Here is a 69,504-nt window from a genome sequence, read left to right as displayed (position 1 = left end):
AGGAAACAGACATGCTCTGAGCTCCCGGTACTGTCACTGACTGTGATTCAATGGTTTCTCCCCCCTCTTCCTCCCCATAAACTGAATAAAGCAAACTATCCCAAGAATCATATCAGAGTTTTAAATATAATGAAATCAGATTCTGGGACAGACAGTGAATCTTTAATTGTGGAAAGTGGGGGCTGTAGGACTTCAGGGCTAGGAATCTAAGTCAGGAGGTAGAGGAATTTTGACAGCTATTAGTTGGAACGAAAGGACATGTTCCCAGCTCTTCATGTCAATTGCAGAACCCTGGGCAAGGTGTCTGGGAGAACAGAGAAGACAGTCTGGGAATAAGCCAGTCCGATGGAAGAGATATGATCCCCTCCCTTGAGGATCTTGAAGTTGGGTGCTAAGGACAGGATGTAAATGTACATGTAAAACCAATATTAAATATTTGCTGATGATAGCTAACATTTGATAGCTAACATTTATTATTAATGTTATTTATGTTATCTTATTATATGCCAGGTACTGTGCTCAGTGCTTTATTCCTATTAATCCATTTATTCATGTGGATTCATGTGGATTCAAATAGATTACATTTAATCATCAGCCCTATTTTATAGATGAGAAAAATTGTCTCTTGAACAATTTGCCCCAAATTTCAAAATTCTTAGTTTGGGAAAGATGGGATTTTTCACTCTGGGAAGTCTAATTCTAGCACTATCAGCCATTACACCACCATGCCCCTCAGAGAAACGGTTGGTGTAAATTCAAATAAAACAACTTTAAGAAGGAGACAAATTTTAGCAATTTTAGTGTTCCGGAAATATTTGCGATGTTATGAACAGAATCCTGTCTTCATACTAAATTCATGTATAAAAATAAGGGCAGGATTAGAGTATACACTAAATTTTGACACAAAAGAAAAGGGGTCAACTTTTTATCTCTCTCTTACAGACACCCTAAGGTTACCCCCAAACTTCAAAAAGACATGGCTTTCAGCTGTTTTATTTGCCAGAGAAATTAATTGGGTAAGAGTTTGCAGGCAGGCTGTTAATGGAAAGATTGTGCGGATGGAGCGGGGAGGGCGCCACCTACTGGAAAAGTAGATGGATGTATTAGCATGCTGCCCTTCCGTGACAAGGACTGAGCAAATATAGGCAGGGAGAGCACAGTAAAAGGTCATAGCTTCCATCACCTAGAGATCAGGAAGATCACACAGAAAGCAAAAATATTCTACTTGGGACTTAGATGGCACCTTTAACTTCCACTATAAGTCACAATGGAAAGTCTTTGTCTGTAACGGAACCACATACGGAAAGTATGATAGAGCAGCAAAACCTCCGGGTTCTGAGCACGTAGAATGCTTACTTGCTCACTAAGTGTGTCCTGCATTTTTGCAATAAATGAATGAATATCTGTGGGTTTTCCATATTTAAATTCTTGACCCAGAGATAGGTGGTCCCTTTGCTCTCATCAAATAATGTTTAATCCAGCTCTGCCTGTCAGTGGGGTGACCACCCCACAAAGAGAGGAAGGGAGTGCTGGAGGCAGGAGCTTTACCCAGGACAGGTGTAATTAAAAAAAAAAAAAAAAAGACTCATTTTCTAAAGGAATATCCATTGTCTGGAAGTACCATGGTTTATTTGTCCATTCACGGGATGAAGGACATCTTGGTTGTTTGTTCTAATTATGAATTGGAATTAATTGGCAATTATGAATAAGGCTGCTATTAATTTGTATGCAGGTTTTGGAGGGATATACGTCTCCATATAGTCTGCATTTGTTCCAGAGGAACCCTCAGTCAGTATGAACAGTATTCTCTGTTCATGGTTAGTGTGATCATCAGCCTTTTTTGTTGGAGAAATTTGATTTTTATTGTTTTAAAATTAGGCCTGCTGTCTTCACTGGATGCTTAGCTAAATGTGGGTTTTGTCCATTTTGACAGCTTCTTTATTAAGGTTCACACATGCGATTCCCATCAATGCTTGGAAAAAGCATTTTAACATGTTAACTCTGCATAGTCACTGTAAGGCATGAAAAATATTTTTTAAGTTTATTATTTAGTTTTAGGAACCATGAAGTAAGATCATGGGCTTGATTGGCACAATCTGATATTTCTGTTAACCGATTTCTAATTCCGTTGTATTCAGAGGACATAACTCTAGAAGATTTTAATCCTTTTCTACTTATTAAAATTTGTTTATGGCACAGAATATGGTCTATCTTGGACAAATTTCATGTGTATCTGTTGTTGGGTGGAATGATCTATGAATTCCATTGGGAGGTAAAGGTGATAGGTAGTGTCGTTCAAGTCTTCTATCTTCCACTCATTTTTGGTTTTCACATTCTATTAACTTTTGAGACATGGGTATTGAAATCATTGATTTTAATGGTGGCTTTGCCTATTCTTGAAGTTCTCACGGGATCCTCTTGATGACTTGGCACCTTTATCATTATTTTTTTTCAATTTTATAAAATCTTTTTCAAAAATTATGTTTATTAACATATAATGTATTATTTGCCCCAGGGGTACAGGTCTGTGAATCATCAAGCTTACATATTTCACAGCACTCATCATAGCGCATACCTTCCCCAATACCCATAATTCAACCACCCTATCCCTACTCCCCCAACCACCCAGCAACCTACAGTTTGTTTTGTGAGGTTAGGAGTCTTCCTCTTGATCCCATGTTGTTTCATTTTTCCTTCCCTACCCCTCACAAACCCCTGCCCTGCCTCTCTAATTCTTTATATCAGAGAGACCATTGTCTTTCTCTGATTGACTTATTTCACTCAGCATAATACCCTCTAGCTCCATCTATGTCATTGCAAATGGCAAGATTTCATTTCTTCTGATGGCTGCACAGTATTCCATCGTGTATATATACCACATCTTTATTCATTCTTCTGTTGATGGACATCTAGGTCCTTTCCATAGTTTGGCTATTGTGGACATTGCTGCTATAAACATATATACATTCCCTTGCATGTGCCCCTTCGGATTACTACATTTGTATCTTTAGGGTAAATACCCAGTAGTGCAATTGCTGGGTCATAGGGTAGCTCTATTTTCAACTTTTTGAGGAACCTCCATGCTGTTTTCCAGAGTGGTTGCACCAGCTTGGTTTCCCATCAACAGTGCAGGAGGGTTCCCCTTTCTCCACATACTCACCAACATCTGTCATTCCCTGACTTGTTAATTTTAGCCATTCTGACTGGTGTGAGGTGGTCTTTCATTGTGGTTTTGATTTGTATTTCCCTGATCCCAAGTGATGGTAAGCACTTTTTCATGGGTCTGTTGGCCATCTGGATGTCTTCTTTCAGAAATGTCTGCTCATGTCTTCTGTCCACTTCTTGATTGGATTATTTGTTCTTTGGACGTCGAGTTTGATAAGTTCTTTATATATTTTGGATACTAGCCCTTCATCTGATAGGTCATTTGCAAATATCTTCTCCCATTCTGTCAGTTGTCTTTTGGTTTTGTTGACTGCTTCCTTTGCTGTGCAAAAGCTTTTGATTTTGATGGAGTCGCAATAGTTCATTTTTGTCCTTGCTTCCTTTGCCTTTGGCAATGTTTCTAGGAAGAAGTTGCTACGGCTGAGGTCCAAGAAGTTGCTGCCTGTGTTCGCTCAAGAATTTTGATGGATTCCTATCTCACATTGAGGTCTTTCATTCATTTTCAGTCTATCTTTGTGTGTGGTGTAAGGAAACGGTCCAGTTTCACTTTTCTGTATGTGGCTGTCCAATTTTCCCAACACTGTCTTTTTCCCTTTGGACATTCTTTCTTGCTTTGTCCAAGATTAGTTGACCATAGAGTTGAGGGTCTATTTCTGGGCTCTCTATTCTGTTTCATTGATCTATGTGTCTGTTTTGTGGAAGTACCATACTGTCTTGATGATTAAATCTTTGTAATAGAGCTTGAAGTCTGGAATTGTGATACTACCAACTTTGGCTTTCATTTTCAACATTCCCCTGGCTATTTGGGGTCTTTTCTGGTTCCATATAAATTTTAGGATTTATTTATTTATTTATCTATTATTTATTTAGGATTTATTTATTACATTTCTTTGGAAAAAATGGATGGTATTTTTGATAGGGATTGCATTAAATGTGTAGATTGCTTTGGGTAGCATAGACATTTTCACAAGATTTGTTCTTCCAATCCATGAGCGTGGAACATTTTTCCATTTCTTTGTGTCTTCCTCAATTTCTTTCATGAGTACTTTATAGTTTTCTGAGTACAGATTCTCTGCCTCTTTGGTTAGGTTTATTCCTAGGTATCTTATGGTTTTGGGTGCAACTGTAAATTGGATCAACTCCTTAATTTCTCTTTCTTCTGTCTTGCTGTTGGTGTATAGAAATGCAATGGATTTCTGAACATTGATTTTATATACTGACACTTTCCTGAATTCCTGTATGAGTTCTAGCAGTTTTGGAGTGGAGTTTTCTCGGTTTTCCATATAAAGTATCATATCTGCAAAGAGTGAGAGTTTGACTTCTTTGCCAACTCAGAGGCCTTTTATTTCTTTTTGTTGTCTGATTGTCAAGGTCAGGACTTCTAGTACTGTGTTAAATAGCTGTGGTGATAGTGGGCATCCCTGCCATGTTCCTGACCTTAGGCTAAAAGCTCTCAGTTTTTCCCCATTGAGAATGATATTCACTGTGGGCTTTTCATAGATGACTTTGATGGTATTGAGGTATGTACCCTCTATCCCTACACTTTGAAGAGTTTTGATCAAGAAAGGATGCTGTACTTTGTCAAATTTTTTTTCAGCATCTATTGAGAGTATCATATGGTGCCCATTCATTCTTTTATTAATTTATTGTATCACATTGATTGATATGTGGATGTTGAACCATCCTTATAGCCCAGGAATAAATCCCACTTGGTCGCGGTGAATAATCCTTTTAATGTACTTTTGTATCCTATTGGCTAGTATTTTGGTGAGAACTTTTATATCCGTGTTCATCAATGATATTGATCGGTAATTCTCCTTTTTGATGGGGTCTTTGTCTAGCTTTGGGATCAAGATAATGCTGGACTCATAAAGTGAGTTTTATGAGCCAAAGTCCTTCATTTCCATTTCTATTTTTTGGAACAGTTTCAGGTGAATAGGTATGAATTCTTCTTTAAATGTTTGGCAGAATTCCCCTGGGAAGCCATCTGGCCTTGGGCTCTTGTTTGTTGGGAGATTTTTGATGACTGCTTCAGTCTTCTTACTGTTCGGTAAGGTCTGTTCAGATTTTCTCTTTCTTTCTGGTTCAGATTTAGTTTTTTGTATGTCTCTAGGAATGCAACGATTTCTTCCAGATTGTTGGATTTGCTGGCGTACAGTTGTTCTTTTAATATGTTCTTATAATTGTTTGTATTTCTTTGGTGTTGGTTGTGATCTCTCCTCTTTCATTCATGATTTTATTAATATGGGTCCTTTCTCTTTTCTCTTTAATAAGTCTGGCCAGGGGGTTATCAATCTTATTAACTCTTTCAAAGAACCAGCTCCTCGTTTTGTTAATTTGTTCTGCTCTTCTTTTGGTTTCTATTTCATTGATTTCTGCTCTGATCTTTATTTTGTCTCTTCTCCTTCTGGGTGGAGGCTTTCTTTGATGTTCTTTCTCCAGCTCCTTTAGGTGTAGGGTTAGGTTGTACATTTGAGACCTTTCTTGTTTCTTGAGAAAGTCTTGTATCACTATACACTTTCCTCTCGGGACCACCTTTGCTGTGTCCCAAAGATTTTGAACAGTTGTGTTTTCATTTTCATTTATTTCCATGAATTTTTTCAATTCTTTAATTTCCTGGTTGACCCATTCATTCTTTAGTGGGATGCTCTTTAGCCTCCATGTATTTGAGTTCTTTCCAACATTCCTCTTGTGATTGAGTTCTGGCTTCAGAGCATTGTGGTCTAAAAATATGCAGGGAATGATCCCAATCTATTGGTACTGGTTGAGACCTGATTTGTGACCCAGAATGTGATCTATTCTGGAGAATGTTCAATGTGCACTAGAGAAGAATGTGTATTCTGTTGCTTTGGGATGGAATATTCTGAATATATCTGTGATGACCATCTGGTCCATTTAAAGCCTTTATTTCCTTGTTAATCTTTTGCTTAGATGATCTGTCATTTGCAGTGAGGGGGTGTTAAAGTCCCCTACTATTATTGTATTACTAGTATTGTATCTCTAATGAAATAAATCTGGGAATGAGATGTCTAACTTGGTTTTCCTTTACCCTACAAATGAAAGCAGCCCCCCATCCTAAATCCTCTGACCTCGCCTACACACAAATATTCCCTGTTTTGTAGCTTCCAATTCCTCATCCTGCCATGGTCAAAAGAGTTCAGAAGCCATGCTCAGAGGGGCCTTGTGGCCCAATATGTCCCACAATCTCATAGACTTGTCCAAACTCCCAGTGGAAGGCAGCGGGTATTGCTCTGAGACATTGGATCTGGATGGCCCCCAGGGAGAACCTACATTGAGCATACATCCATCCAAGGGATGGAAAGAAACTACTTGGGAAGCTAAAGTCCTTCATTAAAGATGAGAATGGGAATATGTTGAAAATGAAGTGACTGACACAATGTCCTAGCAAGCTGGCTGGCTCAAGACGAAGAGATAGTGGCAGGCTTGTGCAAAGGGAAACCTCCATGGACCACCCCTGGCAGCCCTGTTAGAAAAAGCTTGCATTCTTCCTTCAGAAAGAGAAGGAAAGCTTCTGACCTTTGCTGTTTTTCCTGCTCTTCCAACCAGGCGATCCAGACAGTGTGAGTTCAGTTCTGTCAGGTGGTTGCTCAGGCTAAGGCTCAAGGGTTTGGAACCAGACTGTGGGGCAGTATCTGGAAGGGCTCTCTCTGCACTGAGGAGGCCCTGCGGCATGCTGTGCATGGGCAAACCATCTGGTCTTCTGAAGGGAAATATCTTGGGCAGCCTGCAGTGAGAGACAAACTGGCTACCCATACCTGGGGTTCCTCCAGTTGACCAAGAAGCCAGTGCTCTGGGACAGGAAGGCCAACATTTCTGGAGTTATCAGAAGCTGACTGATCTTGCTTAGCCTAGGAACACATCCATTTCTGCATGCTGTGTGCATGAGTTACAACCCTGTGAGCCCAGAATGGAAATGAAGATCAAGTTCAAAAGACAGCAAGAAAATGGGAATGGCCACCGTAAGGGCCATGTCCTACTTTTCCAATGGGAATGGACTAAATCTGGGAAGAAAATTTTAAAAAAAGAAAGAAAGAAAAGAAAAGAAAAATAGGGTCCTGAGTGGAAAGTAGGGGGTCAGAATTGAGGTGGGGCTTCTGGGAGACCCCACATCCCAGATATGAGATGGGGACCTGCTGGGGAGGCCAACCATTACACAAGAGACTGGGTCTCTCACTGAAATATTAAGATTTGAGCCACTCCAGCTCGGGTCTTTCCCTCTTGGAACACAGGATCTATACTTGAACTCCAGATTCAGCAAATGACACCTACAGGGAAGGAGTCCAGTGTAAAGTTTCTCAACAGATTCTCTGCCTGGGAATCAAACGGTGTTGGCCAAAAAAAGCAGATTCTTGGGACTTATGGGACTGGATTCCCCCCAAGGGTGGGGCCTGTGGGTCTGCTCTTTTTACCGGTGGTTCTGAAAGCCTGCATGGTCCCAGTACCACCAGAAGGCCACACCATCGGTGAGGGATCCGAGCAGGGGTCTTCAGGCCTTGCGTGGACTGGGGAAGTTGGTCTGTTTACTTATCCTGGGGGCCAGCTTCCCCTGAGAGGGTCAGGGCCAAGGTCCCCGCGAGGGGATGGGTGTTCCCTGACTCAGTGAGATCTCTGGGCCTGACCACCCAAGGCTGATATAAAGGGTGGAAATATAGACCCTAGAGGTCTGTCTCAACCCACAGGAGCAAGGGGCCTCCCTGGGTTGCCAAGGAGGGATCTGGACAAAGGAGCCGGCTGCCCTCTAGTGGTGTGAACAGTGGACATCACAGCAATCCATTCTAAAATCACTTGACATCAAGCTCGGTGACATAAACCAGACCCAGCAGGGCAAATACTGTATGATTCCATCGCATGAGGTACCTAGAGTAGTTGCATCTGCAGAGAAAGAACGAGAACGGTGGTCACCACAGGCTGGCGGAAAGGGGCGTGGAAGGTTATTGTTTAATGGGTAAGGGGTTTCTGTTTGCGAGACGAGAACGTTCTACAGAGCTTTGCGTGGTAATGATATGTCAGCATCGGTTTGTTGTAACCAACATGCCACTGGGGTGTGGGATGTCATAGTGGCAGGGGGACCTGTGGGGGTGGGGATCGGGAATGTATGGGAACGCTCTGTACGTCCTGCTCGGTTTCGCTGTGAACCTAAAACTGTTCTCAAAACTAAGCTGAGGAATTACAAGAAGCAAAGTTCTGGAAATGATGGAAAACTCGCACAGCAGTTGGAAAGTACTTCCCACCACTGAACTGGTACATTCTATGTTATGTGTATTCTACCACAACCTAAAAATAAATTAACAATTTTTAAAAGACAAAAGGAGAGGTGGGCTAGAAAGAGATTGTCATTTGGGAATCTTAGAATATCGTAAGTTTAAAAATATCATATGAAGTAGGGGAGCCTGGGTGGCCCAGTTAGGTCAAGTATCCGACCGAGAGTCTCAGCTCAGGTCTTGATCTCAGGGTCGTGAGCTCAAACCCCATGATGGTCTCCATGCTGGACATGAAGCCTAATTAAAAGTAAATAAACAAAATTAAAATGTTCTCAATAGGGCGCCTGGGTGGCTCAGTGGGTTGGGCCACTGCCTTCGGCTCGGGTCATGATCTCAGGGTCCTGGGATCGAGTCCCGCATCGGGCTCTCTGCTCTCTGCCTGCCTCTCTGCCTACTTGTGATCTCTCTCTGTCAAATAAAAAAAAAAAAAAATGTTCTCAATAGAAGTTACAGGGGTTTTTTGGATATATTTTGAAGTCTATTTTATATTAACAAGTAGTTATTCAAAATTTCAATAAATAAAAGTGTACGGAACAGAACGCTTAGCAGAAAGACTGAACATGTGGCCAGTGGGCAGGAAGAAAGTAGAGGTAGCTAAACATGTCAGGATCTTAGGGCCTTTGCTCTGAAGGAACGTTGTTGGGGGCCTGGAGGGACGGCAGGGATGGAGAGGTGCGTGGCCCAAAGAAGCAACTCTGCCCTCATCAGGGCTGCAGGGAAAACGTGGCTCTAAAGTCATCTGGGAAGGAACGTAGTCACTTTTCAGGTTGGAAAATTGTGTTTCCATCAACCCACCATCCTCAAAACCATCCAGTGGGCGCCAGAGAGGAAGATGGAATTCTGCAAGAGTGCAGAAATGTCAAAAGCAGGCTTGACATTGGCTTTCCACTTCCAGCAGAGGGGAAATCTGGGAGTGATGTCCAGGGCCAGCCCCTGGTGCTTCGCGTGGTGCCGGAGACAAAACCCTGAAGGATGTTCCGTGTTGGCGCGCAGGGGAAGTGGGACGACCAGCCCAGTAGGCTTGATGTGTCCAAATGAGAGAAGCCTCTTGAGAATGATCTCCGTGGGGAGAGCTGCCAACCACCTGATGTCCATCTGAAACTCCACCGGCAAATATTCAGGGGTGGGCAGCACGCTCCCCTTTAGAAAGGGAGGCAACCAACATACAGCCTTGCAGTTTTAGCGGTACAACACACCAACCTGATACCTGTATCTACTGCAGAATGATCCTACAAGAAGCTCTCTTAATGCCCATCACCTCTTGCGTTTGTGATTTGCTTCCTGTGATGAGACCTTTCCAAATCTACTCTCTTAGGAACTTCCAAATACGCGATAAAGTCTTATTAACAATAGTCCTGTGCTAGGCGTTACACCCCCAGCTCTTACTCATCTTCTAACCAGAAGTCTTTACCGTGTGACCCCCTTCAGCTACTTGCTCCCATTCCACATCTGGCAAACACCAGTCTGTTCTCTGTATCTCTGAATTTAGTTTCTTTTTTTTTTTTTTTAAGATTCCAGATGAAACTAGGATGGCGTGTTTGTCTTTGACTTATTTCACTTAACATAATGTCCTCAAGGTCCATCTGTTTATTGCAAATGGCAGGAATTCCTTTTTATGGCTGAATAATATTCCCAACACCCCCCCCACCATGTGCACGTGCGCACGCACGTGTGTGTACACATTGGTATATATACATTGGATACACCACATTTTCTTTTTCTTTTCATATGTGGATGGACACTTAGGTTGTTGCTGTGGCTAGATAAATAATCCTTCGATGAACATGGAGATGCACATAGCTTTTCGAGACAGTGATCCCAGCACATTCTTGTCATTTCTTCCTTGCTGGCAGACCTTTGTTCTTTTGGGGATGGATGGACTTTTTGGAAACACTCAAAAGTCATTCACAGCCAACGAATGTGAATGAAGAAAACTGAGCTGCTGTCCACCTTGTGGATCATATGCCGATTCAATTAGCATCTTTAACAGAAGAAATCTAGAAAGTACTTTAAGCCAGACATCCATGCAGTGCCCTTCCTAGTGACTGAATAAAGCTGGTAACAGCCATTTAGCTATGAGTTGCAGATGATTTTTCAAACATTCCCCAATTCCAAATAATCCTGGCTCACAGCTTGAAACACCCTGCAGAAGAGTGCTGGGAAGATGCATGGGAGATCAGGGACCCATGGGTGGCTCAGTTGCTGACACATCTACCTTTGCTCAGGTCATGATCTCAGGGTCCTGGGATTGAACCCCACATCGGGTTCCCTGCTCAGTGGGGAGTGTGCTTCTCCCTCTGTCTCCCCCTGCTTGTTCTCTCTTTCTATATCTCTCTGTGTGTCAGATAAATAAAGTCTTTAAAAAAAAAAAAAGAAAGAAAAGAAAAGGAAAGATCCATGGGAGGTCAACAATGACTGCCTGGCTGCTTCTTGCACTTGAACCAGTTGCTGCTGCTGGCAGTGGTGACCATGCAGACCTGGCTTCAGAAAAGGCTCTGAGACATGAGTGTTCTTTTCAACTAATGCCAAGACCAGCTGCTCTGTAGCTGGACGATAAAGTGTAGGTGTCCCTAAGCCCAGCACCGAAATAACTCCTAAGTCAGACTGGGGCCCCTCTCACTGCGTCTGCTTCCATGCACCGCAGCTCCCGCGTTCGATGCCACAGACCGGAGCCCATCGTCCAGCACTCACGGCTGGATGGTTTGCATGTATCACATCTGTAACACTGCGTGGATATTACCAGATGCTTCTATTCCATTTAGAGGATTTTCCTGGTGTGTTTTTTTTTTTCAGGTGATGATTTCTGTTTTGTCCTTTTTTCAACATTTTCAGAACTGTACCTTTGTTTTCGTTTCAAGGAACCAGGCTAATTTCAAACTGTATTAATCAGAAAATGAGGCCATTTAGAGAAAGATGGTCACATGCAGGAAAGGAACAAGCACCCCTTTGTGGAGAGGCTGATACTCTCAAGCTCTCTGACAACAGCTGCCACCTCTTCTCTTTGGCCAGAAGGAGACACCTAGAAACAAGGGGCTGGGGGAAGGAATGTCACTGTGAAAAGAAAGCCCTTTTCTCTCTCCCATTACAGTCAGCCATTCTCCCCTCCAAATGGGTTCTGGACAGATTAAGAAGAAATAGGAAGAAAAAAAATTAATTTTTTTTTCAAATTTCTGTCTGGGCAAAATTTTTAAGCTTAGATTGCAGAGATGAAAAGGTCAAAGGAAAGTCAACATAAAACATTCGAAAATCCTCATCATGTATTTTAATTTAAGGTATCATATGTTTACAGTGGCCAAGAAAAGAGGAAAAAACTCACAGTGAGATGTATTTTATTTTGCTTTTTTTTTTTTAAGATTTTATTTATTTAGTCAGAGAGAGAGAGAGAGTGAGCACAGGCAGACAGAGTGGCAGGCAGAGTCAGAGGGAGAAGCAGGCTCCCCACGGAGCAAGGAGCCCGATGTGGGACTCGATCCCAGGACGCCGGGATCATGACCTGAGCCGAAGGCAGCTGCTTAACCAACTGAGCCACCCAGGCGTCCCTTTATTTTGCTTTTGATCCGTATCTTAACTAGTACTTCTTCAGGTGTTGGAGTGCCCATTACAAATAAAAATATATGTTATATACATTTTATATGTTACATATATTTATCTATAATTCATAGGTTAAATTTTATATACAGTGAAACACGGATATTAAATACACAGTTCAGTGGATCTGGGTGAGTGTATATACACCCATACCACCACGACTTTGACAGAAGGTACTGTTCTAATGGGCTGAAGGTTCCAGAAGACCCCTTTCCATTCTGTTGCACCCACCCAGGAAATCACTGCTCTGGTTTCTAGTCCGTAGATAGTTCTCACCCATTCCTACACTTGACATACATGGAGCTGTACAGTAAGTACTCTTGTATCTGGCTCCTTCCACTCGGATATCTTTGAGATTTACTCATGTTGTTGCACAGGTATCACTGCATTATTGATTTTTAAGGTTTTTTTTTTTTTTTAAAGTCATTTCTACATCCAGTGCGGGTCTCGAATCATGACCCCAAGATCACGAGCACAGGCTCCACCCACTGAGCCAGTCAGGTGGCTGTCATGACATGATTTTTATTGCTAAGTATCCCACCGCGATCTGTTTATCTGTTCTGATGATAGATTTTGAAGCTGTTTTCAGGTTTTGGCAATTATGAATAAACCCGCTATGAATGTTCTTGTTCAAGAGTTGTTTCTGGATGGAATGTTTTATTTCTCTTAGATAAATATTTAGGAACGGAAGTATGGGTCTTAGGGCAGATGGATGTGTATGTTTTCCAAGTTTTCATTTTACCCTCCTCCCAGTCTGCGAATTCGAGTTGCTTGGAACCCTTACCACATCTGCCATTGTCACTCTCTTTAATTTTAGTCATTCTGGAGGGTAGCAATGGTATCTCTTTGTGGTTTTGACTTGCAGTTCCCTGGCGACTAACGATGTTGAACATCTTTTCATGCCCTTTTTAGCTATTTTTATATTTTCTTTTGTTAGGTACCTGGTCAAATCTTTTGCCCATTTTTAACTCGCTGTTTTTGTTATTTGTTTGTAGGAGTCCTTTATATATTCTGGATATAGAATGTACTGCAAATATTTTCCAACAATCTGACTTGTCTTTTTGTTTTATTAATGGTGTCTTTCAACAAGCAGAAATTTTTCATTTCAAAAATGTCTAATTTAATGAATTTTTAATTTTATGTTTAATGTTTTTGTGCATGTGTCTGCTCTGAGAAAATGTTACCTTTTCCAAGGTCATGAAAATAATCATTTAAATTTTTTCTAGTGTTAGCATTTACATTTAAGTCTGTGAGGTAGAGGACCAGGTTCGTTTTTTCCCATATATTTATCCAATAGTTTCAGCACCGGGTGTTGAATAGACCTTCCTTTCCCTATTGAGTTACCTTGGCATCAATCGTCTACTGGACTCTATTCTGGCCCATTGATCCATTTGCCTATACGTCAATACCATCTTGTCTTGGTTACTAGAGCTTTACAGGAGTCTTGAAATCAGTAGTTCTATTTCAAGGTTGTTTTGGTTATTCTAGGTTCTTTACATTTCCAATACGATTTTTTTTTTTTTTGAGAGACAGAGTATGCGTGTGTATGCTTGCCAGCTGGTGGAACAGCAGAGGGAGAAGGAGAGAGAATCCCAAGCAAGCTCCACACCCAGCATGGGGCCCAATGCCAGGCTGGATCTCATGACCTTGGGATCATGACCTGAGCTGAAACACAAGAGCTGGGGGCTCAACTGACTAAGCCACCCAGGTTCCTCTCCATTAGGATTCCTTTAACCAGCCTGTCGGTTTCTACCAAAACGATTTTTTATTTGAGACCGTAATTGGTATGACATTGAGTTTATAGATAATTTTGAAGAAAAGCAACATCTTCCAATCCAACAACACGATACATTTCTCCATTTATGTGGGTTTTCTTGAATTTTCTCATGATTGTCACATGGTTCCCATGGTAGAGTTCTTGTGTGTATCTTGATCATTTTTTTTCTGAAGTACTTTTTTCTTGTTCTGGATGTTATTAAAAAGGGATTTAAAATTTTTCATTTCTAATTGCTCTCTGTAAGTATATAGAAATACACTTAGTTTTTGTATGTTGACTTTGTATTGTGTGATTTTATTAGTCACTGATTTGTTCTAGTGATTATTTCGTAGATGCCTTACAGATGGATATGTCAGGGACAGATATGGTTTTTTCTTTTTCCTTTCTAATCTTCATACCTTGTGTTTATTTCTCTTTGCCTGATTGCAAACATCAGGGGCTCCAGGACAAGGCTGAACAGAATTAAGAAGAGATACTCTTGCCTTCTTCCCAGTCTTAAGGGAAAACATTCAATATTTTACCTTTATTGCTTATAGGTTTCTCACAGATAGTGTTTATCAGAATGAGAAAATTGTCTCATATTTCTAGTTTTCTGAGATTTTTATTACGAATGAGTACTGAACTTTTCAAATTGTTCTTCTACATCTACTGAATGGTCTCATGGTTTTTTCCTCTTTATTCCGTTCATACAATGAATGACAATTGTTTTCCCATATGATACCAACTTTGCACCCGTAGGATAAATCCCATTCAGAATGATGCGTTGCTTTTTTATATATTGTTTGGTTCCATTTGTTAATATTTTGTTAAAGATACATGTATCCAGGACGCCTATGTGGCTCAGTCGGTTAACTCTCTGCCTTTGGCTCAGGTCATGATCCCAGAGTCCTGGGATCGAGTCCCACATCAGGTTCCTTGCTCAGCAGGGAGCCTGCTTCTCCTCTGTCTGCTCTGCCTGCTGCTCCCCCTGCTTGTGCTCACTTGCACGCCCTCTCTCGCTCTCTCTCTCTCTGACAAATAAACAAAGATCCAAAGAAAATGTTTGTATCCATGTCCACGAGGGGTATTTGTCTGTGATTTTCTTTTCTCGTGGCATCTCTGTCACACTTTGGTTTCAAGATTATTACTGGCATCATCAAACTGATTGGAAACTACTCCTTCCTTCTTTCTGTTCTGAAAGGGTTTGGGTGAGATTCGCATTATTTTTTCCTTAAATGCTGGATGGAATTTACCAGGGAAACCATCTGGCCCTGGAGTTGTGTTTGTGGGAAGATGTTTAAATTGGGAATTCAATATCCATAATAGACAATATTTGTTTAAAAAAAAAAAAGTTCTGCTTACAGCAAAATGTGAAAGGTAACAGATACACTGAGGGGGAGAACTGTTAAGATAAAAAGACCAGGGGCACCTGGGTGGCTCAGTGGGTTAAAGCCTCAGCCTTCGCGGCTCAGGTCACGATCCCAGAGTCCTGGGATCGAGCCCCACATCGGGCTCTCTGCTCAGCGGGGAGCCTGCTTCCTCCTCTCTCTCTCTCTGCCTGCCTCTCTGCTTACCTGTGATCTCCATCTTTCAAATAAATAAATTAAAAATTAAAAAAAAATAAGATAAAAAGACCAACATGTGGAGTGCCTGGCTGGTTCAGTTGGTAGAACATGTGGCGTTTGACCTTGGGGCCATGAGTTTAAGACCCATTCGAGTCCTGTGCTAGGGATAGAAATTTGCTCAACTAAATAAACTGGGGGAAAAAAAGAGCCAAGACTTAATGACTTGGGAAACTCTCAGGCTACCCAGTTTGTAAAAGAATCTAAAATTAAGAGATTTGCTTGCTGCCCAGAAAGCAGAGTCTGGAGAGGAGGGCACAGCTGTGGCTGGAAAACCACTTGCTGGTGTTGGAGAGACCAACTGTGTGATGTGTGGGTCCCCTTAGCCACTGAAAGGGACAGAGGATTCCATGAGTGAAGGCTGCCAGACCCTGCATTCTACAGGCAGGAAGCAGGCTGGTAAATCCACTCAGCTGCCAGCATGTGCTATCCTTCAAGTAAAAGGAACATGAGGGCTGCCTGGGTGACTCAGTTGGTTAAGTGTCTGACTTTGGCTCAGATCATGATCCCAGGGTTCTGGGATTGAGACCCACATTGGATTCCCTGCTCAACGGGAAGCCTGCTTCTCCCTCTGCCTCTCCCCCTGCTCATGCTCTCTCTCTCTTTCTCTCTCTCTCTCAAATAAATAAATAAAATCTTTAAAGAAAAAAAAAAGAACGTGATTTTGGGAGGCCTCGAGTCATAAAGGACCCCCCCTGGGTCTTGCAACCCAATGGAGTATGCCCAGTTGGATTTGCCCCCAATTGCTTGGGGCCGGTGACTCCTTACTTCCTTCCATTTTCTCCCGATTAGAATGGGAATGTCTACACCTATTCTGCTGTGTCTGTCCCTCAATTGCATTTTGGGAACAGATGACTCGTTTTCTAGTTTTAACCGGTCCACAGGTGGAGAGGAACTTTGTTCCAGAATGGACTATGCCGAGTCTCACCCTTACCTGATTAAGACGACACACACAGTAACATTGGAACTTCTGAACTGAAGGTCCTTAGACATGGGGCTTGAGTCGATGCTGTCATAGGTTGAGACTTGGGGGGTGTCAAGATGGGGTGACTGTGTTGCATGTGGGATAGAACTGAGTATTTGATAGCTGAGGTTGATCCGCAGCAAGCCGAATAAAGCCTCCCGACTATAACGTGTCCTAATCCCTGCAACCCGAGTGTTACATTAAATGGCTAAAGAAAAGCTCCGTCTTCCCCTTTCCTTCCCCACTACCACACCCACAATGCTTCTGACACCAGACTCCCTTCTTTGGAAAATGTGGAGAGGGTCTGAAAATGGAGTTCATAATCCATCACCCCTCCATAGTGGAGCCTCCGTAAAAATCCCAATAGTTTGGGGTTCAGAGAGTTTCCAGGTCAGTGAGCACATCCACGTGGAAGCTGACTCACCCCAACTTCCTGAGGACAGAAGCTCCTGTGTTTGGGACCCTCCCAGACCTCGCCCTATGTATCTCTTCACCTGCCTGTTCATCTGTACCCCTTATCACGTCCTGTCATGAACTGCGAAATGTAGATAAGTGTTTCCCTGAGCCCTGTGAGCTCTTCTGGGGAATGACTACGTCCAAGGGGAAGGAGATCCCAAGAACCTTCTATTTACAGCCAAGGTGGGCAGAAGTTGTGGGTCACCTGAGGATCTACTAGTTGTGATCGGCATCTGCAGTGGGGGTGGTCTCCCAGGTCTGACCCCTTCACCTGTGGGGTCTGACGTGATCTCCGGGTGGACAGTGTCAGAACTGAGTTGCAATGGAGGGCACGCAGCTGGGGTTGCACAGAACTTTTGGGTGTGGGGGAAACTCCCACACAGGTGGTGTCAGAAGGGCACACACAGGAGTAGTGTTGTCAAAGGGGTGCTTTGTGCGAGAGGCAGTGAAAAGTCTTGAGAAGATGAACACGGGCTACCCAGGCGGGCCCTGAATGTGATCACACGTGTCCCCGTGAGAAAGAAGCAGGGGGACCTGGGACTGTAGAGAAGAAGGAAGGAATGGGAAGAATATTCTTCTGGCTCTGAAGGTGGAGGGAGGGGCTACAGGCCAAGGAGGCCACTCTGGGCACCGGAAAAGGCCACGGAGCAGACCCAGTGAAACTAATTTTGGATTTCCGGCCTGCAGAACTGTAAGCCATTGTGTGTGTGGTGATTTGTTATAGTGGCTGGGGAAAATCAACACAGGACTCTTTGAGTCTTTCTCTTTATTGCTGTCTGTGTGTGTGTGTGTGTGCACGTGTCTCCTTCTATCAACTCCTGAGAGAGATCTCTTAAGCTTTCCAAGCATTGCTGTGATTTTTTCCTTTTTTTTTTTTTTAAGATTTTATTTATTTATTTGACAGAGATCACAGGCAGGCAGAGAGGCAGGCAGAGAGAGAGAAAGGGAAGTAGGCTCCCCGCTGAGCAGAGAGCCCAACATGGGGCTCAATCCCAGGACCCTGGGATCATGACCTGAGCCGAAGGCAGAGGCTTTAACCTACTGAGCCACCCAAGCGCCCCTGCTATGATTTTTTTCAATTTCTCCCTTCACTTCTCTGTGTTTCTTTCAAGTGCTTAGAAGCTCTCTGGGAACATACACAGAAGGGTGATATTTTCCTGATGAACTGTCTCTTTCATCATGATAAAAGGTTCTTCGGTTCTGGTAATTTAGTAATACAGCTTGGGGGCGCAGCCATGGATTCAAAGGGAGTTTATATGCAGATCTGGGGGCTTAACCCTTGTGGCTCCTCCCTTGGGTTTTGGGTACCTCTCCTGAGATTCATAAGCCTTCCTGCTTGACTTTTAGTCACCCTATGCTGTCACAGACTGGTGATGCCTCCCGGGGAAAACCACAGAAAACTTCTCATAGTGCAGTTCCTTTTCTCGAGAGTCAAATACACACCAAGTTTCTGTCTGCTTCTAGCTACTCCTCAGCACCTTAACATGATATATTTCTAAAATATTTTGTCTTGAGATATCATTGCTGTCTGTTAGAAGATTAGACTCGTATAGGCTGTTCTGTCATTATTGTAACCAGAAATGCCCTGAATTATAGCAAACATTTTTTTAAACTTCAGGAATTCCTCCCATAATATTAAATACAAAGAGCTGCCTTGGAAAATGGGGAAGAGGGAAGTAAAGCAGCTGGCTTGTGACCCACTCCTCCTCCAGTTATGGAAGGACATGCCCAGGGAAAGAAAGAAAGCTGGTGACCTGGTCTAATCCCCACATAAGTACACTGATAACTCAGTATTTGCTCGGAGCAGAGTGCTTAGTGATGAAATTCTTTCAGCATTAAAAAACCTAGACTCTATAGATTTATGACCAGAAAAGATCCCATTAGTTATACAACTGTCTGGGGTGTAAGATGGAGAATGCTACCCCCTACTATGTGAGGTGCCCTGAAAACCTCATAAGAGACCACATATATCACTCGGAACAAAGAGCACATGTCCAGGTAAAAATGGAAAAAAATTGCAGAAGAAATAATAGAAAAAGACCCAAGATGGAAAAAGTGTCTTCTACAAATAATATTAATATTAAATATTAAAAAATATTTCTTATTTTTATAATAAGAAAACTGCTTGTTCTAGAACAAGATATCACTGCTTATTTTTGAAGTACCCACCATCAAAGCCATAAATGAACTAAATGAACCTTCCACAAAAGCTTACAAAGAAAAATATTGTATGGAACTGTAGGATGCTAAATGTCAAAAGTATCAATCAGATCAGCCTAGGCTAGTCTACAGTGACGAATGTCGGTGGGTCGGTGATAATGCAAACGTGTTTACTAGAAGGATGTGGGTTTGTTTGTATGCTAACTGTGGGTCCAGCCTAGTGGAGCTGCATCTTTCTGGAACACAGCTGATCTCCTGACAGAAGGGTAAGTGTGGGGAAAACATGCCCAGGATGTTAGAGCTTCTGTCCAGAGCTGTCACACAGCCCTTCTGCTGACATTGGTCAAGGCCACACGGCCAGTCCTATCCAACAGAACAGAAGGGCGTGGTGCCCCAGAACTGAGTGGTGCAGAGTGTTTTTTGAACAGTAATACAGTCTGTCCAATCCCCACCTCCAACAGAGGCAGGCGATAGAGGCAGGAGAATGGCTCATATTTGCTGGAGGCTGATGTTATATTTCCTTTTTAATCCTCCCCACTGTCTTCTGCAGATATCCTTATCCCCTTCCCAGACGAGAAATGGAGACCCAGAGTACTTGTCCTGGATCAGGCAATACTAAGCAGAAGAAATGGATTTCAAACCCAGGTGCACCTGGTTCTCAAGTTCACCATCTCCCAGGTGAAAAGAAAACACAGTCCCCCACCCCAACGCCAAAACCTGAGGCACCGGCCAAGCCATCGCAGACCGAGAGCAGGCTCAGGAAGGAGCTTCCCTATCCCTCACAGATCAGCATGTGAAAAGCAGCTGACAGCGATGACCTCAAAGGAGAACCACGAAGGGAATTAATTCATCAGGGATCCCTCAAGCCGGACTGCCCTGACATGGAAATTTCTAGCTAGGGAGAAAGGGCTGCTGTGTCAGGCCAGGCAGACCTGAGTTCTACACTTAGTGCTGCCACTCGTCACCCACGCACATCTAAGGCACAGCTTCATCTCTGCAAACCTCCATTTCCCCTTATGTAAAAGAACAAGAATGATGCATCACCACCCCTCACAGAGTTGCTCCAACTATCAGGACAAATACTTTGTAAAGCACATGTCATTGGGATCCAGCCAATGCCCATTCTCAGTCCCTCCCTTTCTTGCCTTAAAGAAGATGATCGCATAGTAAGAAACTGAGAAAGGGACAGTCCCTGCTCTGGAGATGTTCTCAGGTAGTGAAGGAGGCAAGTGAATAGGCCCTTGTAATAGCTGCAGCAAACGCTGTGCTGGTGGAGCCAGTGGCATAAGGTGGCGGGAAAGGCCCGGAATATGAAGTAAGCTTTGTTTAGTTCCTTGTGAGAGAATCACTAAATCACAATTACCTAAACAGGATAAAGGTTATTTTTCAGTCCCTCAATCTAAGGAGGGAAGCAATTCTAAGCTAATGCCTCCACAATCATCAGAACGTTTTTCTACTTCATGTTCCACCATCCTCATGGTCGTCACACTCCAAGATGGCAGCCTGAGCTCTGGCTACCACCTCTGTACTCTAGATAGCAAGAAGAATGAGAGTAAGGACATGCCCCTTCTTGTTTCATCCTATTAGGCAGAACTTCCACGGATTTACTAGAATGGCCTGTGGGATTTCTAAGCAGAGCAGTCTGTGGGCAGTTATCCATATGTCCGAGACTCTAAGGACTAAATTGGAGACTCAGTGGTGGCCTTCATCAACACAGAGGTGGCAGGTCTAGGAGTGGTTGGATTTCCCCGGAAGAGTTTACACAGTAAGGTCAGGACCCCCACCCCCCACAACCCTCAAGGCCTGGAAACGAGGATGTGCAGAGGAGGTGAAGCCACAGACAGAAGGGAAATAAGGAGAGCACAGTATCCAGGAGAAAACTGAAATCTATAGTGACCAGCGCTAAAAGTCAGGCTACTCAGAAAGATATCATGGAAAACGGCAGATAAGAAGTTCCAAGCATCGGTTCCTCCATGTAAGCAACCATTAAGCTGGCAAACAGTGATAGAATCAGCCTTTCTCCTCCTCCTCCTCCTTCTTTCTCTTTTTGGAACTCTGGAACCTTATTAAAAAACAAAAAAACCTAGAGCAAGCAGGGGAATGATTAATGAAGGAAAAAAAAATAGCTAAATTCAGTAAGAAAATGTTGCAACATTTTTGCTTACCTGCCTACCGTCTCCTGTTGCCCAGCCCAGCAACAGCCCTGGGGACAACAGCCAGAGTCCCTGGAGTCCTGATATGGAACTTGCTCTCAAAAATGTGGTTGTGCAGGGGCGCCTGGGTGGCTTAGTGGTTAAAGCCTTTGCCTTCGGCTCCGGTCGTGATCCCAGGGTCCTGGGATCGAGCACCACGTCGGGATCTCTGCTCAACAGGGAGCCTGCCTCCTCCTCTCTCTCTCTCTCTACCTGCTTCTCTGCCTACTTGTGATCTGTCTGTCAAATAAACAAATAAAAATCTTTAAGAACCTTGAAAAAAAATGTGGTTGTGCATTTTGACCTGGCTGGCAGTTCTCTGAGGGATTGCTGACCTTTGCTTCATCCCTTGGCTGGAGCAGCTCTCCGGGTAGTGTATTTTGAAAGCATTTAGAGATATATACTGCCCATAGCTGTCTTGTTCAAGGGAGGGCAGATGGGATAAGCAACTGGAAAACCAGAAAGACTGGGGAAAAGGAGACTGAGGAGGAAGATACTGGGGAAGGAAGTGTTTTGAAGGGCTACTTCATATACTAAGGAGTCTAGACTATAAAACATGTGTCCAAAGCCAGAAACATTCTCAGAGAAGACTCAAGAGGACCCTATGATTGCACCTTTGGCTATTATCTGTAACCCATGAAAGTAGGAAATAAACGCTAAGGCAAATTGGCAGGTGTCTTAGCTAGGTGCAGCAGAAATGTCCAGCTCAGAGACAATCTTAAAAAACCAAGAGTGTTTTCTTTTAGTTTGTTTTTTGTTTAAACACTCCAGGTGTTTAAGAAAATCTGTGTTTGGTCAGTTGCTGGCTGATGAGATAGTGGAACAGAGACTTCAGTGACTACACATGATAAGGAAATACAGGGTGCAAATAATAATAGTAATTTGAAAATGTCACAAAACAAATAGATGACTGTAACCCCTAATGAGAAATAACAGCAAAACTTTCAAAGGGGGAACAGAATCTAAGTTCCAGAATTATAATATTCAAAATGTGCAAGTCTCAACAAAAAGTTACAAAGCAAACAAAGAAAAAGAAAAGTGTAACTCATTCAGAGGAAAAAGAAATTGACAGAAATCATCCTGGAAGTAGCCCAGATTTTAGACTTCCTAAGACCAAGACTTTAAAGGAAGTATCTTGGGTAACTCTCTCAGGTGCCCTCCCCTCTTCAGGAGTTTTGTAATCTATCATTCAATAAACTTTGCTGCCCATCAATAATAAATAAATAAATAAATAAATAAAGGAACTCTCTTATATATGTTCAAATAGCAGGACATCTACATGGCTGCATCAGTTAAGTGCCTGTCTTCAGCTCATGTTATGATCCCAGGGTCCTGGGATTGAGCCCCAAGTCAGGCTCCCTGCTAAGCAGGGAGTTTACTTTTCTCTTTCCCTCTGCCTTCCCCAACTTGTGTGCATGCTCACTCTCTCTCTCAAACAAATAAATAATTTTTTAAAAATATGCTCAAATAGCTGAAAGAAGCTTTGGGCAGAAAACTAAAAGAAACTAGAGAACAATCTAAATATAAACAAACAGGATATGAAGAGAGATAGAAATTATTACAAGGAACCAAATAGAATAATTCTGGAGCTGAAATGTACAACAAATTAAATGAAAAATTTGAAAATCTCAACATTGATGAGTCTTTAGCTAAAACTGACTAAGAAGAAAAGAAAGAAGATGCAAATAATTAAAATCAAGAAGTAAAGTCAGGGCATCATTATAATCCCATTATAATGGGGGAAAGGATTAAAAGGGAATACTATGAGGCTACTTGGCTGAGCAGGGAGCCAGACACCAGGCTCGATTCCATGACCCTGGGATCATGACCTGAGCTGAAACCAGGCACTTAATGACCAAGCCACCCAGGTGCCCCGATTTTCTTATTTTTTAAAGATTTATCTATTTATCTTAGAGAGAGAGAGCATGGAGGGGAGGGGCAGAGGGACAGATTCTTGAGCAGACTCCCTTCTGAGCAAGGAGCCCAATGCAGGGCTCAATCTCACAACCCTGAGATCATGACCTGAGCCAAAATAAAGAGTGGGACCAACGGAGCCACCCAGGTGCCCCGCTTTGAAACTGCTTTTAGAAAAACATTTTTTTCCCTTTTGTCTATGGCTAATTGATTTCTGACAAGGGGGCCAAGGTCATTCACTAGGGAAAGAACAATCTCTTTACAAATGGTACTGGATATCCACATGTAAAAGAATGAAGCTGGACCCAGACTTCACACCACATACAAGAATTAACTCAAAATGGATCAATCACCTTAATATAGGAGCTCTTATAAAAACTCTAAGAAGAAGACACAGAAGCAAGTGTTCATGATTTTGGATTTGACTATTAACAGATTCTTAGATAGGACATTGAATGTACAAGCAATGAAAGAAAAAAAATATCATCTGGAATTAATAAAACTAAAGGCATGTGTACATTAAATGGGGTCTGGTATCCAGATGGGTAAAGAACTCATACCACTCAGCAACAAAAAGATAACCAAATTTAAAGGTGAGGAAAGGAAAAAAAAAATAGGTAAAGAACTTGAATAGCGGTCTCTCCAAAAACATACTTAAATGGCCCATGAGCCCATGAAAGATGCAAACCCAAACCAGAATGTGTTACCCCTACATACCCACTGGGAAGGCAATAATAATAATAACAATAATAATTTTTAAATGGAAAATAACAAATGTTGGACAGTGTGGAGAAACTGCAACTCTTTATTGAGTTGCAACTCTTTATTGATGTAAAATTTTTCATCCATGTAAAAAGGTTCGTCCTCTGTGGGAAACAGTGTGGTGGTTCCTCAAAAAGTTAAACATAGGATTTCCATATGATCCAAAAGTCAGCTCCTCGGTCTGTATACCCCAAATAATTGAAAAGTGTGCTGAAACAAACATAGGCACACACATGGTTACCGTAACCGGACTGACAATAACCAAAGGGTGGAAACAGCCCAGATGTCATCAGTGAGTAATCAACAAATAGTGGGATGTGCATTCAACAGACTATTATTTATGATATAATGAAGGCTATACAGGCCACAGGAAGGATGACCCTCAAAGACATTATACTAATCAAAGGAGCTAGACCCCAAAGGTCACATATTGTATGATGCTATCTATATGAAACATCAGAATAGATAGATCCATGGGAGAGAAGCTGATTGGTGATTGCCAGGGGCTGGGGGAGAAGGCGATGAAAAACCTGTGTAAGAGTAGGAGGTTTTCCAGTAACGGGAAGGGTTCCAGACTAGGAACAGGTGGCTGGGATTGCACAATACTGTGAATGTACTAAAGGCCACTGTACACTTTAAAAAGGTTAATTTTAGGGCGCCTGGGTGGCTCAGTGGGTTGGGGCCTCTGCCTTCGGCTCATGTCATGTTCCCAGGGTCCTGGGATTGAGTCCCCAGTCGGGCTCTCTGCTCAGCAGGGAGCCTGCTTCCCTTCCTCACTCTGCCTGCCTCTCTGTCTACTTGCGATCTCTCTCTCCGTCAAATAAATAAATTAAATCTTTTTAAAAATAAATAAATAAAATCTTTAAAAAGAAAAGGTTAATTTTATGTTATGCGAATTTTACCTTAGTTTTTAAAAAAGCAAGCCATTCAGAAATGTCAAATTGCTCACAATCTCAGCTTGCCCCATGGACCCCCAAATCCAGGAATCATAACTGCTTTGGCCAACTCACAGGTCATCGGTAGTAATTTCATCCCTGTACAATCTAGAACTCCCGGTGGCTCTGAGGTTCTAGAAAATAGAGCAGGAATATTCTCGTGATGTTAGCTCACAACAGGCCACTAGTGCTAACTTAATGGGAGCAAAGCCTTGGGGGGTTGGGAGGGCGGAAGGGGGAGACCCGGGACACAACACTACAAGGAAAGAAGTGTCCTCCAAGCAAATGCGTTCGGCTCCACGGAGCTGCCAGGCCCCTGTGCGATCACAGGCCCGGCCTCCGCTCCTTCTAAGGCCAGTGCACCGACGGATGTCAGGTGTGCACCGACGGATGTCAGGTGTGCCCCCGCACCCCCACCGCGCGGTAAGAGCAGGTCAGGCCCCAGCGCGCGTCACTTACAGGCCCTACTGGCTCTGCTCCAGGTGGGGCGGGGCTGGCGCCGTGGGCGGGACCCGGCTGGGACAGGGGGCGGGACCGGGGCGGGACCGGGGCGGGGTCTGCGCCGGCGCTGGGGTCCGGGAGGGACGGGCGCTCGGCCAGCGGCGTAAACACCGCCGCAGCGCCGCTGCGGAGCAGGTGAGCTGGCTGGTCTGGGGCGTGCGGGCGGGGCTTGGTCTCCCGCAGCGACCCGCGGGCGGGGTGCTGGCCCCCCGCAAGCCCCTCACCGCGGCGGGTCGCGGCCCCTTCCCCGGCGCGGGGCTGCGGTCCCTGCGCGCGCCTGTCCGGCCTCTGCGGCCGGCGCAGGGGCGGAAAGGGGAGCGCGCGGGGAAGCGGCGGCGGCGGCGGGGGCTGACGGGGACCTCGGGGATGGGAGGAGTGCGGGGAGCGGCCCCCAGGCCTGGGCCTGCGCGGGGCTGTGTCCGCCTCCCCGCGGCCCGAGCCCGCTGCTGGTAGGCGCGGTGCGGCCCGCTGGAGGGCCGGGCATTTCAAGAAGCAGCGCACGTGGGTCTGGGAGGCGCGGGCACGGCGCCCTCCCCGCGCTGGGGCCGCCTTGGCTCCCAGGCGGATGGGCCTTCGAAGCAGGGGGGGTAGGCGAGGGTCTGACTGCCAGGGTGGGGAACCGATCGCAGATCCGGGCCTGGAGCCGGCGATTTCGCTATCACCGGTGCTTGGCCGTTTTACAGCGGTGGGGAGACTCCCAGAATCGAGCTTTTGAAGCTGAAGAAAACTGAAATAGAGGCCAGTCCCCACCCCACATTTTATCCATGAAGAAAGCCCACAGAGGTAACGCAGCTCTCCAGGCCACCCAGGTGGGATAGAGCAGAGCCAGGCTCAGAACTCGCAAAGCGGGGAGTCTGCTTTCCAGCCCTGGCACCAGACCTCAGCCCTTGGAGAGTTGGATGAAATGCTGCTGTCTGCTGAATTAATGAGTATTTCCTTTTTGAGGAATGAGCTGTGGGTTCGTGGACTAGCGGCGTCCCCATTTACAGATGGAGAACCTGAGAGGATCCCCTCCAGAGCAGTTTTAGAGCCACCCTAATGGTCAGCCTGGGCTTTGGGGCGGGAGGGACAGTAACTTGATCAGGACGACCCTGGCTTCTGGTGTGGTGCCCTTGATGTCCATTCTGTAGACACCTGAGCCTCCAGTGCTTTCAGCAGTAATTAAAGGCTCTGGATAAGCTGCTTCAGGTGTGGGAGCCTCAGGCGGCCCTCTGCCTGAAGGTGGCCGTGTGGGAGCAGGCAGGTGTGTCAGCAGCTGTGTTTTCTGGAGCCAGCTGGTGAAGGGGCAGGGGTCCTGGGGTCAGCTCGGAGATGCAGCCTCAGCCACCCAGCCAGCAGACAGGCAGGGTGGAAGGAAGGAGCCTTTAGGTCTAGGGCTGGAAGCGGGGGGGCTTGGAGGAACATTTGCTGCAGAGTGGGCTAGAAGTCATTTCAGGGTTTCAGGGAAAATTCTGCATGGTTTGGTGTCCAGGTGGCTGTGCGCCAAGTCTAGGGTCTTGGTGCATGCAGCAGGCAGGGGTATGGATGAAACGAATCCCCTGTTCCTGTCTATGGGAGAAGGAGCAGCATAAGAAAGTACCTGGCTGGAAGCTGCCACTCGCCTACCTGGAGGTCTGGGGTGTGTTGCCAGGCCTGCCACCTGCCCCTCAGCACCTCGATGGCTGCTCCCAGTCCCACCACACACACGGGTTTGCCAAACGGGAGGCCTCCCCTCCCTTGGCCTCTGAGTTATTTTTCATTTTTATTTTTTAAGGTTTTATTTATTTGAGTAATCACTATATCCGACGTGGGGCTCGCACTCACACCCTGGGATGAAGAGTCCCATGTTCATCCTACTGAGCCGGCTGGGCGCCACAGGCATTACTGATGGTGAACTTGAAGAGTGTCTGTACACAGTGTCTCTCTACAGCTGCAGCCACACGAAAGTAGCTGTTATTTTTACCCACTACAGTAATGGGAAACTGAGGCTCAGGGAGTCAAGCCACTTGTCCTATTAGATGCCTTTGGTGACTAGAGCACCAGGATTTGAACCCAGCTGGCTGGGTCTTAATCTTTTGAGTTTTTGCAGAGGGAGGCCTCCCACGTTCACTCCCTACCTGTGTCCCTGCCCTATGCCCTGGACATTTCTGTGTGCTCTCCGTTAGTAGCTACCTGACAAAGCAATAAAAATAATAATTTTTAAAAGATTTTATTTATTAGCATGAGAGCACGAGTGGGGGGAGGGGCGCAGGAAGAGGGAAAAGCAGGCTTTCCGCTGAGGGGGGAGCCTGACATGGGACTCAAAGATCCCAGGACCCTGAGATCATGACCTAAGTTGAAGTCAGACACTCAACCTGCTGAGCCACCCAGGTGGTCCCAAATAATTTCTTCTAAAGAGACCAAAGCATTGTGTGGGTAGATCACATGCGTGTTTGTACTGAAGATATCTTTGGCTGGTTTACAGCTCTTGCTTTGAGTTTGGCACACTGTTTAGCTGGGGGATGGCAAGACAACCAGTGTTTCTGCAAGTATTCCCACCTGTTCTCCGACTCCAGTGGCTGCGGGGAGGGCCAGTGGAGGGGATGTCAGGGCTCTGAGGCTAGCAGAGGCTTCCCCCCGGCCAGGGCCTGCGAGGGGAGCTTGATCAGACATGGGCCTCAAGCCTCGTGTAACCGGTGTTGACCTCCAGGCAGAGAGGTTTCGAGGCTGCCGTGGTCAAGTCTGGGGAAAGACCAGATGTTAGGGAGGAGATCAGCCTTGCCCAGCTTCTTCAGTGCCTGGGAGAATGGGTTGCTCGTTCACCTTTGCCACAGTATGGTCTTCTGGCGCACAGGAAGAAAAATGGAAGGGGTGCTCACCTTTCTTCTGTACCTTAACCAGAAAATCTGTGGCTTTATAGAGATAAAGATAATACACGTTTAGGAACTGGTTTTTAAAAGGTCCTCCCTTTGCTCTCAGCTCAAAGATAACCCCCGTCAGCATACGCTTCCTTGCAGCAGTTCCCGCACGTACATAGAATTCTTTAAGAAAGTGTTGGAGGCAGGAAGCTGGGCGTGAAGTTTTGTATCCTATTTTTTTGGGTGAATGTTCCATCTTCAGAATGTCCCTTCATGAGTATTCTTGTGGACAGAGAACGTGAGCGTGTCCTTATTGATCGGACTAGTGTGTAGCAGGACACTTGACCACCCTGAATCCACCCAGAGAAGCAGCATGCAGACTCCAGCCCTCTCCCCACCATGTGGAGCCCTAGTAGCAGACAGTCGGAAGGCAGAGCAGCCCCCAAGCAGGAGTGAGGGGCTGGGGGCAGGAGAGAGAGGAGTGAAGTCCTGATCAGGAGGTGTTTGTAATTCCGTGACCTCTTGTCTGTGTTTTGGAGAAGCTATTCAAAGACATGCCTCCTAAGGATGAGAGTGCCCCAGAGAGCCCCCCTGGGGTGCTGTGCCGGGCCTGTGTGACCATGGCCCTGGGCCGCTCAGAGTGTGTGAGTCTCAGGCGTTACTCTGGGTGAGCGGGGGATAGCTGCTCACGGCAGTTGGCCGACCTGAACTGCAGCCAAGGTTTTGGCCTCTCTGGGCTCCAGTTTCCTTAACTACAAAGTAGGGCACTGACCAGATGGCCTTTAAGGTCCGTGCCAGCTCTGGCGTCTGTCCTGTGGATGTGCCCTCGCCTTTGACAAAGCGCTTACGTTGCCAGAGGGCTGGGGCTAGGTGGAAGCCGTGTCTCCCGGGGGCCTGGGTGAGGGGTGACCTTGGCCGCTGAACTCTTCTGTTTAGTGGTTTAGCACACGTGCTACTTTCCAAGGGGGCATCAACAGCTTCGCTCCCGTCCCGCTGTATCGCTACCTATGTTCCATCTGCACGGTAACTGCTATTTCCCAACACCTGCTCTGTGCTGGACATTTTACACATTATCCCTCTTTTTCACAGGACTCTTGCAAGGTGTGTCCATTCTGCTCCTTTCCAGATGAGTCCATTGTCTCAGGCCATGCAGCCAGGGAGCGTGTTCAAGTTCCACAGCTAGGTGATTGGATCGCTGCTTCTCGCTTAAAAAGAGCCCTTTTATCCTGGGCCCTCCTTGAAGGTGGCGTGTTAGGGCCATGGCCTCTGCCGCTTTTCCCAAACTGCCCCCTCTCCAGGTTACTTCAGGACACGGCGGGGGTCTGCCTGGGCTCTGGGCACTTTTGAGTATAAGACGGCAGACCTTGGTAGATGGAGAGCCTGGGTCCAGGTTCGGAGGCTCCGTCAGGGTTCCCCCGGGGCCTCCGGTCTGGGAGGGTGGAGCAGCCCTCTGCAGGGAGGCACTCTGGCCAAGGCTGCCTCCCTGGATTGGGGAGAACCGTCTGGTGAATGATGGTGCATCCCAGTTTGGGCTGAGGGGGCCAGAGAGAGGGATGAATGCCAACCAGGACCAAATACAAGGTTGGCTGCCCCGGGCCGGGGAGGGGGACAGGGAGACACAGGAATTCCTGAGGGAAGTCTGTCCCTTGCAAACCACTCCCAGGTATGAGGGAGGCAGTGAGAACCTCCTGGGAGTCCTGCGGGGTATGGGTGACCCTAGAGAGGGGTCTGTGCAAACCTGAGCCACCCCCTTTGAAAGTGGGGGCTCCTGGTTCAATTCGGCCTGCTGCAGGACCCTGACCTTCCTCTGTCGCCCCTTCTGCTCAAGGTAAATGCAGTTAACTCCCACTTTGCTTCTGGAGGAGCGATTTACATCTTTTTCCAAGGAGGAGCTCTTGGTTACTATGGCGTTTTACAGTCTGTCTCTGGAATGAGAAGGTCAAGGAAAATGGGTCACGGGGTTTCCTTAATAACCGCAGGAGCTGCTGACAACAGGCATTCTGGGGGAATTCTCTGGGTTTGGCTAATTCAGCTTTTCTATCTCATTCAGCTGATTAATGGGAGGAAGTGGTGGCTTCTCTGGCTGTGTGGGTTTTGCACCTAACGCAAGCCAGGCAGCCCGCAGTCCCTGGGAAGGGCTGCCCCTCCTCCTCTCGGCCGATGGAGGCTTCCTCGGCCCCCTCCCAGCCAGAGGAGGGCTGGTTGCTATGTGGTTGGTAGGACCTGCCAGGGGGTGGCGGTGAGAGCCTCTGCGCCCCGCCCCCGCCCGCCCCAGTCCTCCTCCCACGGGCGATCCTGACGTCACTGGCGCCCTGATGTGGACAAATATCGAGTAAGATTGTTGATCCGCATCCATCTGGGGGGTGGTTTTCCCCTCCCGAGATTTCGGAGTGCCGTCAGGCTTCGGTTCCAACCTGGAAGCAAGAGGAGTACTTCCCAGCTGCTCTGCTCTCCAGGAGCCAGGTAAAAAGAGGGGCCTCGGGTCCACCTGTCCCCCTCCCCCCACCAATCCCATGAGGGCACGCAGGAGTGGCAGGATGGGAAGGAACTCTGTCTCTGTGTTGATATTCCGTATTTCCCTTTACAAAATTAATGGCTCGGGGTGCCTGGGTGGCTCAGTCTATCAGGCATCTGACAGTCTCGGCTCTGGTCTTGATCCCAGCGTTGTGAGTTCAAGCCCCGGTCTCCATGCTGGAGCCTACGTAAAAAAAAAAAAAAAAAAAAAAGACTACAGGCACAATCCGTGTTTATAATAGAAGGTTTGAGAAATGCAGGAAAATGTGAAAAAATGGCCCACAGTCTCAGCGTCCAGAGGTTAACTTCATTTGGTGTTTTGTGATCTGCCTTGCCAGCCCTTCATACACCAACGTTCTCAAAGAATGTTCAGATGGTCGTGAATGTGAACCTTTAGATACATTACGTTGAACACTGGACGTGTCCTAGGCCAGAGTCAGGGATTTCAGTAATTTGCACTTTTGGGGCCATCGTAAACAACCGCAGCAAACGTGTTTATGAAAATCTTTTATTATTTTCTTAGGGCAGATTCCAAGAAGTAGCAGTTCAAGATCCAAAGGTACAAATGTTTTGAAAGCTTCCCCTGTTAACGGCCTTCAGAAAGGTTGTTGGTGCTGGACCGTGGAGACGTAGTTTTTCGATGCCCTCGGCAGTGGTGGGCATTACTTGGGGACCCTCTGCGTCTGGGAACTGCCTTCTCCCCCTGCAGCTTTCCTGGTGGGAAGAGAGAGCTTTGGGGCTCTCTGAGCAGAGAGGGTTTCAGGAGAAGGCGGGTTCTTTTTCACTCCCAGATCCAGTGAGCCAGTAGTGCTGAGCAGCGCCAGGGGATGGGGGCTGGATTGTAACAGGAGTCCTAGAGTCCTGAGCTGGGGGCCTGGCAGCTGGCTGGGCTTGGGTTCCAGATCTGGGCAGCCCCAGGAGAGACTCTTATCTGGGGGCCGTCTCAGGGTGCAGAGCTGTGGACGTTTGGTCAGAATGGAGCTGGGAATCCGTTGTCTAGCAGAGCGTTCAGGACGGCAGACCCTGACTGCCTGGGTACAAGGGGCACTTTGAACCTATCACACTGCAGACCTGTCTCCCCATCTGTAAAATGGGCAGGAACAGCAGCACCCAGCTCCCCTGTCACAGCATGCGGTGCGTGCTCTGGGCTCGGGGGTGGTGGCCCAACAGCCCCACCCCAGGTGGCCGGGACCCTTGAGAAACAGCATGTTAAGGGACCCAGCCTTTTCTGAGGACTCAGTCCCACGTCAGGTGTTCAGGGGTCTGAAGGCTACTCACCTGTCCCTGTGCAGTCAGCAAGCCCAGAGGTTTGGGACTGGATAGAGCCCTTGTTCTGGCAGCCACAACCCACTTGGGGCCTGCCAGCCAGGGTCCTTGGGAGTCTTGGGCCCTGCATCAGGGCAGGCTAGGGAAGAATCTACCCAGGGAGCCTTTGTTTTCAGGCGAGGAGGCCAAGCCTGAATTAGCTCTGACAGCCTTTCTTCAAGCTCACCTTGCCAGGTGTCCTTTGGGGACACCAGGGAAACACTGGGAGGCAGAAGTGGCCCCCGGGGACTGTCTTGTTAGCTGCTGGCAAGTGGCTGAAGAAATGGAAATTGGAAGGACTGGTCCCCTCCTCTGTGTCCCCGCTCTCCCCCCTGGCTCCCCTTCTTCCAAGAAGCATCTGCGCTCCCTGTTTGTCCATTCCCCTTTTGCTTGTCATTGGGAGCCCCGGGGGGAGCGGGAGGGGGCTGCAGCTGGGAGGCTTTCCATCCTGGGACCTGGATCTGTTCCTCCAGTCACTGTGGAGATCACCTGCAGGCACCCCAGAGGCCTGAGAGGGAGAGAAGAGGGGTCCTAACTACACTATTAATTCCTACCCCCAGCAGAAGCGGTGTGCTAGAAAAGAAGGTACTGAGAGAGCCTCCCTGTAGTTTCAGGTCCCCTCAGACTGGGCTCCCTCAGGATCACTGTGCTGGGTCTGGCTGCCCTCCCATGGCATCGAGCTGAGGCTGGTGCCTGGGGGGGTGGGGGGGATCTTGCAGCGAAGAGGGAGGAGCCCCCTCCCCTCATTCTGTTCACACCCCGCTTCTGTCCGGAAGCCTTGGCCTTGGCCGGCCCCTCCCTGCGGGACTCAGCCCTTGCTCCTCCCTTGGGGTGGAGGGTGGTTCCGGCCTTCTGGGGCCTCCAGACTTCCTGCTAACTGCTAGGTCTCCACACTCCAGCGGCAGGTCTGGGAGGTCCCCCATCCCACACGTCTTTCTACCAGGATGCCCTGCCTCCCCCGGTCTCCACCCGGGAAGCTGTTCCTGGCCTTCATCCTTCCAAATCCTTGAGACCTGGGACCCCCCAACAACTGGACCCAACGGCAGGCGGACTCCTCCTCCTCTTGACCTTAACTGTAGGAGGTCGGGCCTCGTCCCTGTTCTGGCACTGGTCTTCTCTCTTCCTCTGCTGGTCCTCCTGCTCTTGTTTTTGGTTTTATTAGTAGAGTGTCATTAACGGGCTCTGCGGTATTGGTCTCTGGTGTGCAGGTTTCCCAGCATGCATCACCAGAAGCGTCTCTGCTTCCCCTCCACCTGTGGGCCCCTCTCCCCGCTCCGGAAACCACCCTGTGGGTCTCTGTTTAGGGACCTGTTTCTTTGTGTGCTGCATGGTTTTGTTTCTTGAATTCTGCCTGTGAGTGACGTCATCTGGTATTTCTCTTTCGACTCCTGCTCTGCTCTGTCTGCCCTGCATCAGGGGAGCTGGTTCATTTTTTTTTTAATAAAGATTTTGTTTATTTATTTGAGAGAGAAGGAGAGAGGAAACATGAGTGGGGGGAAGGGCAGAAGGAGACGGAGTAGCACACTCTGTGCCAAGCAAGGAGTCTGATGTGGGGCTCAATCCCAGGACCCCGGGATCATGACCCAAGCCAAAAGCTTAACCGATTTGGGCCCCCCGGGCACCCTGGAGCTGGTTCATTTTGAGGCCCCTGTGAGACTGACCGGGAGCCTTTTGTCACAGGTCCTAATCCGTGAGTTAAGCAGATGCGGGCTCTGCCTTTGGCCTGCAGTTGGGGGAGTGGAGTTGAGGGAGGTCCACTCAGGAGTAACCCTGGCCACAGCCTGGGCTGCAGGCCCTGTCAGGGTGAGCAGAGCTGGCTGGGGAGAGAAGGAACCTGCCTGCTTCCCTTGGATGTCACACGCTCCGGCGGGGAGCTGACGTGGAAGCAGGCATTCAGCAGAGGCCAGGCCTGGTCCTCTCTCCCTGGTGCCCCGTAGCTCAGCCCCGAGGGCCTCTGGGAGGCGTTATGGGGAGAGCAGGCCTGCCCGGGAAGCTGGCAGGGACAGCGAGGTCCGCCAGGCGTTGTCAGAAGCTCTTCCAGGCCCTTCTGCCGCCCTGGCTTCCTGGAGCTGCTGCTGGAAGGACACTGCGCTTGGGTCAGCACCGTGGAGCTGGGGGCGAGCCTCCCTGCGGTTCAGACCCTTCAGCCTGGCCTTCCTGGTGGGTCCCTCAGCTGTACTTTCCTACCAGACACACCCAGACCCCACCTCTCCTGGTCTCGTTGCTCCCCTGCGCCCCAGACTCCTTGACCCTTTTTAACCCATCTCACCCCTTCTCACTCAGCAAGTTCCTGGACCAGACTCTTGTCTTTCCCCTGAGATGCTTGTCCCCTGCCCACGGCTTTGTGCCTGGCTGTCATCCTGGATTCTGACTTGTTTCATCCCCACATCCAGAGCGGATGGGTAGCCTCCCAATGCCCCCCTCACTGGCGTCCAGCCTGTTGCCCCTGAGGCAGAGCCTGTCCCCCTCCCACGGTTGTCTTCAGGGACAGGAAGCTCCCCTTCTGTCTCCAGGGTTGCCAAATATCCTAACACAGTTCGGGAGACCCTCCTATCACCACAGCCCCCCGCCCGCCCTGGCAGCACCAGGCCTCACCTGGAGTGTCTGTTCTTCATGCCCTCTGCCCTTTCCTCCCACCTGGAAAATTCTGTCTCTGTCAAGGGTGGTATCTTCTCTAGAAAACATTCTTGATCTCTGAGAGTGACCCTCCATCGTGTTTCTGTACCTCTTAGAACACGTAGATCGCATAATTGATCACATGGGATGGTTGCTGGTCTGTTTTGTTTTTGTTTGGATGATTTTATTTATTTATTTGTGAGAGAGAATGAGTGAGCGTGAGCAGAGGGGAGAGGGAGAAGCAGGCTCTGCACTGAGCAGGGAAGTCAACTCGATCCCAGGACCCTGGGATCATGACCTGAGCCCAAGGCAGACAGACATTTCACCGACTGAACCACCCAGAGGTGTGTCTCTTGCTCTTTCTTTCTTTCTTTTTTTAAGGACAAATGTATTTCTTGCTCATCTTCCTATCCCCAGAGCCCAGTGTGGTTGTTGTCCCACCTCAGGCACCCGACAGATGTTTGTTGATTGAATGAATGAGCGTGCTGACAGTTGGGAGTAGCCACGACCTTTCTAGTCGGGCCTCTCTCCGGTGGCCTGGGTCTCCACGGCCGTTCCTTCTGGTGGCTGCTGTCGAGGCAACTCCTGGGAAGTCTTGTTTTCCAGCAGCCACTCGACCCAAGCATCCTGGGTGGTTGTCAGGCAGGACCTGTGACCAGGTCTTCAGGCTGCCTCTGGCCACCACCTCAGTCCTCTGCTGCCTTTGCCTTGCAGGAAGATGGACAGAGGTACCCTGTGCTCCTTTCTCTAGGCGCTTCCCGAGGCAGGGCCATGCTCACGTTCATGGCCTCTGACAGTGAGGAAGAAGTGTGTGACGAGAGGACGTCCCTGATGTCGGCTGAGAGCCCCCCACCACGCTGCTGCCAGGAGGCCCGGCAGGGCCTGGAGGACAGAGAGAGTGCTGCCCAATGGGTAGGTTCCTGCCAGCGGTCAGAGGCCCCAGGCTCCTGGCCCTCATGGGTGGAACCCAGGCACGCCCTGATGCGGGAGGGAGGGGAAAGTAGAGGTGAGAATCGGTCCCCCAGGGTAGGTCCCCCAGGGTGGGCGGTGGGTCCCGGTCAGGGAGGGCTCTGGACTGGACGGCACATCCGCAGTCTGCTGCGGACTAAACGGTTCTGTCCCCAGCCCCGTGGGCTCATCTTTCTGGCACAAGTGCCATGCAGGGAGGATGCTGGGAGGGGAGCCCAGGCCTGGGGTGGCAGGGGAAGCACCATGGAGGGTTGGCGGCCAGACCCAGGAGCCATGGGGCGAGCATCTACCTCAGTGGTGTGTGACGGTTGGGCCGGCTGCACTTAGAGACCATGGAAGTCTCCCTCTCACTGTTCTGGAGGCTGGGAAGTGCGAGCGCAGGGGGCCGACAGATCCAGCATCTGATTCTTCTGGGTCTTCTGTCCAGGTCCTCATGTGGTGGGCCGGCCAGGGAGCTCTCTGGGGCCCATTAATTATATTTTGTTTCTTTAGTTTCAGAGGTAGAGGTCAATGACTCATCTGTCTTATAAAACACCCAGTGCTCATTATGTCACGTGACCTCCTTAATGCCCGTCCCCCAGCCGCCCCATCCCCCCACGCCCTCCCCTCCAGCAACCCCGAGTTTGTTTCCTATGATTAAGAAGAATCTCTTGTGGTTTGCTTCCCTCTCTGATTTTGTCTTATTTTCCCTCCTTCTCTTATCTTCCTCTGTTTTGTTTCTTAAATTCCACATATGAGTGAGATCATATGATAGTTGTCTTTCTCTGATTGACTTATTTCGCTTAGCATCCTATCCTCTAGTTCCATCCGTGTTATTGCAAAGGGCAAGATTTCGTTCTTTTTGATGGCTGAGTAATATTCCACTGTAGATTTATACCACCTCTTCTTTATCCATCCGTCCGTGGGCATTTGGGCTCTTTCCGTAGTTTGGCTGTTGTGGACATGGCTGCTATAAACATCGGGGTACAGGTGTCTGGTGCCCATTTGTAAGGGCACCCATCCCATCAGGAGGGCTCCACCCTCCCGACTCGGTCCCCTGGCAAAGACCCACCCCCACCTTCACATTCTGTCACATTGGGGGTTAGGGTCCAATGTGTGAATTTGGGGGGCACGCAGGCAGACATTCCGATCTTATCTCTGCAGGACATGAGGCTAAAACATCATAAGTCGGGGTGCCCTGGGGGGAGAGTCATCTAGCCTTCCTACCTCCCACCCCGGCAAGGCAAAATAACATCTGGAGTTGCCCGAAACCCCAGCTCCATTTTGCCCGTTATAGTATTTAAAACCTTTCATGGGGAGTTTTTCCTGCCAGCCAGCCTTAGCCCCCACTGCTGCAATTAGAGCTCATTTCTCCCATGCTCTGAATTCCCAGTGAGCTGGTCTCTGGCTTCTTCAGCTTAATGCCACCACCAGCCACTCCTAACACCTCCTGTGCACTTTTCCTTTTCTTAGCTGAGAGTCTAGCTTGGAATTCTCTCTGCAAAGAACCAGTATTGAAGCAAAGGTCCTTTTGAATGTGTGTTTTGCTTGGCTATGGCTCTGGCGGTTAATGTAATTAACGAGGCAGCGAGTGACCCTAAATTGGCGCGATTCCCAAACAGAAATTCTCGCAGACGAGTTTGGGGCAGCAGGTGCTGGGGTCCTGCCCTCCCACTCTCCCAGAACATGGACCCACCCCACCAGGAGTTTGGTGCCAGTTAGCCCATCAGAGTCTGGTTTGCAGCTTCCAGTTCTCCCTGCCCAGTTTTGCACATGTCAGGGGAGTTCCAAGCAATTTCCTCCTCTGCAAATTCCCATCGTCTTACAGTCAGAGGGTCCTCATGGGTGCTGACTCTTCTAGTGAGTGTAATCTGTTTTCCTCTGTCACCTGGCCAGTCTCCTCCCAAATCCCTGTGGCTCCTTGAACAGAACTGAGTGGCATCTGAACCCCTGAATGGAGGGAGGGGGGAGATCCCTAGATGCGCTCCAGGCTCCTGAGCCACACGTCCTGGGCCTGCAAGCTGCCCTCTCCTGTGGCTGCTGTGGCCCCTTCCCGCATTTGCGGTGGCGTGTGCCAGCTCTGAAGCGTCTCCGGCTGATCTCGTAAATGTTTCCCGTGCCCTGCCGTGCCCTGCCGTCCCAGCCCTGCAGCGTCTAGACCGCAGCCCCCTAGGCTGGTTCTTCCGTCTGGAAAGCAACACTCAAACTGCACTCTTCCAGTTCCAAAATACCCGTGCCCGGCACCGCAGAGCCCACCACGGGGGCGTGCCATGGCCCTCACCGAGCGGTTTTCCGCAGAGAAGCCAGGATAGCGAGGAGGACCTCGACGAGGATGCCGACCGCTACATGTGCAGTGGGGTCCCCGGGCAGCCATCGGGCCTGGAGGAGGAGCTGACCCTCAAATATGGGGCAAAGCACGTGATCATGCTGTTTGTGCCTGTGACGCTTTGCATGGTTGTAGTGGTGGCCACCATCAAGTCCGTGCGCTTCTACACGGAGAAGAACGGCCAGCTGTAAGCTGGGGAGCAGGGCAGGGTCGGGGGGAGGGTCTCAGCACCCGCAGCTCCACGCCAGGGGCCTGTGCAGAGCTGGGCTGAGAGCTGTCTGACTCCATGCTCTGCTCCGTCCACCGCCTGCCAGCAGTGTGACCTGCGCGGGCCCTTCCCTAACCGCTCTCTGCCTCAGTTTCCTTGTTTATATAATGGGTCTGACCCTAGGAGAACAGGGCGAGTTAGAACCGTGGCTGCCGCCACGGGGCAGAGGGCAGGCTCTGGGTGTGGGGTCCCGGGCACAGGGTGCCACCCCATGTGACCAAACAGCTGGTTTCCTCTCTGGGCTGCCACTCCTGTGGCCGGAAACCCACATGGGTCCAGGAGATTTCTTAGTTGGCTTCCAGCCCAGGGAGCGAGGTTTGGATCCCTGTAGTGGAAGGCAGCAGCACGGACAAGTGGGGCGCACCCTCTGCTCCCTGGCCCGCTGCTCTGGGGCAGTCGCCTGCCTCTGACTACCTTCTCCGAACTTGGTTTCTAGTGGCTTTAGTTAGTTTCCTTTCCCTTTGGTTTGGTTTTTCTGAAGAAAGGGGCAGTCTTGTGCTGGGCCAGCCACAGAGCCGGTGGGAGGGGGCCCAGCAGACAGTGTTCAGGGAAGGTGAGTGCTCAGCGGGCAGGAAGTTTCCGCAGTCCAGGGCAGACAGGGTGGACAGGGCAGGGGCTAGGGCATGGCCTCTCGCCTCTCTTGGCTGCAGGTGCCCCTGCTGCTGGCCTGCCCTGGGCCGGGTATGGGTGTGGGGGTTTGCTGGGTGCCCTGGCCTGGAGAAGAGGGGAGAGCAGGAAAGTACCTCGGGGAGGAGGAGGCCTGCTGGGAGTGGGTGGGAGAGCACCTTGGGGAGGGGGAGGCTGGCGGGAGTGGGGGGAAAGCACCTCGGGGAGAGGGAGGCCTTGGGGGGGTATTTGGGGGAGGGGGAGGTGCGGGCGGGAGGCCTCAGGGAGGGCAGGCGAGCACCTTGGGGAGGGGGTGGCCTGGGGGGGCCCCTTCCTTTTCTGCTCAGAGCTCAGGCATCAGGCTAAGGCTGGGTGGCTCATGGGCAGGCCCTATGGAGCAGGCAGGGAGCAGAGTCTGCAGCCCGCCATCTCCCTCAGCATCTACACACCATTCACCGAGGACACGCCCTCTGTGGGCCAGCGCCTGCTCAACTCTGTCCTCAACACCCTCATCATGATCAGTGTCATCGTGGCCATGACCATCTTCCTGGTCGTGCTCTACAAGTACCGCTGCTACAAGGTAAGGGCCAGCCCTGCCCACTGCCCTGTCCTATCCGCCCTGCCCGCTGCCCTGTCCTGCCCACTGCCACATCCTGTCCATCCTGCCCACTGCCCCGCCTTATCCATCCTGCCTGTTGCCCCGTCCTGTCTGCCCTGCCTTCTCCCCACTGCCCTGTTCTGTCTGCTGCCCACTGCCCCATCTTGTCCATCCTGCCCGCTGCCCTGTCCTGTCCTCGCGGCCCCCTGCGGCTGCATACTTGCCAAGGCTCTTGCCCGAGAAGGAGCTGACGCTACTGTTAGACGTGCCCCCCCAGCCCCTACCCCCGTGGGGGTTCCCTGCTGCCCCTTCCTTGGAGCTTGTGCGGAACGCCGCCTGCCCCCGTCCCTGACTGTAGCATTCGCCACGCACCTTCTCACGTTCGGGAGTTAATTTTATTTAGCTGCTTCTTCAGAAGAAACGAGATATTCTGTTTTAGGGTCCCTGTGCCCCATCCTTCGCCGCAGGTTTACTCGACCTCCTTGTTTCCCTCTTAGCTGACTATGCAGGTGCCGTGCTGAGGTCTCCGAGGCCTGGGGGACTGGTGGACCCGTAGCTGTGGCGAGGACCCTGGATGCCCCAGGGGACCCCCTCACTCGGCCCGAGCAGGGGCATTGTCCCTCCCCAGGCAGGCCATGAGCTTTTGGATGTAGGTTTTAGGGTCTGAACCCCTGAGGCCTGAAAGAATGACACGCTAGGTGTGACTGGTTGGAAGCGGTCCTCACGCCGGCTGCCACCCTCTGGGCGCAGGTGGGGAGCACAGACAAGGCTCAGCCCAAGGGCAGAAACCTGACAGCAGGGGTGGACCACAGGAGGGCTGCTGCAAGTGCTGGGACGCCAAGGCTGACCGGTGAATGATGACCTGTGGAAATAAGCCAGTTTTAAGTGGGGCTGGGAAGCATCGTGGTATTGTGTGGTCGGAGCAGAGGCCACGGGGCCTGTGAAAACAAGCCAGTCAGGGGCTCAGGGGCTACAGAAGGACAGCACTGCTGTGGTCAGCGGCTGTCAGGCGACCCGTCCAGGGACTGGCGGAGGCAGATTAGCAAGGTGTCCTTGCGGGTTCTGTGACACTCAGGAGAGCAGTGGTGGTGGTCCTGGGGGGCGAGGAGGGTCAGCCCATCCCAGAGGTAGCCGGGCCACCGCCTGCCTTCCAGGTAGACCAGGTTCCCACTGAGGTCCCCAGTGACCCAAGCAGGTGACTGATGGGGGGAGGCTGGTGGCAGTGACTCCACCGTGACCCTGACAGCTGGCTAGGGGACTGGCTTAGGACCAGCCTACAGTCATCTTTGATCTGCTTCTTTGGCCAGGACAGCAGGCACGTGTCTCTCTAAGGACCAGTGAGTAGACCCTCCGGTTCCTGGGGTGACCAGAGAAAGTTCCCCCAAAGACAGCTGTGACTACTTTAACTTAGCACCCCAGCGAGTCTCCCGTCACTTTGCCCTGACGTTCCCTATCTCGTACCTGTGACTACCTGACTACATGTATATACATTTACGAGGTGTGACCCTCACTCGGCCGGGGTGGGGGGGGGGGTTCTCCAGCGCACCCCCCCCCCCCCCAGTGAGGGAACAGGGCTCTGATTGCTCACACCTGACGGTCCTGCTGCACGCCCTTGCCAGTGGACCCGGGGAGGACTCTGGATTTCTCTGCCCTCTTTATCAGTCACAACGGCCACTCCGTACCTCCAGCATGGTCATGGAGGAGCCCAACGGAGATTCTTGAAGCTTGGGCACCAGTCCCGGGAAGCTGGGGCCTGTGTCCATCCTGCCCATTTCTGTTGTCTAGTTCATCCATGGCTGGTTGATCATGTCCTCCCTGATGCTGCTGTTTCTCTTCACCTACATCTACCTCGGGTAAGTCACCCTCCCACCAGGCTCCAGACTCTGCCCTCCTCACTGCTCTGACCTGGTCTTTCCTCCCCTGGGCCCCGTGGCAGGCCACGCCTCCCTTTCTCGTTCCTGATTTAAAGGAGCACAGTCCACATGGAGGGCGATCTCTGTGAACCCAAGAGGGGTACAGACCCCTTAAGATTCACATTCTCGTCTTTGGGCCGGGCCTGGGTGCTTGCTCGTTTGTGGGAAAAGTGGTCTTCTCTGTTGCCTTCCATCTCGAAAGGCGGCCTGACCCAGGAGAGACTGGAGAGACAGGAGGACCTTTCTCTTGGGCAGAGGGTCTTCTAGGTTGTGCCAGTGCAGGTGGACATGAACCAACCCAAGGATGAGACATTGGCACAGTCACCAGTTTGTTCCAGAATATACTTGACATGGTTCATTGTAGGACCCACAGACCGGGGAAGGGGGTGTTCGTGATGAAGCCAGAGGTCGGAAGGACCCAGCTGGGGGTTTCATGGTTGAGGAGCAGGGAATGTGAACTGTGTCTAGCTGGGGGTCTCACCTCTCCACTGACTTTCCCGCCCATGCTTGACTCTGGTCGCACAGGGAAGTGCTCAAGACCTATAACGTGGCCATGGACTACCCCACCCTGTTCCTGACTGTCTGGAACTTCGGGGCAGTGGGCATGGTGTGCATCCACTGGAAGGGCCCCCTCGTGCTGCAGCAGGCCTACCTCATCATGATCAGTGCTCTCATGGCCTTGGTGTTCATCAAGTACCTCCCGGAATGGTCCGCCTGGGTCATTCTGGGCGCCATCTCTGTGTACGGTAGGCGGACGCAGGTGGGCTTTGAGCCTGGTGGTGGGCAGCGGGGGCCGTGTCCAGGGGTCGAGTCCTCCTTACTGGGGCCCACAGGTGGCAGGGGCTGAAAGGGGCCTCCCTCCCCGATGAATGCTGGACAGTCTCCCCTCTGACAGGCTTGCCTTTGTGAGACACGGGGGCTGTGGGGCCTGGGGCCGTGGGCGCGCTCACTCTTGTTTGCACGTCTGTGGAGCACTCACACCGGTGAGCACTGGACACACTAGGAGATCTGTTCAGAGCAGCCGTAGGGTCAGGCGCGGGGCCGTGAATCACGAGCGCCCAGAACTGCTCATTATCGGCTCAGTGACTAGGGTTCATGTGATTCTCTTTCCCCGTCACTTCCCTTTTGAGGGTAGGGGATGGGAGGTTCCGGACGACAAGCTCACCCCTGGGGCCCTGAGCCATGCGGCGGTTCCTTGTTTCCGGTCCACCTGTTTAGACTCCGTTCTGGGCTTCAGCCGGTGTGGGTTCCCCAGGTCGGGGCTGGAAGCCGGCGGGTTGGGTGTAGGCACGCAGGGCACACTCGGAGCCTCGCTCTGGGGCTCTGGGCTGCATTTGCCCTAGTGTTCGTGGGAACAGCCCCCAGAGAGGGGGCTGCTTGGGAATAAATGTCACAGGCCACATACCCTGATATCTTTGCTCTCCCAGATCTCGTGGCTGTGCTGTGCCCCAAAGGGCCGCTGAGGATGCTGGTGGAGACCGCCCAGGAGAGGAACGAGCCCATATTTCCTGCCCTGATATACTCCTGTGAGTGACCCCTACGTCTCCTCCCGAGGTCGAAACCGGGGGCTGCTTCCTGGCCACGGCTTTCAGAGTTCCCTGGTCTAAGAGGAGGGGGTGGCCTTGGTGAACCAGGGGTGGCCCGCCTGCCAGGGACAAAGACTGGCTGGATCTTGGTTTCACACAGAAGATGCTGAGAGAGTTAGGGCCACCCGGGGCTGCAGGGGACGTGGCCCGCCCCCCAGCGTGGCCCATTCAGCATCCGGTGGCGTGTGGTGGGCACTGCCCACAGCCACCCGCTCGGCCCTCCACCCTCCTGAGAGGGTGCTTCGGAGAGGGGCTCTCGAGGGCGGGGGTCTGGGGGCGCAGGTGTACCTGCTCTTTGTTGGGCTTCCTCCACGGCTCCGTGGCTGGCGGAAGTCTCTGAAGGGAAGGCACCCGGGGCTGCTGCGGGCTGTGGGGCCGGACTGTAGGGAGTTGGACTGATGGGTGTGTTTGACAGACGAGCGTCAGACCCACACTCTGCAGCAAGCGCCGTGCTGGGCTTCCGAGGTGCTGCAGGAGAGGAGACCCATGTGGCCCCGGGCATCACGGGGCTCACAGCCCTGTGGTCCCGTGGCCCGCCATCTGTCGGTGGGCGTGGTTGAGGAGTGAGCCCGAATGCCCCGGGCTCGCCGCCTGCAGGTGCAGACCTGCCGCCGAGGGCTGGGGATCGTCTGCGGAGGCAGGATGGAGCTTGGAGTGGGAGCTGTGGGTGGGGAGCCCACCGCCTAAAAGCAGGTTCGAGGCCACTTTGAGGAAGACAGAGACCACGTGTGGTGGGCTGAGATGGGGCTCTTACCTGTGTTCACCGTCTCTGTGCTGTGGGGGAGCACACGTTCTTGGAGGGGAGACGTGCTTGGTCAACAGATGAAGTGTCAAGGAGGCCGAGGACTTTGGGGGGGGGGTGCTGTTTTGGGTTTGGTGGTCGAGGACACCTCTGTCATAAGGTGACAGAGACTTGTGTTAGGAAGCTCAGGGGGCAGAGTTCCAGCAGAAGGCCCTGAGGTGGATACAGCCCAGTACTTGGGGAGCTGAAGCCATGGGGGGCAGAAGGGAGGAGAGGGCCCGCTCAGAGGCACAGGTCCGGGGGCACTGCGGAGCCACTGGAGGGCAGAAATGGGGAGGGAGCAGGTAAGGGGGTGCAGGTCCAGGGACACTGGGGAGCGGAAGCCACTGTGGGGGGCAGAAAGGAGGGGGCGGTGAGGGGGTACAGGTCTGGGAGCCCTGGGGAGCTGAGGCCAGCTGTGTGGAAGAGAAAGGAGGAGGGGCAGGTCTGGAGGTGCAGGTCTAGGTGTGCTGGGGAGCCGAAGCTGGCAGGGGGCAGAAAGGAGGGGCAGGTCTGGGAGCACTGGGGAGCTAAAGCCAGTGGGGGGCAGAAGGGAGGAGAGGCAGGTGAGGGGGCACTGGGCCCTGCAGGCCATGGCGAGGACTCGGCTTTCACTCCTGAGTGAGCTTCATGCTCTGGAAGGCTTTGGATCAACCTGACATGAATATTTTAGCAGGATCACTCAAGTTGCTGACGGGAGAGGAAACGACATGGTGACAAGAGTGGGAGAGAAGCCAGGTTTGGGGGTGACTAGCAGCCCAGGAGTGGGGGCATACGGCTGTGGCCCCGGGGCAGCAATTGAGGCCAAGGACACTGATGCGTTCTTAAGATACTTTGGAGGCCAAATTGGCAGGATTTGTGATGCTTGTGGTACAGACCAGGAGAAAGAATCAAGGACGTCTGTGTGTCTTGGGATCTGAGCAACATCAGGGTTGGAGATGCCACGCAGTGAGAGGGACAGGGTGGGGCCACCAGGGCTGCATGGCCACGTGGGGAATGTTCTAGAGAGGCACGCTCACGGGGCCGCCCGATGGAGATGGGGGGACACGTGTGCGATGGGAGGGGAGGCGAGACTTTCCGGGCCAGAGAGAGCCCAGTCAGTGCTCCCGACCCAGGGATCCCACCCTGGACGGAAGCCAGGGGAGCCGGACACGGGGTCTCCACAGCTGTCCACACACCCGTGCCCGTAGCCGCATCGCACGTGGTCGCCGAGGGCTGTGGTCACACCATGTCTGTCGACTGCCGGGCAGGTGAACGACCCTCGGTGAACGCACCGTGGAGTGTCGTTCAGTCCTGAGAATGGACGTGTCCGGCCACAGGCCGCGCGGATGAGCCTGGAGGCCACACGCTGAGCGAGCGAAGCGTCATGGAGGGTCAGCGCTGCCACTTGTATGGGGCCTCCAGAGGACTCGGGAGCTAGAACAGGGGAGCGGCGGGCGGGGGAAGGGTAGTTTCAGGGCCGGAAGACAAGCGGCTCTGGAGTCTGTCTCCCAACAACGTGGGTATAAAAAAAGCCCAGGAAGAGCACTGTATGCCCATATCTGTTGAGTCTGGGCCTCTCCCCCAGAGGCCCCCAAACAAGGGGCGTAGACGCGTCCCCACTGGAGGTGACAGGCTTTTTGGGGGTGCTGCCTTCCAGGCCCCGGGGGCAGCCTCACTCAGCAGCGCCTGACACACGACATTTTCTCATGTAGCCGCCATGGTGTGGACGGTGGGCATGGCCAAGCTGGACCCCTCCTCCCAGGGAGCCCTTCAGCTGCCCTACGACCCTGAGATGGGTGAGTGTGGGGGGCTGCCCTCTCTGGGGGGTGCAGAGCCGGGAGGGGCGGAAGGGAAAACAGCCCTGCTGGACAGGCGGGAGCCGGGGACGGAGGGTGTGGGGGGGGGGGGCATCCAGCTTCCCCCGTTTCCTCACGACACATAGCAGAGAGCTTTTCTGTCTGTCTCGGGGGGCGCTGACTGACGGGTGAGGACTGGGGGAGCCCTGAGCTCAGAGAGCCCTCTGACTAGAGTTTTGTCTCTCTCCCTCCCCCCGCTCCTGCCTCACACCGTGACGGTTCTCGGTCCTCTTCGCGGACACCCAGAAGAAGACTCCTATGACAGCTTTGGGGAGCCCTCGTACCCCGAAGTCTTTGAGCCCCCCCTGCCTGGTTACCCAGGGGACGAGCTGGAGGAAGAGGAGGAAAGTAAGCTGCCCAGGCCCAGAGGGTCTGCGTGGGCCCACGGGTGGGGGCAGGGGTGGAGCTGGGGCTCCCTGAAGTCAGGGAAGGGTGTAGGGGAGAAGCACCGCCCTCACGTCAGAGGTGGGCACAGAAGTTCCAGGACCAGCTGCCAGAGGTGGTGTCCTGTTGGCTACGCCGGGCTGCGACGGGCGCTCTTCTCGCTTACCAGACGGGAGCAGGCGTGGGTGGTGTCTGTACCGCGCTGGGTGTGAGCAGGAATCCAGGCCTGGCTCGGGTGTACCTGCCGTGGGCTCTGATCGTCCCCACTGGGCCCAGGAGGACCATGCAGGAGAACAAGGGGGCCAGAGCGCAGTAACCCAGCTCCTTGACCTGGTCTCAGGCCCTGGGGAAGTTACCTGAGGGGGGTACTTCTGAGCTGAGCTCTAGGGGTTGAGCTCCGGGAGCAGGGGACCCAGGGGTGGGAGTGGGGGTACAGAGGCCAGAGGCCCACAGTCCAGGGTGAGTTAGAGGAAGGCCAGGAAGGAACCCTAGATCAGAGGTGCAGTCATGGGACTGGGAGGCTCTTGGGCACTCAGAGGGCCTCCCAGATGGAAGTGGGGGGTTCCGGCCTGTGCACCATGCCCGGTGGGGGCGCCGCCGGAGGGTTTTGAGTTTTGTGGGAGGAAGGACATGACCCAGTGGAGGCAGGGTTGTAGGCTGTGGAGAATTCCTCCTAGTGTGCACTTGTATGGCCTATAGGAGGGCCCAGTGTAGCTGTGGGAGCACAAGGTATGGGTTCGGGGCTCAGGCAGGCTGGGTGGGACAGCCACTAACAGCACTGCCCCACGCTCAGGCCACCATGGGCTGTGGAACACAGGGTCCCATGTGCAACTCGGCACAAAGCAGGCGGGCTGCGTCTGTGTCCTGGTGGAAAGACTGTTTGCAGCCCCCTTGGCCATGTGCCCTTGGGCCTGTCGTCAAGGTCGTCTTCCACACAGGCCCTTCCCTGTCTCTCCCTGGGGTCACTACCCAGTTCTGCCCCACTACCCCTCCAGTTGCAGTAGTCCCCTAGGACGACTCTGCGGGCCAGGAAAGTCCTGTACTTACAGTTTTACAGTAAGGGAGCTAACGAAGGACCAGCCTTGCAAAGGGATGTAGAAGGCAGGTGTGGGAGGGTCCTGAACTCTCTCTGTGGAGAGCTCTCTTCGGGAGGCATGAGGACGGGTTACACACACACACACACACACACACACCACACACACACACACACACACACACACACACCCCACACACACACACCCCACCCACCACCCACCCCCCCACCACCACCACCCAGCATGTGGATACGTTCATCAAGCTTCAGGGGTCAGAGTCTTACCGGGTTGCATTACATAGATGTGACTCGCTCTGGGCCTGTTCTGTCCCCCCAGAGGCCAGCTGGGCCTAGTCCTGGCCCCCTTCTCACAAGATCAGTCTTTCTGGTGGAGCAGCCCCTCCAGGTCCTCTCACTCAAGGGTTTAGGGTTCTGGGTCTCCTGAGTAACAGATGCTTCCATTACTTGGGAAATTCCAAGATGTAGCCTCCCTCCCAGGGACCAGGGACAAAGGCCAGAAAATTCTTCATGTCCCAGCAGCCTGGCACTGGCTTGAGGAAGGAGGAGGGAGCCTCGGGGAGTGCCGGGAGCAGCTGTGGAGGGCCAGCCCTTGGGGGTTATGCTGCACTCATACTTGGGGTGCAGCTGAGACTCTGTCCTGGAGGCAGTGGGGAGCCCTTAGTGGCTTCTGGGCCTCGCACAGGCCCAGGCTGGGAGCACGGAGCTCATCTGAGAGGGAAGGGCAGAGCCTCACAGCGGGGATGGAGAGCAGGGGGTGGGTGTGAGCGAGAGGGACACTGACCGGCCACCGAAAGGGGCGTGGTGGAGACAGACGGACAGAGAGCAGAGGAAGGAAGGAAAGCAGGCTGTGAGAGATGGTGAGCCGGAGGCCTGCTTCCCCTCTGGGGCTGGAGCCAGCCTGCGGGGGTCTGGCCTGACCCGTGAGCCACAGGAGGCAGCAGAGGGGCGGACAGGCAGCAGGCCTGTGCGGGCAGCCCCGTTAGGTAAACGTCTGCTGCGAGTCGCGGCCTCTAAAGGAGGACCCGGTGGGGCAGGCCCATCTGAAGGAGACAAAGTCTTCTGTGCACGGAGACAAAGTCTTCTGTGCACGGAGACAAAGTCTTCTGTGCACGGTCCGTTCTCGGCTACCATCAGCCAGAGATAAGCTAATTACCAAATACGCTGATCTCTTGTTACTGGGAAGGGTCACCCAAGGCGCTCACTGCAGTGTTTGTGGCTGGAGAGGAGTGAAATTAACCTCCCTAAAAAATATTTCTAAGTTAGCCCTAAATTGTACAACTTCCCACCAACCCCTGCAAGTACATTTTATTTGCTCTTTTAACTAAGTGTCAAGCACCTGTTTTACCCCAGTTGTCAGAAATGCTAGCTTTTCACAGCCCGGATGGCAGGTGGCCCAGCCCAGCGGCCCCTCCCCACCCCCACCCCTGGCTGCTGGTTTTCCACAGCAGCCGGTCCCTGCCCCAGAGGCCAGGTGAGGTGGGCTGGCAGCGACCCTGCCCTGTCTGGACCCCACGGGCCTCAGGACTCAGGTCCCGGGTCCCCTGGAGCAGGCAGAGCAGCTAGGCTGTGGGCTGGCCTCTGCCTTCACCCCTTCCTCTTGGGGCTCCCGACGCTGAGGGGCTCGCTCTGTCTTCGCTGCACAGGGGGCGTGAAGCTCGGCCTGGGGGACTTCATCTTCTACAGCGTGCTGGTGGGCAAGGCGGCAGCCACGGGCAGCGGGGACTGGAACACCACGCTGGCATGCTTCGTGGCCATCCTCATTGTGAGTGGGCTGAGTGTACCCCTGCCCTGTCTCCCCGGGTTGGGGGGGGGGACCTGGATCCAAGGAGAGTTTCAGAGGCTGCTGTCCCTTGGAGGGGCAGGATGGTGGGGGCTGGGCAGGACTGCCAGGAAGCCCCTCGAGAGGAGACCAGGCTTACAGGAGGGTCCGGGCCGGGCAGGTGTGGCTGAGGGACTCCGGCATCACGGACCACACATGTGGCCGCGCCGAGGCTTGGCTGACATTGTGTGCGGTCTCACGGTGTCTGTGAGACAGGGAGGGCCCTGTCACTTTGAACCCCAGTGGTGACTCGGTGTGGCCGGACACCCACGATGCGGGAAGTGCCCCACGAGGACTGCGTCCGAGAAGCTCCAAGCAGCGCGTGCTCCACGTTCCAGCCCCGTGAAGCCGGGTGGCCCCGGGCATGTCAGGGATCGGGTAGCAGACCCCCAGACTGACCTGAAGGCCTGCCCTCCCCGGGGACAGGGCAGCTTTTCTAATCCCCTGTCCCCTCCCTGCACCACTACCCTGTTGGCCAGGGCGGGACAGGACGTCGGCCACTTCCAAGGGGATGGGTCACATGGCATCTTTGGTTTCTTCGAGGTACTAACTGCCGAGACACCCTCCCCGGCCTTTCCATGGAGCTTGTGCAGCTCTTTTTTTTTTTGGACAGAAAGGGAGATTACAAGTAGGCAGAGAGGCAGGCAGAGAGAGTGGAAGGAAAGCAGGCTCCCCGCCGAGCAGAGAGCCTGATGTGGGGCTCGATCCCAGGACCCTGAGTTCATGACCTGAGCCGAAGGCAGAGGCTTAACCCTCTGAGCCACCCAGGTGCCCCAGTGTGCAGCTCTTTACGAATACACTTCCCTTAAGGGGAGGCCACCGGCCACTGGTCACGCATGTCACTGCTGTTGCCAGATGGGGCGGTGGTCTGGGAGTCGGGAGGCTCCCGCGAGAGCATACAGGTGTTAGACGGGGTGAGCGCCCCCCACCCTGGCGCGGCACAGAGCTTCGAGAGGCCCCGGGAAGATCGGGTGTCCGGGGCTGTTGTCCGACCCGTCCCTTGCGGACGCCAGAGCCCAGGGGTTGGACCTCAGCCGCTGCCCGCCACCCGCACCGGCGGTCACCACCCCGCTCCCCTCCGTGTCCCGCAGGGTTTGTGTCTGACCCTCCTGCTACTTGCTGTGTTCAAGAAGGCGCTGCCCGCCCTCCCCATCTCCATCACGTTCGGGCTCATCTTCTACTTCTCCACCGACAACCTGGTGCGTCCATTCATGGACACCTTGGCTTCTCATCAGCTCTACATCTGACGGGGCCGGCAGCCATGGGAGGCTGTCGTGGGGGCCCTCACGTAGTTCTACACTCTAGTGCCATATATTTTTAAGACTTTTCTTTCCTAAAAGAAAAAGAAAAGAAGTGTCGTGTTTACTTGGCGAAGAGGAAGAACCAACTTTCTGGTGCTAGTGGTTTTGTCATCTGACCATGGCTCACTGGCTGGAAGCACCGGGAGTTGGTTGGGACGCGCCCTGGACCGCTGGGCCACGTGGGGCGGGTGTGGCGAGGTCGCCCACCCCACACCACAGCCCAGGATGCTTCGAGGGCCAAGCGAAGGAAGGGACCAGGAGCTCATGCTCGGGATGGCACCTAGCACCTGCCCGCGCTGGCAGGAGAAGAAAGCCAGTTTGCCCTGCGTGTAATGTCCCCAACGCTTTGTCTGTGATGTCATCGTTATTTTATTACCTTTAGAAACCGAGTCCTGTTCTTGTTACAGCAGTTACTGCTGGGAAGTGGCTTAATATCAATAAATAGGTGAATCTTCCTGGAATGCTGGACCTGGGCATGTGTGTGGGTGTGGACCCCGCTCGCTGCGTCTCGTGACCTCGCCTGGGAGGGTGTGTGGGAAGAGGACGGGGGGAAGATTCGCCCCACTGCAAAGGAGAGGGTTCACGGCTCCTGTCTGTCTGTACTCTTTTCTCCACGTCCAGGGCTTCCTGAGCCGGGCTGTGCAGAGCCAAGACAAGCAGCATCACTCCTTGGCAAACCAGTGCACTGTGGGAGGCCGGGAAGGGGCCCACATTTGGAACCCACTGTCATCCCTCCCGTGTCCATCTCTGGGCGCTGTGACCGGGGACGTGGACCGGTCGGCTTCTCCCTTTCCTGCCCCATCGTCCCAGGCCAGGGAGAGAATCTCAGTGATGCATCTGGCCGGGGCTCGGGTGCTCAGGGCAGGGCTGGTGGCCACTGGTGGTGCAGGGCGGCGTGGCCGGGCAGCCACTGAGCCAATGCAGGGCCCGGTTTGCAGTTCTGACCGGTAGCCCTGCGTCTGCATTTCCCAAATGGCATGAGAGCCAAGCAGCTGGCAATCCATTGTGAGAGAAATAACTGTTTTGATCTTTGGTGTAGCTTGCCATTCCCTGGACTGTTGGTAGAAGCGCAGAGGGAATGTGGGAGCCCGGAGGCCAGGTGCAGACGGGCAGCAGTGGTGTTTTCTGGGATCTGGGCACCAGCTGTTGCTGACTGACTCATGGTCATGGTCAGAGCCCAGGGTGATGGCATCACAGCCCGGAAAGCCGGTAGTAGGTTGGGGTCTCAGAAGAAGAGGGCTGGCCCCGGGTGGTAAAGGGGAGGAAGACCTGGGGTTAACTTGTTCAGTTTGGCAATCAAAACAGTAGTTGGGGGGTGGGGGGTCCCCAAAAATAAGCTTTGGTAAGTTCTGATTTGTTAGTTGTGGAGACATCTTTGTCAGAGGACTGGCCCGGGGGCTGGGGTGCAAGCCACATTTAGGGGCTCAGGCAGAGGCTGGAGGGCGCCATGTCCCAGCAACCCACCAGGAAGGAGAGAGGAATGGTGCCCACGAGGAAGGGCCAAGACAGGAAAGCCGGTGAATGTGAGCAGCCCCAGAGTGCAACCCCTTGTGGGGAAACAGCTACTTGAGGAGACCCAGCCTGGGGAGGCCGTGTCAGGGGCTGGGAGTCTGGGACCCTGACACCGAGCATGGGGTGGGAGGAGGAGGACAGAAAGATAATTCAAATATTCTGGAAGGAACAGAGAACGGGATGCACGAGCCAAGCCCCCCACTCCCATGTCATCCGCCAACTAGTCCTAGTGTTTTTCCGTATTTGCTCCAGATTTGTTTTTAGAAATAAAACCTTATCATCCCAAAGTCCCATTTGCAGCCCCAGGGCCATCTACCCACCTTCTGCTGTCCCCAACGCAGCTCACATCCGTCCCTCCACGTTCAGCACGGCTCTGCGTGCCGGCGCGCTCTTTACACTTGGCAGAAACGACACATCCCACACCGTGCTCACTTGACGACTTCTGAAATGTTCATATTTGGTTCTTGAGACGTTCATGGACGTAAATGAAGCTCTGGTTCAGTTATTTGAACTGTTTCACATTCCGTTGTGTGACCGACCGCCGTGCACCTGTTATGCTGTGGACAGATGCCGTGGGTGTGGTGGGGTGTCTGGGTTAGAATCAGACTGCGGGGAGAGTTGTTTCAGGCACCCCGGGTGAGTGTGGTCCCCTCGCTGACGGCATGGTCGTGCTTGCTCCCCAAGGTCCTGGGACCCTCTGTCCTCCGGCAGGATTCCCCCGGTTCCCCAGCTGGACCTACACTCGGCATCTTCGGATTTTTCATGTTTGCTGATCGGGTGGGGGTTCTGTCCCTGAGGTTTGAGTCTGCCCCGAGCCTGAGCCTCGTCTCATCGTATGCTCTGGCTGTGCCGAGTTCCCCTATCTATTTATCCTTCACGCACTTTCCATTGGGACAACTTGCCTTTTCCTTATGGGTATTTACGTCTGTTAAAATATATGTTCCGGAGAGATGCTAACGTCTGGTCAATGACAGGCATTTTGAACGTGCTTCCCAGGTGGTGGCTTATCTCCCTCATGGTCTGCCCTGGCTCCAAAGTCGCGTTTGAATGTTCCTGTTATTATATATGTCCATCCTTTATCTTTGGTGGTGTATGCCTTTGAGGCTTCTTTGAGTGATCCTTCCCTACCCTTGAGGCTTTCTAAAAGCTTAAATTTTAATTTTCAGTGCGCCTGGGTGGCTCAGCTGGTTACAAATCTGACTCTGTTTTCAGCTCAGGTCATGATCTTAGGGCCCTGCGATCTTAGGGCCCCACATAGGGCTCTGTGCTCAGTACTCTGTATGAAGTACTCAGTACTTTGTGCTCAGTACTCTGTGCTCAGTGGGGAGTCTGCTTGAGAGTCTCTCTCTTCCTCTGCCCTTCCCCCCTCTCTGAAATGAATAAATAAATCTTTAAAACATGTTTAATTTTCCTATGAGGATATTTTATACATATGAAACTTAGGTGTATGTATTGTATTTGGCGAGGGACTGAGTTTTATTTGTCTCTATCTGTAGCCCGCTTTATTGAACAGCCTCCCCTTTCTGTGCCATCTTGTAGAACTGTCCAGACATTGCCAGGTTTCCCTGGGCCGGGGGAGCGGCCCACAGGTAGGTATGTCCTGTCCCACAGGTATGTGAGCTTTCCCAGGCCAACACCTCGCGAAGTGGGTGGAACAGCGAAGTTCCCAGGGAAAAGAGAGGTGGGGGGTCCTGAGCATGTCCATTCCCGGGGTCCTGGAGGTGGGAATGGGCTCTGGGTGGTAACCAGGGGGACCAAGGTAGACGGTCATCTTGGAAGTAAAATGAGGTGGGAGAGAGGGAGCCGGAGGTGAGCCATGCCGCCATCCAGGCGAGGCGGGGTGCCCACCCGTGCCTTGCAGTGATGCAGGATGGGGTCCAAACCTGCGGCCCCTGCGTCTCCTGCTTCAGGAGCGCAAGCTGACCAGCCATCCAGTGTAGAAACGCGCCTGTGGCCTGTGATCCGGAAACGGGGGTTTCTTTTGAGTTAATGAGGAGGGGGTGTCCTGGGCCATCTACTGGGAAGGAAGGGCCCTGCAAATCCTCATTTTCCCCTTGGCTGTTCAGGAAGGGTCACATGTTGGACGCAGGACCTCCGGACAGCTTTGTATGGCGGTGGAGAGGGAAGATCCAGTCCGAGTGAATGGCCAGAGGGCTTGGCAGTGGTTTGTGAGGCAGTCTGGGAGCGGGGATGGGGAGACATGGGGCACCTTTGGGCCTGAGGCAGTGGCCAGGGACTTCTCGGAGAGAGGCGATGCCAGCAGCGGACCGTCCTCCAGGCACGTGCTACGTGAGTTCATGTGGTTAATACCTTTCATCCTCGTGCACCGGGAGGTGTGCTAACATCACCTGGATAGGAATTACAGCATTCGCGTGGTGAGGGAGGGAAAGGAGCTGAGGTGTGACCTCCCCGGGCCCGCAGACTCTGTGCCGTGGATGCACCCCGCACAGTATGTGTGCTGAGGACTCCAGAAGCCGGGGACCAGAGTTCCTCACCCCCATGGTCCGCAACCCCGCCGTCCTGCCACAGAAGCTGTGTGTCTGCTCACAGTCGGGGAACGTTCTCCTTGGATTTCTTCTGCTCTCGCTCTGCAGGAGTTTCATCCTTTGAGACCTTGGTCAGATTGCTCGGACTGTTCTAGTCTTCTCCGAACAGTTCCCTTCTGCTCTCCATCCCTTGGGGTCCCCTCCCCGCCCACACTCTACAACCTATCTTTCAGTTTCGCAGCGTTTTATTTTGGGGCAATTCTATATTTTTATTTTTATTTTCAGTAAGCTTCTTATCCAACATGGGCTTGAACTCATGACCCTAAGATCAAGAGTCGCTCCACGGACTGAGCAGGCCGGGAGCCCCAGCCATCATGTGGTTCTAACTGGGGTGTCGTCACTGTGACCGACACGCTGCAGCAGGGTGGCTCGCTGTTTGCCTGGGCTGCGCAGGGACGGCCACCCCGTGTCCAGCTGGCTTGGTCGCTGGGACGCGCTTACAGGATTCTGTGTGCGAGGAAAGCGGATCGTTTCTAAAACTTCCCAAACCCTTCCTCTCCACCTGCTCCCCAACCGCAGTGGGCTTGTCACTTTTTACACAGGCAACGTCTTCTCAGATCTCCCGGGGAAAACAAAGGCACTTTGATTCCCAGAATCCCATCTGTGTTCTCCATGGTCATCGCGGCGGTCCACCTCCTCCTTTCCTCTCTTACATCTTCTCAAACGGCCAAGGCTGGGATCTGTGGATGAGGAACCAGGAAGGGCGCTGAGCATGACCCCCACCCCATCTCTGTGCACCGGGGACCTGGAGGGCGGGGCTGCTCAGGGGCGCCCCCTCCCTCCCACCTGGCTTCCTCTCCCAGTCCCACTCCAGGTGAGCTTATGGGGTGGGGAGCAGGTGGAGACAAGCCCTGCCCCCACATAACCTGGGGCCCCCTCTCTTCTCATCAGGCAACGAAGGCTTTCCTAAAGTAAACCCAACGCGCAGGTAGGACTCTCCTCTGGTCACAGTTCCCTAACAAGAGGAGAGCGAACACAATCAAACACATGGGAGTTTGGTGCCTTGAAGGCTGATTCCTAGTCTGCCACCAGTAGCTGCCGCCTGCTGGCCGATTCCACTCTCTGGGCCTCAGTGTCTCTCATGCATAAAGCGAAAGACATAAAACAGTAGTGACAGGGGCGCCTGGGTGGCGCAGTCGGTTAAGCATCCGACTGTTGGTTTCCACTCAGGTCGTGATCTCGGGGTCTTGGGATCGAGCCCCACGTCAGGCTCCACGTTCACCAAGGAGTCTGTTCCTCCTCCTCCCTCTGCTCCCCCTGCTTCCTCCCTCCTCTTTCTCTCTGCTCCCCCTACTCATACACTCTCTCTTTCTAATAAAATCTTAAACACCCACACATTAGGGATTCCACGGCTGAGTCATTTTAATGATTTTTAGAAGCTCGGACAAGGCTGCTCCCGCTGTCGACTAAAGTGCCGTGATTTCTGAACCAGAATGAAATACAAGGTGGGTGAGGGATACAGAACTCTGGGAGAAGGGAGGGCAGGACCCTCCCCCCAGGGGGCGCTCTGCCTACCCTGGCCCCCTGCTGAGGACTTCCCTGCCCCGGGCTTGGCCCTACTGGGATCCCTGTGTGTCCAGGGTAGTTTGCAGGGGCTAGTCTGGGTGGAGGGGGACTCGTCACCATGGATGGGGACTCTTCTGGGCATGATCTGCTCTGTTTGCAGGAGGCAATTAACTGATTCATCCTAGAGAACGTACCCATCCTTGGTGTAAACCAGGCAGCGCGGAGATGCAGAAATGAGAAGTGTCTGGTCGCAAGGGGCTTGGAGTCTGGTCCACTGAGAGAATTTTTAGTTTCCAGAAGCCCAGGCCAGAGGCAAGAGGGTGGCAAAACCAGCGGCAGAGTAGAGCTGGGGAGGGGTGTCCGTGCGTGTGGGGAGGCCAGCCTCCCTGACTCCAGGAGGCCCCGCTGCGGGATGTGGTGGGGGGACTCAGCTAACCCTGTGTGCGCAGGTGTGAAGAAGTCAGATGTTCCGGACACTTGGGCTGCAGGCACCATCACGCCCTGGTGGAGGGTCACAAATTGGCTAAACTAGTGAAGCTTGGCTTAGTTTGGGCTCCAGGGGGCTCACGCAGTTGGGAGTTTCTCTCCCGTGACAAGAATGGGGTACACTGGTCTGGTTTGGTTTATTCAGTTCAGTGAAATCCCATCGATAATTCCCTCATTCTTCCCATCTCCCTCTCCAGCATTCCTGCCCCCTGCACAGAGCCAGGTGTGCAGAGCCGACGGGAAGGAGAGGGGAAGAATGAACCTTCCCAGGTCATTTTTTGAGGTTGGTGAAAATCATTCTCGGCCCCTGCCCCAGGCAGATTTCCCCTGAATCCCATTGGTGGGATTTGTGTCTCTTCCCTAGGTGATGAGTGTGAGGCTGTCAGGGCCAGCAAACACCAGTTGGGACGTGACCCTGAGTCTCATGGGGGCAGGATGGGCACCTGCGTAGAATCACAGCTGTGTTGTGAGGCAGGAATGAGAGCGGAGCGGGGAAGATTCTACGTATGTTGGCAAGCACCAGCAGCTGCTACGGCAACTTTCTTACCTTTCCGCCCCATTTGGCTCAGCGTTAGAAAATAAACTGGTCGGACGCTTGGGTGGCTCAGTGGGTTAAGCCGCTGCCTTCGGCTAGGGTCATGGTCCCAGGGTCCTGGGATCGGGTCCCATATCTGGCTCTCTGCTCAGCAGGGAGCCTGCTTCCCTCTCTCTCTCTCTGCCTGCCTCTCTGTCTACTTGTGATCTCTGTCAAATAAATAAAATCTTTAAAAAAAAAAAAAAGAAAAAAGAAAAGAAAAGAAACTGGCCAGCTCAGCTCTTCTCCTGGGAATAGCGCCTGCATGATGGGGGGCGAGGGTTGTGCCTGGTTTCCTGGGACACCCCTGTCCCTGACAATGTATCATCTTAATCATCTCACACTTGCCCTGGGATAGTGTCAGACAGCTCACCCAGTTGCAAGGAAGGCCTCCAGAACTTTCTCATCTTGCAACACTGAAACTCTACCCAGTGAGCGACTCCCTGTTTCCCTCCCCCAGCCCCTGGCAGCCACCATCCTGCTGTCTGTATGATCCTGGCTGCTCTAGATCCTTCCTATACGTGGAGTTGTGCGGGATTCGTGTTTTGGGGACTGACCGACTTCACTCAGCATAGTGTCCTCCGGGGTCATGTGTATCTTGGCCTGTGATGGTGTTTCTTTCCTTCTGAAGGCTGATTCGTATTGCATGGTATCGACCTACCACATTCTCTTCCTCCATTCATCCGTCCGTGGATGTCTGGTCTGCACAGCGTCTTTGCCGCTGTAAGTGCTGCTGCAGGCAGCATGGATGTGCAGAAACTTCTTGGAGATCTTGCTTTCAGTCCTTCTGCGTATAGACCCAGAGGGGGGGTGGCTGGATCCTGGAGTAGTTTCATCTAACTTTTTGAGGAGCCTCCATTCTGTTTAGGCAATGACCACACCAGTTTGCAATCCCACTGCCCATGCACGAGGGTTCCCCTTTCTCAACATCCTCTCCAGCACTTGTGATTTTCTTTTTGACTGTGCCCATCCTAACAGCTGTGAGGCGGTAGCTCTTTGTGCTTTGGGTATACATTCCCTTGACGATGACTAATGTCAAGCATCTTTTCATGAGTTTGTATGCCATTTATATATCTCCTTTGGAGAAATGTCTTATCCGAGTCCTTTGCCCATTTTAAATCGGATTTTTTGTTGTTGAGTTGTAGGAGCTGTTTGCATATTCTAGGTATTAACTTTTTTTTTTTTTTAAAGTAGGCTCCATGCCCAGCATGGAGCTTGACATGGGGCTCGATCTCACAACCCTGAAATTATGACCCTGAGCTAAAATCAAGAGTCAGACGTTTCACCAACTGAGCCACCCAGGCGCCCCTGTGTATTAATTTCTTATCAAATTATGTATTTTGGGGTGCCTGGGTGGCTCAGTGGGTTAAGCCTCTGCCTTCAGCTCAGGTCATGATCTTAGGGTCCTGGCATCAAGCCCCGCATCGGGCTCTCTGCTCAGCAGGGAGCCTGCCTCCTCCTCTCTCTCTGCCTGCCTCTCTGCCTACTTGTGATCTCTGTCTGTCAAATAAATAAATAAAATCTTTTAAAAAATATTATGTATTTTGCCAGGGTGTCTGGGCAGCTCAGTTGGCGAAGCCTCTGCCTTCACCTCAGGTCATGATCCCAGAGTCCTGGGACCAAGCCCCCCATCCAGCTCCCTGCTCAGTGGGGAGCCTGCTTCTTCCGCTCCCTCTGCCACTTCCTCTGCTTGTGCTCTTTCTCTCTCTCTTTCTGACAAAGAAAAAAAGAAAATGTTTTTTAAAAAGTATGTGTTTTCCCCCATTCTGTGGGTTGCCTTTGCACTCTTAATAGTTTCCTTTGATGCACAGAAGTTTTTCAGAATGATAAAGTCCCGTTTGTCTATGTTTATGTTTGCTTTTGTCAACTGTGTGCTTGGGTTCATGGCCAAGAACCATTGCCAAGTCCGATGTCATGAAGCTTTTTCCCTATGCTTTTTTCCCTAGGAGTCTTATGGTTTGAGGTCTTATGTAATCCATTTTGAGCTAATTTTTGCATATGATGTAAGATTAGGGTCCATCTTTATTCTTTTGCATGCGGAGATCCGGTTTTCTCAGCACCATTTGTCAAAGAGACTGTCCTTTCCCCATTCAGTGGTCCTGACATGCCTTATTGTTTGACGCTTCACATTGAGTTCATCTCCGGGTTCTCTGTTCTCTACCATTGATCTGTCCACACTGTTGTTTCAATAGCTTTATAGAAAGTTCGAAATCAGGAAGTGTGGGGTGTCTCTGCTTCTTTTTCAAGATTGTTTTGTTTTGGCTATTTGGGGGTCCCTTGAGACACTGAATTTTAGGATTTTTTTCTATCTCTGCAAAAAAAAATGTCATTGAGATTTTCATAGGGATTACATTGGATCTACAGATTGCTTTAAGTAATACTGACACCTTAACGTTCTTTAATCCATGCTCGTGGGATATCTACCTGTATCCTTATATCTTCTTTATTTTCTTCTAGTGGTTTCCAGCATACAAGCCTTTCACCTCTGTGGTTAATTTTCTTCCTAAGCATTTCATTTTTTTTGATGCTGTTGTGAATGGCATTATTTTCTTAATTTCCTTTTTGGATTGTTCGTCGTTGGTCTGCTTTGGTTTTAACTGAGGTGACCTCTGTCCGTAGGAGCCACCAACTGGGGGACCTCATCAGTCGTTCCGTCCCCACCCATCTGTGGGATCCTGCGCCCATCGCGGGGGTGCAGGAAGGGCGCTGCTCTTTGGGGCTGCAGGAAACCCAGGGGAGTCTTGGATTCTGCCTGTAACTCTGCTCTGGAGTGTCCGCGTCTGGTCCGGCCCGTTCCGTTGGCGCCCGCGCGGGATGGCCACACGGGGGCAGCAGAGTCTTCCCGGAGCCGGGTTGCGGGGTGCCACCTGCTGCTCTGGGCTTCTGCCCAGTGGGTTGTGGCTGGCCTGCTCCGTGCTCTGAGCCCGGGAGCCGGGAGAGGCCTGAAGCAATCACAGGCCCAGGCCAGAACGTGATCCCAGGGCCGGGGCTGTCGTGGTCCATGAATGAGTCTCACTTGTCATCGTGAGTAGCCGAGCCGAGAAGCTACTTTTCCAGATTCTCAGCCTCACCCTGTAAGAGGTAGTTCTCCTCATCTTGCGCACAAGGGAAGGGCATCCTGACTGGAAAGTCGCCCCTTGTTAACACGCAGGGAAGAGGGGAGGAGAGAGAGCGAGAAGAGGAATCCCACCTCCCCTTTATCTTGTCCTGCATGAAGCTGGTGGGGAAGGGGTATACGCGGATTTCACACAAACCTGGGGTCTCGTTTCTCATCACCTCTAGCAATGAGAAAGGAAGCCTGTGGCCATGCCACACAGATAATCCCCTCCCCTCCTTTCGGCCTCTCTTCTCCTAACAACCGTACAGCTCCCTGGCCCAGACAGTGGTACAAAGATCATGCCATTGAAACCTGCAAGACGGGTCTCCAAGGCCCAAGACTCTGGCTGCGGCGCCATGTTCCTTCCCTCTTGCCTTAATGGCAACCCCAGGCTGGATTTTGTCCTCAGTATATAGCTAGCAAGGAGCAGGCTGGTTATTGTCCTAGTTCCACTGGGTGTTAGCTCAGTGACCTTGGGCCAACTGGCTTCACCCTGGTCTCAGTATCCCCTCCCTCTGGCGCCAGTAAAAAGGGGATGAGGGAGAATGTCGTGAGTTTGCCGGAGGATCATATGGCTTTTTGTCTCTAAAGGGGTTAAATCAGTGCCTGTCTTCTGGTAAGTGCTCGATAAACAGTAACTTGGAAACATTCAAATGGAAACTGCATTTGAAATTCATAACTTTTTCAGATGCCAGAGTCTGAAAGGACCTCAGGTCATTGATTTCAGTGTTTTCTAAAGTGCCTTTGAAATGCTTTCTTCCTTCAATATGTTTTGTGAAAAAGGGCTCTGTGGCCAAGGATGACAGGGCATTTAAAGTTCAAGGTCGTATATTAAAGGCTCAGAGAAGGCACAGGGTCAAGAAACTGTTCAACTTTGATTGTTCCAGAGTTGATCAGACTGATCAACCACAGGACCTTTGCACACGATCCCTTTTAACTTTTAGGTGGTTAGTATCAGCACAACACCTCCTAACTATGCAGTAGTCTGTCCTGTGACTCTTTCCATTAGTGATCATAATGATTCTGTCAGGATATCCAGTGACAAGGCACTCTGTCCCCACCACAGGCAGCAGGTAACAGTGGGGAAGTGTTTGTTGCACGCTGGGCACGGTCATAAGCACTAAGTGTGCATTATCTTATTTAATTCTCGCAATAACACTATGCAAACGTCCTTATCTCCTGAATCTGAAGAAACTGAGGTTTAGAAGAGCTGAGTGATCTGCCCAAGGTCACAAGGCTAGAAAGCACCAGGACGCCAGATCAGCCAGATCAGCCTGGCTCTGGAATCTCCACCCCTCAGTGCTGCTTCCCACGGCCCCTGCCACCTGCTGGACAGTCCTCCCTGTCTCAAGCTGCCGCCCGATTCCCATTCCTCCCCTTCCTCCCTGGGGCACACACTCAGTTTCACTTCTCACATCCTCTGGTCTTCATTGTTCCTGGAGCTTTATCCACTCTTTATCCACTTTTTCTTTTGCGTTAGGTAACTCGGCAACCCTTTTGCACTGTAATACTCAAATCTGAACACCATTCTGTCCACTCCACTATCATACAATACTTACCCTTGTAGGAAGTCACGCATTATCAAAAAACAGAAGAATTTTCCTTTTTTGGACAAGGTCACAGGATAGAAAGTTCTTGACACACAATAACAAAAATTTCCCATCAAGACTTCTGATGACAGCTGTTTTTTATAGCTCCAGTGGTGTTGCTCTAGAACCTTCAGCCTCACTAGGTTCCCGGCTGCTGCTCTGCCCTGTCTCCCGGTGTCCCCCTCCCACCCCCCACCCCCCACCCCCGCCAGCCCAAGCACTGGTTTGCAGCTTCTCACCAGGTTTGCCCTTTCTTTTACCCCTGTGACTCATCATTTTGGTAAACAAGGCTCAACGCCCTAAAACCTAGCAGCTGAGCTTTTACCAGGCTTTCCTGTCCTAGGCAGCTGGGATCTGCTTAAACCCATAGCAGTGCCTAGTGACACAAACTGCTTTTTTTCCCTTCAATCATTAGCACCAATTCCAGTTCTGAAAACACCACTGAGGGAAAGACACTGACACTCTCCGTGTGATCTGACCCTCGTTCCAAGCCCTCTACTTCATTAATTCAGCCCAAGAGCGCATCATTTGGGGGAGATGCATTATCCCATAGATCTATATGGAGCTGGTCTTTAACCAAAATGAATTCCCCCACAATTCTGCCATACACCAGCAAGTATATTTTAGAGACTCCAGATTGTATGTTTATATCTGCTCAAGTTCATCCGATTAAACCTGCATTGTTGTACCAGCCCACGGTGAATTTCTGGGAGGCTGGTGGTGAAGAAGCTGGTCCCCTCTGCAAAACTGACAGGCATTACGCCTGGATCAGCATTTTACAGCTAAGTTGCACACCGTGGTACCTACATAAGTGGCTCGTGAGTCCCCGAAATAAGGGTAGTGTGACTGAGACCTGGGTTAAAAATTGTATGGATCCCTGATTAAGTGTTAATAGTCACATATGGCTAACGGATCCCACATGGGACAGTGCACATCTAGAGGTCTTCCTGATGCAGAGGCAAAGATTCTGAGCAGAACAGGGGCTGCTCCTGGCACTGGAGACCCAACTCTAGACTAAAGAGGCTTGTTCTGTGCTTATCAGCCATCTGTATGTAGAGAGATCGAGTTGCACTTCCAGAGTGGCGGACTTTGCCAGATGCCCTCTGAGATCCACACATCCCACATACGTGCCATTGCCCTGCACTGCAAGCCTGGTGATTGTTTCTTCAAGAAAATAGTTGTTTCCTCTATTTGTAGAAGTCGTTCATGCCCGCGGTGGCAAAATGCAGGAAAACACGTCGAGGAAATTAACAATGACCCGCAATGTGGCCACTGGAGACAACCGCCACCCCCCCCAGTCCGGCACCGCGCCTTCCTCTTCCTTCTGTGGTGGTATCTTTCCCATCTCTGAGAGTGTACCTTCTCTCACATTTGCAGCTTGACTTTTTTTCATTAACAGCATTTCATAAGTACTTGCTTTTATTAAACATTCTTCCCAAACAGTCTGAAATGCTGTGGTATAGTTCGTTATGTTAGTGACTAATACTTTGCACAACCATCCCCCTACTGCTGTACTTTTGGGTTGTATCAAAGTTTTTTTGCTATTGTAAATAAAGCGTCAATAACACGTCTTGGTCCGAAATAGCTTTGTTCATAATTGGCATTGATTCCTGAAGAAGGGGTATTAGTAAGTCTAAGGATAGGAACCTCGTTAGAGTGTATTCTTGCAAGAGAGGACAGAAAGTTGGCCTGCACCACATGCTGGCTCTTCGTGGCCCATGCTTTCTTCCAAATGTTCGAGAAGGTTGCTTCTGTGATCCCAGTTTCCCAGCCTTTCTGAAATCAGGGCGGCCCTCGGTCCTCCAGCGGCACTGCTGCGGTCAGCTGGTCTCGAGTCCGCTTGGTACATTCATCCCAGGCCGTCCTGCTGCCTCCTGCTGGCCTCGGAGCTTCAGCTCCTCTTCCCCACGTGGTTCTTCCATTTTCCACGCTGGTGTCTCTTTCACCCTAGTGAGGACAGTGGAACCAGCATGGAGCGGAGACTGCCAACCACTGGACAAAATCTGTGTTCTTCTCCAGCTTCTAAGCACACACCCGAACTATATCCCCCCAGACCCCCACGGTTGGGTGGCCGGCCGTGTGACTAACTGCCCGCCGATGGCACATGAGTGGAAGGGCCCGTACCCGCTGCCAGGCCTGGCCCATGACAACCTGCTCTGTGGAATGGCCACATCCCTCAGGGCAACCCCGGAAGTCCCGTGATGAAGATGCCAGCACTTTTGCCAACGGGTTTGCATACCTGCTGATCCATTCACCTACCTACTGTTGTGTTTGGTGGTTTCCCCTCTTTGGGACCTTCTGCAATGTATAACTTCATTTAGTCCTGCTTGAGCTATCCTTCCTTTCTTCTTGGATCATGAACTCAGTGACACTTACGTTTTCTCCAAATATCTCTGTCCTAAGTCTTGGCACACACCTGAGCGTGCCGGAGGCCCTCCCCTAGCTATCCCAGACTCCTGGATGACCGGGAGCTTTCTCTCGCTTCACCTCACAGACACACACCCCTGGTTGCGTGGAATTTGATCCGAAACGGTGCTCCTCTTCATTTTCTCTGCTTTCTAGGAAATGGAACTGTCCCTGTGGCAAGAATTTAGCAGAAATGGGCAGGGGAGGACAGGGAAAAACTGGACCCCCCCATGAGGGGAGACAGCTGGTAGAAGCCCTCAGAGGCAGGGATGACCGAAGAATCCTAGGGAGCAGAGGTGTCTAATGGTGCAGCCGGCAGAGAGATCAGCCATTCCCCTCAAGGGCTTGGCCGGCTTGGGCCGGGTCAGCCTGCCGATAGCAGGACGGCCCGCAGACTGACGGGACTTGGCAGCTGCCAGAGCTCAGGGCCAGAGGTGACCACGTGGGTGGGAGCCTTCTTCTACCTTCTACCCTGGCCAAACTTTTGGGGAGGATTTGGAGTCCCACGGGATGTAGAGGGGACATGTGAACCCATTTTCTTTAGGGAGGCTTCAGCTGACATCTGAGTTATGCCATCAACCTAACCATTGCTAAAAAAAAAATCATAATATCATAAGGTAAAACTAAGGATTAGGTAGGTAGTCAGGTATTTAGCGCCTCAGAACACTGAGGCCTGAGAGGGTCTGTCATGTAGCTAAGGGACCGGGTGCCCTGGCAGAGCTTTGCCCTGTTCTCGGGTCTCTGGCTCCCGGCCCCTTGTTCTCGCTCCTTGTCCGGGAGGGGAGAGCTGGGGTAGAAAGGGGCCAGCTCCTCCGGCCCCGGGGGCTCCCGGGCGCTCATGGACTCAACTCTTCCCTGAGTGGCTCCCACAGAGCCCTTGAGGGGTCAATGCTCAGAGCTCAGGGGTATGGATGGTGCGAGTAAGGAAGAGGTCCCGTCCCTCCCTGCCCCAAGGAGATAAACATTCCCCAGTGAAGACAAGCACTCAAGAAACAGATCCAGGAGTAGGCTCATTAGGGTCATAAAGCTATCTTGTCTGAATGTCAGAAATGTCCTTCATTTGGATCGAAGGATTTAGGCCCCCAGCTGAAAGCCTGGAGATGTTGGGGCCATGCACGCGGCCGCGGAGGGAGAGAGTTTATCAGACTCGCTCTTCTCCTCTGTTCCAGATAAGCATGCATGTTGACTGGTGTAGAGAGGGGGAGGTTTCCTGAGTGCAAAGTACCAAGGCACAAACCCTGAGATAAAAAGTCATAAATAGACTGAGGGCCTGACCAGTGCCAGGCTCAGTGTCCTTGGGCTGGTAGGACTCTCGGGCCAGGTCCCAGGTGGGGGGAGCCGGGGCCGAGCAGCTGCTGTGGAAATTTCCACGGTCTATCCACCCAGCACCAGCACTGGGGCTCCCAACAGCAGGGGGTTACGAAAGAGACAGGAGATGCAAGACAGGGTCCCAGCTCACGAGGAGCTCGGCCCCCAGAGAAGACACCCAGGGACGCGCGTGCCAAGAAAGCAAGTGAACAAGCAGGTTGGGAAAATCTTAAAGTTATAAATAGCGTCAAGGCACGGGATTAATCAAGAAAAATGTCAGTATCTCCTCCCAAGTATTAGAACCCCATTTCACCTTTTGAGGAAAATGTTGAAAAGTACAAACTTCACATTAAGGTAGAAGCTGACTTTGGGGCACGCCGGGCTGGCTCAGTAGGAAGAGGTTTCGAGCCCCACAGCGGGTGTAGACATTACTAAAAACAAGTAAATATACTTTAAACCCAAGCTGATTTTATTACTTTTACTAAAAAGGGTCACAAACAATATATTTATTTTTTAAAAGTTTTTAAGGATATTTTATTTGTCAGAGAGAGGGAGAGAGAGAGAGAGAGAGAGAAAGCAAGCATAAGCAGGGGGACTGTCAGGCAGAGGGAGAAGCAGGCTTCCTGCTGAGCAAGGATCCTGATATGGGACTAGATGCCAGGACCCTGGGATCATGACCTGAGCCAAGGCAGAAGCTTAACCAACGGAGCCACTCAGGCGTCCCTCTACGGATTTTTTTAATGGAAAAAAAAATTTATAATTTGTTAACAGTTGCTAGAGTCTGGGATAGTCTTAAGAATTCAGGTTAACATTGCATTATCATTTTTTTAAAAAGACATCAGCTATTCATCTGAGAGAGAGCGAGCACACATGCGTGCACAGCCCAGGGGAGGGGCAGAGGGAGAGGGAGAATCTCAAGGAGAGGCCTCACTGAGCACAGAGCCTATTACACAGCTTGATCTCACGACCCTGAGATCATGACCCAAGCGGAAACCAAGAGTCGGGCGTCCACCCAACAGACTGCACCACCGGGTGCCCCCAAATCATTTTTAACACAGGAGATTATTAAAAGACATCAGTTCCTTGTCTTATTAATTGTTACCAAAGGAGGTGTGGGGGGATTTGCCTCCCAGTAAGGTGGGGTGGGTGTGTGTGTGCACACGCACACATGTGTGCGAGCCCACAGTACTCACCGTGGTACTGCATTCCCAGTACACTGGTCAGGATGACGCTTGGGGGGCAAGTAGGAGAAACCATGGAAAGGATTTATTGTTTCACACGGCTCCAAAGGTAACTGTTAGGGCAAGCTTCCAGTAGGTTTTAACCAGGGCTCCACTCTGTCTCTCAGATTCTCTCTGCCCTGGCCTCCTTCATGGGCTGGATTCCCTTCCAGGCGGGCTTTCTTCCTGGTCCCCAGTGCTGGTAAACAGCGGCTCTGCAGGAACTCGACAGCTTAGTTGGAATTTCTTGACAACAAATCTGGGGAGCGTGGGGTTCTCGCTTCCAGGAACCCCTGAGCACAGGTCCTGAAATTTATTCTGGTTCGACCACCCAGGGCCAAGTGCTCTGGACAGGTGCGGATTGGCTCAGCCTCCAAAAAACCTATCACTGCGGCAAGTGGTTTGAGATGGGCTTAGGCATAGGGCCTGGAACTGGGTGACAGCAAGGCCTCTTGCACTGGTGGTGACTACACAGCGAGGGCGAGTGCAAGGGGGTTGGGAAGACACTCCCAATGCCTACCGCACCTTGAAAGCAATTTTTTAAGGATTTTATTTGTTTATCTGAGAGAGAGCAGGCCCCACAAGCAGCAGGTGGGGCAGAGGGAGAGAAGCAGACTCCGTGCTGAGCATGGAGCCCCATGCTGGGCTCTATCTCACGACCTTGAGATCACGGCCTGAGCCAAAATTGAGTCAGACGCTTAACCAACTGAGCCACCCAGGCATCCCACAATTTTTTTTTCTTAAGATTTTATTTATTTATTTGACAGACAGAGATCACAAGTAGGCAGAGAGGTAGGCAAAGAGATAGGAGGAAGTGGGCTCCCTGCTGAGCAGAGAGCCCGATGCGGGGCTCGATCCCAGGACTCCGGGATCATGACCGGTGCCGAAGGCAGAGGCCCTAACCCACTGAGCCATCCAGGCACCCCAACAATTTTTTTTTTAAATAGAAGGGGTACTGGGCGCCTGGGTGGCTCAGTGGGTTAAGCCGCTGTCTTCGGCTCAGGTCAAGATCTCAGGGTCCTGGGATCGAGTCCCCGCATCGGGCTCTCTGCTCAGCAGGGGGCCTGCTTCCTCCTCTCTCTCTCTCTCTCTGCCTGCCTCTCTGTCTACTTGTGATCTCTCTCTGTCAAATAAATAAATAAATAATCTTCAAAATAAATAAATAAATAAATAAATAAATAGAAGGGGTACTTCCTAGGTACGAGGCACTATGGGAAATATCAAATCATACAGTTTACAATGTATTAGATATAAAAAGACAAGTTGGCTCCTAACTCCCATACACTACCGGATGTAATGGGAGAAAGAGGCATGCATGTACTAAAATGCAGTCCTGTAACAGTTAGAGGAGACCAGATGCAGCTGGCTGAGGGGCCAGAGATGCACCACGTAGCCAGTAACATTGGAGTTAGGTCTTAGAGAGTGCGTGGGAGCATGAGGCTTGCAGGTGTGGAGGGAGAGCATGGGAGGCCAGGGGAGCAGTAAGCAGTAAGCGTGGCAGCCCAGGTTAGTTGGAGCACAAGTTCTAGAAGTTGCTATTAAAGCAGGAAGTGTTAGCTCAGTACAGAGAGATCTCAGGGTTAGATGAGGCCTGAATTGCCCCACAAAGTCAGACTGTGGGGCAATCCTGCCTTATATTTTCCCCAATGAAGAAGCAGCTTCATTCCCCATTTGCCTGATTAGCAGCAAGTTTAGTCCGTCTTTCAAACCCAGAGGCTTACGCAGCTTGTATAGGGGCCACAGTCAGTCTGACCTTCAGAGGCAAGCGGGGACCACTGGTCTCTAGTCTGGCAGTCATGTGAGTCCCCAGGTCTCTGTGACCCTTCAGAAAGGACAGTTGCCCTGTTGTCCCTCCGAGCTTGGCCAACAGTACCCCTTCCCTGTGGTCCAGAGCCATGATCTCAGAGCTCTGCTCTTCTGTTAAATTCATAGCTCCCCACTCCCACCCAGGCACCCGCTGCCCCGGGGACTCTGCATAAGAGGTGCCTTGGACATGGTATCCCCATGGATGTAGAACTCCTGACCTTTACTCTTCCTTGGGGTCCATAGCACTGGGAGGCAGCGAGCTTTTCTGTGTCAGCTGAAATACCCACCATTATCTGTTCTTGCTCCTACCACTGCCTCCCTGCACACCCTTTCCCCCACGCACACACCCCTGGGATTCTCGGGGTGAAATGCTTTGCCACGACTAAGGTGACTGAGATCATCTTTTGCACCAGCACAGAAAAAGAAAACAAAACCCTAAGTTCAATCACCAGTGGGACATTCTGCCCTCCCCCCAGAAGGTTCCCAGCTCTCCAGCAGGGATTGCTTGTTTCCCCTGAGGGAGCCAGGCTTTCTCTGCTCTTTACTGAAAGTTCACATTGACCTTCAGCCTCCTCAGTCACTGGCAAAGTGGAGCCTTGCGTGTGCCCTTGGACTGTCCTCACCTCCAGGCTGCAGTTCTTTTCCTTGTAGGCTTCTTCCTTGCCTTGGGCACACGACTTTTCTCCTTCCCGAACTCCCCCTTCACACCCCTGCTGTCTTCACCCTGGTTCTGTATGTCTCAGAGGGATGGGGTGCGAGTCGCCGGCACACGGTTTGGCTCTGTTCACAGCTTCCAGTTTCCAGCATGTGGCTGCTTCTCTAATCTATGAACTGGGGGCCCAAAGCTAGAAATTACTCTAAAATACAGGTGAATTAAAATATTTTTTTAGGGACGCCTGGGTGGCTCAGTTGGTTGGACGACTGCCTTCGGCTCAGGTCATGATCCTGGAGTCCCGGGATCGAGTCCCGCATCGGGCTCCCAGCTCCACGGGGAGTCTGCTTCTCTCTCTGACCTTCTCCTCGTTCATGCTCTCTCTCACTGTCTCTCTCTCAAGTAAATAAATAAATAAATAAAATCTTTAAAATATTTTTTTAAATATTTAATTTATTTATTTGAGAGAGAATGAAAGTGAGAGAGAGAGAGAGAGATGGATAGCCCGAGTGGAGCAGGGGAGGGACAGAGGGAGAAACAGACTCCCCACTAAGCGGGGAGACCAAGGTGAGGCTCTATCCCAGAACCCCAAGATCCTGACCTGAGCTGAAGGCAGATTCTTAATCAACTGAAGCACCCAGGTGGCACCCCCCACCCGAAAAAAAGTTTTAAAAAAGTATCCAGTGGCTGAGGTAGAACAAAGTCAGATACATACTCAGCAACCAGGATGGCTTCCCACACTAACTCAAGAATTGAAGGACAGGAGAACGAATTACCCGCCCTTTTTTGATTCACGCTTTTCTACCTCCCCATCCGTTGTAGAATTAGCTGT

The 69,504-nt window shown here is 51.3% G+C and overlaps 1 protein-coding gene and 2 long non-coding RNA genes across 34 annotated transcripts in view; 1 reads left to right on the top strand and 2 right to left on the bottom strand.

The window, feature by feature from the left end:
• The first annotated feature begins 25,337 nt into the window (after window positions 1–25,337).
• Window positions 25,338–50,431, top strand: PSEN2 (presenilin 2). 31 transcript variants are annotated; one of them, XM_082702426.1, is made up of 15 exons: window positions 30,195–30,576; window positions 31,151–31,186; window positions 32,406–32,517; window positions 32,832–32,978; window positions 33,499–34,092; window positions 35,300–35,460; window positions 37,795–38,009; window positions 39,135–39,276; window positions 41,080–41,147; window positions 41,733–41,953; window positions 42,635–42,733; window positions 45,269–45,352; window positions 45,659–45,760; window positions 48,494–48,612; window positions 49,761–50,431. In XM_082702426.1, the coding sequence occupies exons 6-15, from the start codon at window positions 35,320–35,322 to the stop codon at window positions 49,914–49,916; spliced, it is 1,347 nt and encodes a 448-aa protein (XP_082558552.1). In that variant the 5' UTR covers window positions 30,195–30,576; window positions 31,151–31,186; window positions 32,406–32,517; window positions 32,832–32,978; window positions 33,499–34,092; window positions 35,300–35,319; the 3' UTR covers window positions 49,917–50,431. The 31 variants fall into 31 exon arrangements, with proteins under 31 accessions (XP_082558555.1, XP_082558547.1, XP_082558559.1 ...); XM_082702425.1 differs by lacking the exons at window positions 31,151–31,186; window positions 32,406–32,517; window positions 32,832–32,978; window positions 33,499–34,092 and adding exons at window positions 25,396–25,432; window positions 29,203–29,296 and having other exon boundaries at window positions 30,164–30,576; XM_082702411.1 differs by lacking the exons at window positions 30,195–30,576; window positions 33,499–34,092 and having other exon boundaries at window positions 32,832–33,014; window positions 37,717–38,009; window positions 45,662–45,760.
• LOC309849651 lies at window positions 49,994–61,440 on the bottom strand. 2 transcript variants are annotated; one of them, XR_014303810.1, is made up of 3 exons: window positions 61,251–61,440; window positions 55,729–56,035; window positions 49,994–54,708 (listed from the first exon to the last, which is right to left on the bottom strand). It is a non-coding gene; the product is annotated as an uncharacterized lncRNA (long non-coding RNA). The 2 variants fall into 2 exon arrangements; XR_014303811.1 differs by lacking the exon at window positions 55,729–56,035 and having other exon boundaries at window positions 54,196–54,708.
• Window positions 61,441–68,647: 7,207 nt separating this feature from the next.
• The window catches only part of LOC309849653, a 4,744-nt gene continuing 3,887 nt past the window's right edge, over window positions 68,648–69,504 (bottom strand). Inside the window, exon 3 of the long non-coding RNA XR_014303813.1 lies at window positions 68,648–68,851. This is a non-coding gene — a long non-coding RNA (uncharacterized lncRNA). The remainder of the gene's footprint in view (window positions 68,852–69,504) is intronic.

The sequence above is a fragment of the Mustela nivalis genome (assembly GCF_964662115.1).
Source record: "Mustela nivalis genome assembly, chromosome: 16".
NCBI lineage: Eukaryota > Metazoa > Chordata > Mammalia > Carnivora > Mustelidae > Mustela > Mustela nivalis.
Note: the sequence above shows the minus strand (reverse complement) of the source record. Positions and strands in the feature narration are given on the sequence as shown.

Excerpts from the sequence above, each read along its gene's own strand:
- PSEN2 (XM_082702436.1), top strand. The coding sequence starts at position 34,757 with ATGAGTGAGCGTGAGCAGAGGGGAGAGGGAGAAGCAGGCTCTGCACTG. Across the intron at positions 35,461-37,716 it reads GAGAGAGTGCTGCCCAATGG|TTCCAAAATACCCGTGCCCG; the intron begins GTAGGTTCCTGC and ends GCACTCTTCCAG. Across the intron at positions 45,761-48,493 it reads GCTGGAGGAAGAGGAGGAAA|GGGGCGTGAAGCTCGGCCTG; the intron begins GTAAGCTGCCCA and ends TTCGCTGCACAG.